The sequence below is a fragment of the Pelmatolapia mariae genome, linkage group LG17 (assembly GCF_036321145.2).
Source record: "Pelmatolapia mariae isolate MD_Pm_ZW linkage group LG17, Pm_UMD_F_2, whole genome shotgun sequence".
Classification (NCBI taxonomy): domain Eukaryota; kingdom Metazoa; phylum Chordata; class Actinopteri; order Cichliformes; family Cichlidae; genus Pelmatolapia; species Pelmatolapia mariae.
Window position 1 is genome coordinate 1679090 of NC_086242.1, and position 53375 is coordinate 1732464.

Genomic DNA, 53375 nt, shown 5'->3' on the forward strand with positions numbered 1-53375 from the left:
ACCCCGTGATGTTAATTTGCACTGGCTGTTTGCCTCCAGATCACAAATGTGAATAGCTTTCAAACTTCATGTGCTGCACGCTGCCTGGTGTCTGCAGACTGTATCCTGTTTGGCTACTTCACCTAAAATCTCAGTCAGCGCCCATGCCGTGTAATAAATGCTCCCGCGTACATGCAGACGTCTGAACCAGCTGATTTTGCTCAGCTGGAGAAATTAGACCCAAGTATTATGTTCGTGATACGGTCAATGATAAAAACAAATGATGTGAATGTTAGAATCAGAATACGTTCGAGGAAATAATGTGGTCACATCGCTCCGAGACAGTAAGAACAGTAACTGACCACAGGCAGGGATGGTTCCTCTGTCTCTCACTGAGCGCGCTCCTGTCACTGGCCAACACGTCATGTAGTGGGAGGTATCGTCCAGCGTCGTCCTTATCCTGGACAACGTCCACCTCTCTGACACCACTTTGAGAGTCCAGCTCCATCCCCACAACACTACTGTCCTCGTGGATCACTTTATTCGGTCTGTCGGACACTGAACTGTAAGAAATACTGGCGACCACCAGTGCTACGCCCCAGCCTCGTAGTAGCTCGTATGGTATGAATTAGAAAATCTCAATTAATTGCATTCACAAGATTTTGAGAAAACTTGACCTCTGACCTTGACCTTGAGGTCAATATTGGGATATCAAATCCACCTCATTTTCAAGTTATCATACTCACAAACTTTGGTGTCCACGCCCAACAGCGTCCCATCAGCCTTAAAGTGTAAAAACACTTCAGAGCTAAAAACACGAGACATTGCATGACGACAATCTGAAACGCCTGGGAGCCACAGCTTTAGATTAAAGTGCACATACGCTAGAAGAGAAGTGAATGGAAGACACCTTTGGGACTTTGGGCGTTATCCTAACTGAACGTTGTGTTTCAGAGGCTCTGTGAGAATGCAGCAAAGCTCGGTTGTGAAGGGGACATCGCTGGTTATAGGACAAGACCCATCCTGAAAGAGCTGCAGGCGGTCCTGCAGAGGTGAGGGTTGGATTCTGTCTTTTCCATACCTATCGATGTTATATGGCCTCTATATAGAAGCACTTTAGCTCTTGACAACTTTTGGTTTCGTGTCTTAACAATAAAATCTGATAATAATTATGATAGTGATTATCTGGATGTTGAATATGTGGACGTACTTGAATATAATCAGGTTTGAAAATGCGTCATACGTCTCAGACATCTCTTGGCCGCTTTGAACTGTTGCTTAGGAACGCTGCAGACTTTGCACATAAAGAATTTCTAGCTGTTTCTCTCCACGATGTGCTTCAGAGAGCACCTTTTCTCTTCTGACCTAGAGTGCTGAATACTTTTAAATAAAGCACTCCTGTTGACACAGTGCGTCACAGCGGCTCTAAGGCCAAGGACGCATATTAAATATGAGTCTGTGAGTAAACATCTTTTGTGCTTGCAGCAAAATGAATAACCTCACAGCATGTTTTCTCCACTGACCTCACTATTTCTTTTTCCAGGGAGCAAGCCTTGAAGAAGCGGCTGGCTTTGGTCCATGAGTCACTGAACGCAGCCGTCTCAGACAGTTCCTCCCACAGGAGGGACAATGCAGAGCAGATAGCTCGCCTCACACAAGCTCACAGGTGAATGGAAAAAGAAAGCTGCTGATTATACTTCTTTGGTGTTTGTTCATCAGGCCCTTTGTGCTCAGTTTGAGTCAAAGTTAAAAAGTCATGTGGATCTTTTCATCGCAGCAAAGCCTTGAGTTCATACCGTCAGATACGGAGGAAGTATCGGGAGCAGGTGTGGCGGCTGGAGCAGAAATTGGCGGCCTCGATGGAGAGTCGACACGGCCAGGGCGGAGCTGCAAAAGCTGCAGAGGAAGCCTTGGAGTGGAGGAGGGAAGAGACTGTTTTATAAGACATCAAGTCTTCGCTGAAAGCCATCTCGACATCCATATCTTAATCACATAAGCTACATGTATAAATATGACGAGTATAGCTTTCTGCTTTTATCTAGTTTATATTAGATGCTTATATTTTTAGCCTTTTTCTGTAAAGAATATCTATTTATCTAGCAATCATTAATGACATCCAGCACTTTCTTTGGCTCTTGGGGGGTAAAAAATAAAACATAGAAAACACTGTGATTTCTACCTTTTCGATTATGTAAGATTTATCAATAAACTGAATTGGACTCTAAAGCTTGGCGTCTCTAAAAGGATCCACATGTCACAAGACACATTAGACAAACAGCTGGGACTCAAAGACTGAGCCCACTAAAGGCCTCGGGACTGACCTCAACAGTGCACGCGTCCATTTTCCTGCAAACGCCAACTCTACGAAGCCGCTGCCAGGCATCCTTCCTTTTGTGACCGAGCAGGGTTAGTAGTCGACGTAGTAGTGTAACTACTCCTTTTCTAAGCCTCGCTTCACTCTCGTATGTCTAAACTTACCTTGTGTATAGTTATCGTTCAGGTGTCTGGAAATATCTGCCATTTATGGTGTAATCCCGTTATACTGAGGAACATTTTCCTGGGTATTTTAAAATACCCAGAAGTTATGCAAGGTTAAACATAAGGTTTCCATAATGCAGTCCGCACCCTGAAAAGTACGGCATACCCATGTTGTTTGTTTTTCTGCTAAATCACCAGGAAATGACACAGTCTTTAAATTTACTTACAATATAATTATTTCTTTATATCCTGTAAAAACCTTATTTGTTACCTCTTTATTCTAGTGTACCTATTTATCTGTTGGTAATGTGCATACTTTCAGATGCACTGTATGTTGAGGACATATGTTGGGGTTTTTTTAATTATTATTTCTAAATTCAGTGGATTGACCCTTTAAGACCCCGGCTTATTGAACGTCTCACCTTCTTTGTCACCCACTCGTTCATATTTCAATCGCTCTGCCTTTACTCTTTATTTCCTCCCCCTCCATCTTCCCTGCTCTCATCTCTCACCCCTCGCCCTCTTCCAGTTGACACTGCGCCCTGACCTGCCCGAGCCGGTTAGCTGCAGCTGTGACTGCCGGTCAGGAGGTTAAGGCAAAGGTTGAGTGTCACACCCACAGGGTCACAGCGATGCCTGCCTGTTGTGTTAGGCTGTGAATGGAGAGTTCACAGTGCCAGACGAGGTGGCGAGCCCCTGACGCTCCGACTCCTGCCTGAGCCCGCCCTTTCCCGAGCAGAGGTCACCGGAGAGGGCCCGTCCTCCCGCTCCCCCCACGCCTCCAGGTCACCATCACCATTGTTGTAATAGCTGCCATTAGAGCAGATGATACAATTATCTTTCCATTTTGTGTTGCCGCTCTCTAAGATCTGCATTAAGCTTCTGAGTTCATCAAAGGTTTTTTCGATGACACGATTGTTGTAACCTCTGTGTGACTCTTGTGTCAAAGGCAACGCAATAAAGCAAAATGTCTCTTGGAAAGAAATGGATTTTTGTTCTTTTGTTTGTCCTCGAGGGGTGAAAAAGTGTTCAGATGTTTTATTTTGGTACCTAAAAGCACTCTATTAAAAGTCGTCTTTCAATTATCAAAATAAAAGTAGTGACAGTTTATTCATTTTAAACAGCGTATTATTTTTCAGATATCTTGCCACCATGGCAAACTGGAGTAAAATGTATATTTTCATTTAAAATATACTAACATAGTGTAAGTGCAGTAATCATTAAATATACTTTGATACATTATTACTGTCTGATTTGAGAAATGCACACACAGAAATTCCAGATCTAGTAGATGCAACAAAAAAAAGTCTGATTTTGGTGATCAATAAATGCATATATATTTGCTGTTGTCCGGCTCCTTGCTAATATTCTGGGTTTGTTATTTAAAGATGTGTGTATTACGTTAGCTCACATGAAATGGTTTTGTTCTTTAAACACAACTGGATCCAACCATTTGAAACATTTTTAATAAAATAATGAAAATGACCTTCAAGATTGACCCGTTTCCGACCCATTAACAGTCCACAAACATACAGATAAGAGATATAATGACTACAGCTGTCTCTTCTGGCTGTTTTTGTGTGCATGTAAAATCCTAATTCAACTGAATTCATTTGCAACATAATTACAAAAATCAAATAGTTCAATGTAATGTTAAACACCTGTGCACTAATGTAGTTTTCCACCATTAAAAAGTGAGAAAGGGTGAAAGGTCTAATCTAATCTAGCTCGTGATAAAGTGATGGCTGATACGTGCGCGCTGAAGCATGCGCTGAAATACAGTTTTGCAAAAGTGCACTCCCAAAGGATGTGAGATTAGAAAGTCAAACAAAGAGCATGAGAACCGAGCGATTAGCCCCAACAGTCTCATCTGTTAACATTTAGGCTCCATATTTCTGGACACACTTCTACCCCCACGTGTAGCAGCCTCCACTCGAGCCTTTGGATAGCAGCGTTTTTTTAGTGCCTGGGAAAAATACCCAAACCATTATTAGACAAAGACAGCGGCTGTCAATCAGTGTGGGGGTGGACACAATCACACATGCACATACGGAGATGGGGGTGGAGGGGTGGGGGTGCTGACCCATGGGTTTTAGGTCAAGTCATTTACTCTCTGCATCCGTTCCCGCATTTTAATAATTTGTGCCTTTGTACGCTGTATAAAGAGATCACAGTCTGCACCTTCAAGCCTGTACCTCTTCTTTCTCAAAGCCATTAGCTCACCTACCACAACCACTCCATCTCCTGCTCTCTTTACGCCTCTATTCTCTGCTTTGTGCTATAGGACACTGCCTCGCTGACCTGACATGTCACTCCCGAGCTCTCTGACACCAGCCGGCCCATCAGAGAGGTCAGGAGCATGATGGAGGGTGCTTTTGGCACGGCGGAGCGCAAAAGAGATTTGACCTCAATCAAACGGCCTATCACATCTGCTTTTGTGCTCACACACACTCAGATAATGAGATCAAACAGCTCAGGCCAGCAGCCCATCGCACCACTGAGGCCGACAGATAAAGACCGAAATCTTGTTGCACATTATAAGTCCACTTAGGGGATTTTCATGCTTTTATAGGATTGCATGCTTGCCTGTCAGCAGGTTGAGAAAGCTGTTTAGATTTACAAATTCAGTTAAGATCAGTGTTTCACTGTGCTTCGATCAGAGCTAAAGCTTTCATGGAAACAGTTTCCACATCAGAAAAATGAACAAAAAGCAAGATTTTAAGGTCATTTTTACAGTGTACTCCTATTCTAATGTGCTTTTCTGTACAATGCAATTTTCTGCTCTGCAGTTTAGGAATCACGAGTCCAACAGTATGTGATTTATTGTAATGGAACACATATATCAAGTACATGTGGTAAAAATTAGAAATGCACAGGCTTCATCTGAGAGAGTGCACAACTGTTTTTATAATGTTGGTATAAAGGAAGCCAGAACTACAAATTCCTGCTAATCTTATATCACGCAGGAAGAGAAATCCTTAAGTCCTTTTTGATGCAATAAACAGGCTGGTATCTCTATCTTTTTCTGGCATCCCCCATATTCTCTAACAGTACCAATTCCATCCATTTTTGCGTATCCTTATCAGGGAGCAGACGGGTAAGGGGCTGGAACCTATCCCATCCACCTCAGCTTCGTATCTTCATCTACTTGTGCTGATTTCATGTTCTGCAAACAATCTTAAAGCCATCAGGTGATGATTGTGTTTAAATCAGCATTAGACTGGTTTCATGTTTACAAAACAGAATTTTCTGATTTATCACCATTAATCTCCGTCTTTTGGAAAAGGTTACTTTGTCCTGCGGAGTTCCAAAGGGATCAGTTTTGGGACCTATACTGTTTAGCTTGTATGTTGTATAATTCGGTCATTTAATTAACTTTTTTTTTTTTTTTTACCAAATTTTGTACGCAGATGACATCCATCTCTCCTGTTCTTTCCAACCTAACAAGCTGCCATCAGGTCTTGGTTAAATTGGTTGGCTAAATCTAGCTTATGTGACCTTGAGGTTATCCTGAACAGTTTTTGTCTTTAGACTGTCAGGAAGCTGACTCAGCCCTCATTCATCAGAGGAACATTGCTGAGTTAAGACGTGTTAATTCTAAAGTGGAACTGCTGGAAATTGTTCATACTTTTATCTTTTCTCGTTGGGATCAATGCAACTCTCTATTTACCCGTCTTAACAAATCATCTCTTTAAAACGGAGCGGCACGTCTTTTAACTAATTCGGGAACGAGATCGCTTCAGTTTTAAAAAACGTTTTCTCTCTTTAGTCTTGGCTCCCTTTTAACTTCATAGACACATTTTTAAAATCTTGTTTTAACCACTGCACTATATCTCAGAGCTTTTACTGACCTGGTTTTCCTACCAGTTTGTTGTCAGAGCAGATTACTGTTCAAAACAGCTAAAGAAATTAAAGTTTAAGGAATATTTGTCTCACCTTTATCTGTTTTATTTCTTTTTTACCTGCTTTATTTTCCTGTGAAGGACGCATTATAAATTCACTTACTTTAATAAACTTCACATTTTCACCTGCTCGTCTACACACCACACCGACAGGTGGTTTGGTGCTCTCGATATCAGAGCAGAATTTAACTTTGGGGCCGACCTCAGCTAAAAGCGTTCCCAACCCTCCTCTGGAAAATATTAACTATATATTGTTCATGCTTGATCATTTCTGCTTTATACATTTAACACAACCATTATCACAGCCTATTGCTGGAAAGAAATAAAATAAACCAGCTGCTGATGCTTTTTTAAAACAAGCTAACCGTTTTGATTGTTTTTGAAATGTGTAAACAGGCAGAGCAGTCACAAAGAACTTAACAAAGACCTAAATACGATGTTTTACATAACAATGCAAATATAATTTAACTTATATTAAAATAACCCACTAGCAAGCTAACAGTAGGTTACCAATCACGATACCTGTGGTTTATAACATCGCCTAAGCTCAGCTTCAGCCTGTTTGGCTACTGTCAGCGTTAGTTAATGTTAATGATAAATAACTAATAAGTAATTATTCATAGAGCCATGTACCTTTATACTTCTACTTTTTTCCTTCACCATAGGCGGTTAGCCGGCAGCTAACCTCCCAAAGCTCCGCCCCCTGAGCTCACTTATCTTCCAATGTAAGCTAAGTAGTATTCATTCCCTTCAAATCCAACTGTATCCCAGAATTGGTTGCAGGCTTTTCTCATTACGTGACGTATGAATATGAATGGCGATTTATGACAGCAAGCCATCATTGCTTCAGGCCTCCTGCAAGTCCAAACCTCACAAACCTTCATCTCCTGTAAGTGTTGGACCACATGGAAATATGCTAACAGCTAGCTATCTGAAGTTACTGTTCAGCAAACACGCTGTGGGCATCTACAGCATTAACAATGATTTGTTCTCTGGTTCTTCTCATTATCCTCCAGTGAACAGTACGAAGGCTTAAACTGTCCCTGTTTGATGACATATTTCAGACTCTGGTTATTCCAGCCGTGGAAGCCTGACAGGTAAGCGTTAGCCTGTACCTTTGCTGTTTCATGCTGCTGGGATTTTATAAACTGTGGTGTTATCGGTGTGTGTTTGCCTGTACTGCTTACGTCTTTTTCTGCATTTAGCTTTAGTTTGAAGGTGGAATTAAAAAGTTACAGGTCATTATAAAAAATTGAGCAAGCTTCCAGGTTTGAAAAGTGAAGCTAATGCAGAATCGCCTTAAACCTCCATTCTCTTCATTGGCCCCTGTTTTCAAAACAACTTCTGTGGAACTGAATTTATGAGTTAGTTCATTTTCTAAATTAGTCATTTTTAGAGTCCGAAAGCAGGATGTGTCCAAGGTTTCGTTAGATCTGCTCGTCTTCCTCAAGCTCAGTCTGTAAACGCTGAGATGATGATCAAGAAAACTCCAAACTCAACTCAAGGCTTCATAACGAAACGTCGCCAACAGATGTTCGATGTCACCAATATCACATTTATTCTGACTGTGCCTGTAAAAGCTGAAATACTTGATTTAAATTGAGCCCCCATCTCATTAAAGATAATCTACCTGTGTAGCCACGGCTCATGTCTAGGCCACCTGAAAGATTTGGATCTTTCTCAGGTGATCCAGCTCTGATGACTTGATGGTGGGCATGTCTGAGCACACTGGATCTCAAACTGGTGACCCATTGTCTCGCATTTTATTTTGAAAAAAGAGCAAAGTTGCTATTTTTATGCTTATCCTGCCTGTAAGACGGCAAGTGCTCCAGTTCATGTCTGAAGTCCACAGACATCAGACTGTGTGGGGAATGGATTAATGGTGGACAACCTGTCAATGTTGGATTAAAAAAAGAGATGAAAATGCTTCTGGTCATGCACCTGCTTTCTTCAGGCTCGAGACTGCTGTTTGGTCCCTGGAAGAGGTCAGTGACCTAATCAAAAACCCACTTATAGAAGCTTTTAGGTGCAGCTGATCACACCTTGTGCATTTTAGTCAATTTTAAACTGTACTGGAAACAACTGCACACATGTATGTACCCTTGAAGTATACACAGATTTCATGGCAGCTGTTGTATTTGACGTGTTAGACATCTATAATGATTGTACGGTGCTATAATGATGATAATAATTGATAATGACAGGATAAGCCATACTTGTGAAAAAGCACGGTGGGCTTTCAAATAACAAAACTCTTCTTAGTCTTTAGTATTTCGTGGTGAAATGTTTTTGAAAAAGCATAAAGATGTTAGTAATCTGATGTTCATGCAGAGTAATGTTTAGATTCACCCCACTGTTAAGGAGATGGGCTACATACAGACCTGTTTACATGCATATTAATACCACTAAAGTACGTTTTTTTGTTATTCATCAAACAGCAACTGAGACAGGAACCCCCAACCACAGCAGCTCTCTGGCGACATCAGTGAAAGGACTCCGGCATGAACTGAAGGTGACTCCAGTTTCCGACAGCACACAGCTGATGATGGAAGTTCCAAAAGACCAATAACACAGTTTTCCAACATCTTCTGTTGATGTTTAGGACTTTTTTAGTACTTTGGCCTCATGTTGCTTTTCTCAGTCTAAGCTAAAGTTACTCATTCACAAATGTAACACAGATGGTGTCGCTATGACCGAACCGAGCGACCGATTGTGTCAGAGTGACACAAGTGGCATCATCAGAGCATGAATACAAGGCGCCATGCACACATCCACTTAGCCTCCACCACAGCACCACCAAAGTATTAGCTACACACAACCTCTAAGCAGACTACAACTCAAGTCTGTTATGTCTGCAGCTGCTGTCCGTGCGTTTGTCCACAGAGTAGCAGGAACAATGACTTTTAAGCAGGAAAATCCTGGAAAAATATCGGAATTCGATCATTTCCAGGAAAAAACACCAAATCTTGATAAGGTCAGTGAAATGTAGCGCACACGCAGAGGTGGGTAGAGTAGCCAGAAATTGTACTCAAGTAATAGTAGCACTACTTTTAGTCAAGTAAAAGTAAAAAGTAGCCGTCCAAGAAATTACTCAAGCAAGAGTAAAAAAGTATTTAGTAAACAAGGCTACTTGAGTACTGAGTAACTGATCATCACACCTGATTTAATGTTTAAAAATGAGACAATCAGACAGACAAAAATATAAAGTTTAGAGCAAATTTTGGTATTTGAAACACTGAAAAGCAAAAAAAAAAAAAGTACATATTAATAATATCTGGAGTTTCATTTCCTTGCTCTCCAAATGACACAACAATAAACTTCATGCACAAACAAAAAGTCTCACTTTGACAGAAACTGTAGGTTTGTGTCTCCTGATCTTTTGGTTCAAATGTGTTTATTATTCATTCAGTGACGTCACTCACACTCAGCAGAGTAGCCAGAAATGTTTTCAAATTTTTCTCAAATTACTCAAGTAAAAGTAAAACGTACAGTGTAGTAAAACTACTCCTACAAGTATTTTTTTTCCAAAAAGTTACTCAAGTAATTGTAAATAAGTAAATGTAATTAGTTACTACCCACCTCTGCGCACAAGCCTGCATCTTCTAACACGTCTCCACTTCTGAGCAGTGCTGGGAAAGACCAGGACAAGGAACACACCAAGTCATCTAGTTTTATTTATATGGCACTGAATCAAAGTGATTTATATCATAAGGTGAAGACCTTACACAATACAATTATTGTATTATTGTGGAGTATTTTACTTTTACCACAAAGGTAAAAGTCTGAAGTACTGGCGAGAGAGCCCCACATGCTTAATGAGCTCAGCGCCGCGCTGCAGATCAGCTCATCAGAGCTTTTTCTTCCTCAGTATCAGAGTGACAGGAGGCTTCCTTCTAGATCAACATTAACCTCCTAGGACCTGGCGTCCACATATGTGGACATCACATTTTGGGTTATCCACAAAATTTTGCTCTACAAAAGCCTGATATACACTTACGAGGACATTATAGTGCCACTGTCCTATCGAAATTTAAAATGAATGTCCTCATATGTGGATCTGATTTTTCTCAGAAACAAAAATCTGGTAAAAAAAACAAAAAAATCCAGTAATTTTTTGTTTTTACATTCATCAGGTCCCAATCAGCCCAAATAGCAAAGAGAAATTAAAAATGAACAAAACAGTTTTATAAAGATGTTTTAAATGGCCAAAAAGGACTGGATTGATTATAGGTACAATCATGCAGTCATAAAGACACAACCCCGTCATAAAGCCTGGTGTCTACAGCCGACGAACAACATTGGCAAAGATATCGCAAATGAAACACACGCAGTAACGCAGATGATCACGAACACCAAGTCCTGAAACAAAGCTCCAGCTGCACGTGATGTGGGCCCTAAAGGTGTCTATCACAGCTGCTGTCAGTGTCAACGCAGGTGTGTGTTTCACTATGGAAAATTGCGTTTCTGGAGATGCTGATTGCAGCACAGGGTACCACAACGACAGTTTGAAGTGCTTAAGGAAAAATTGTCGTGCTTGCGCGTGTGTCTGTCTGTTGATTTTGTCAACATGTTCATGTCATAACCGTGTAACATGCAATCTTTCACAATTTCAGCACAACTGTCAAGACAGCTGAAGGTCGGTTGAAGGTGGGTGTAGCCCCATTGTTACTGAGCCGGACTCAGCACTCGGTAATCATCGCAAGTAAGGGCTTAAGCACTGACGGGTCAGGAAGTCAGCATCTTATTATAATGCTGCCGCTGTAATCGGATCACAACATGGGCTTGGGTTCACTCGGATGCTGCTGATGCTTTCTGTTAATGTCGGTGTTGCTGTCCCCTTTATCGGGCTGTTTTCCCAGATATCACTGCCTCCCAGTCAGTGATGTGATATGTTAATGACTTTTATTCACTCTTTCAGTCACAAGCAGATTCTTTTTGATCAAAACGGATCCACAGAACAGCGGGGACAATTTTCCACAAAGACATGGAAAACCCACCAAATATTTTTCGTTAAAAGGTGTTTGAGCGTTGCAGCTTACAGATGTAATGTTATGAAAACAAGCTGATGTGAATCATAAACTGTAACCTTCACAGTCAGAAGATGCAGACGCAGCTGAACTTTTAGGGTGTGGACTGATGTGTTGAACAGTGCATCAAAAGCAAATAAGGGATTAACTTTTGGAAAATTTTGCTTTTGCCGAAGCAACATTTTCCGATCTTAACTCAATGAAACTGTGAAGTAAGAGCGGCGCTGAAAACCTTGAAGGACTCATTTTGTGCAAACTGTTACTCATCTGAGTAATGATATCCAGGATGAAATATGATTTGATGGACAAACTGGGTTTTAATGGGAGCTGGCACTTTTATGGACTTTTGCAAATTTTTTAAATCAGATTTTATGATTTAATAACACAGCTGAGAGAGAGACAGAATTGGGAAATTGTGTCCAACGAAAATCCTCAGTTAAATTTGCATCGACGCTGCAGTTCAAAGACATGCTCTTAAACTAACAGGGAAGTACAGCTTTTCACAGGAAGGCACAATTTTCCATGCTCCAGGCACACTGGTGTTCATTCATTGCCAAAGAGCTTTCTTGACATGGTTGATTCATTTGATGGGGTTAATGGTGGGAAATTGGGAGGCATGATGAAGCTGTGAGAAATTGATAGATGTACTGTGAAAGGCTTGGTGATGTTAAAGATTAGGAAAGGACGCTCAAACCAAAATGCGTACTTCCTAGACTCCTAAATCTAAAGCAGGCCCACTCCCAACGACAGTCCACAACTATTTGGGTGATTTAAATAAAGAACCTCATCTTTATGCAACTCAAGACTTAACACAGGTATTGTATTAAGTGTTTAGGAGTACTCATTTTCAGTTTCAGAGCAAAAACCAACAGAATTTCAAACATAACGATTGTTCTGAATAGCTGGATGAACAAGTTACTGACTGGGTATCAAATAATATCCTGTTTCTTTGCCGTCACAAATTCTTGGGTTGCGTCATTAAGCGTTTGCACTGCAAAGCGTTGTCTGGTCATTCTGCAGCGTTTGACTGAGTTTGAGCAGAGAGTGCAGTCGTGTACACGTCACAGTTCATCCTTTAACTTCTATCAGCAGTCACATGACCTGGTTTCGCCGGCAGCCACACATGCCAATGCCATAACATTACCTCCACCATGTCTAACAGATGATGTGGTACGCTTCTGTTCATGAGTCTTTCCACTTCCTGTCGGGTGCAAGTCCATCTTGATTTCATGAGTCCGTAGTTTGTTTGTTTGCTTTGCCTTCGACTCTTTTAGATGTTTTCCTGTAATCTTATGTTCTTGTTACTGAGTGTAACCATCGGGCTGCACTTTGTTGTTGTATCTACGTTCATGACGGCGTATCTTGAACGCTTCCTCAGAGCGTTTCTGACTTGAGTAGATATTTAGAAGTTTTTCTTTCTCATGGAAGTAATTCTGTCAGAGCACACTTAGTTTTCTTCTGTGGTCTTTCAGGTCTTTCTGTGTTGCTGAGCTGGCCGGTTCCCTCGTTCTGCTGAGCTTTCAGTCTCTCTGATAGGTTTACTTTAGGTTTTTATTTTTATTTTTTTGTTTTGCTTCCAACCTATTGATGCACTCCCTCACTTGTATCTACATCTCTTTGGACTTCACATTGAGAGTTCCTGTGGACAGCTACCAAATGAAGTTCAACACCTGGAATTAACCACAGATCTTAACTTGCCATGTAATAACCAGAGAACAGACCACACTTGACAGTCAAACTGCTCGTCAGTCAATGGCTGACTGTGTATAAAGATGAATTTGGTTTAAATCCCCTGAATTAAAGCTGAAAGTATGCACTTGATTTAAAGTCCAGAGGGAAGGAAATGTGTCATTGTCCAAATATTTGAGTCAGATGTGATGTCAGCACCTTATCAGAGTCTGGACCTCAGCCGTTGGTTAACAGCATTCTCTGTTATGTTCACGAATACTCTGCTGAACACTTTGCGTGGATCAGAGGGTAGAAGGACCCTTCTGTGGTTGGAACCGTTGTCTCAGTCTTCTTTCTGAGGGAACTTGCTATATAAGCTATTTTTTCAGTCAGGAAGCTTCAGTGATATCCAGGTCTGCCTTTATTATTTTACCATGTATCCTGGCTGGGTTGATGGTTATTTTACTTTCTATGAAGCCTTTCTTTCCTCCATGTTGGACTTTGTCCCATCTGGGCTTTTGCTGATGGGATCAGTGAAGTTCTTCAGTTTGCTGAGTTAGCGTCCGTCCATTCATCCATCCATTTTCTTCCACTTATCCGGGTCCAGATCGTCGGGGCAACACCCTAAGCAGAGAAGCCCAGACCTTCCTCTCAGGGCCATCTCCTCCAGCTTGTCCGGGGGAGCACTGAGGCGTTCCCAGGCCAGCTGACAGATATAATCTCTTTAGCGTGTGTGGGTCTGCCCTGGGGCCCCCTCCTAATAGGACACTTCACCCAGGATAGTGTGTCGTCTTAAATGTATTAACCTTCTTTAATTTGGTGTCAGTGGCTTGCTGCACTGGCCTGACATCGTTCTGGGGGTTCTTCTTCATGTTTTCACTGTTTCCTCTTCTTTTCATGCTCGTCTGCCGCGACATCCTTCCTGACTTTAGCCGCTGCTTGCTCCTTTCATCTCTTTGTTTCAGCAGTTTTCAGCAGACATCATTTTGTTGAAGTTTCCTGTAGCCGACAACGTCCATACATGTCAGTGTGTCTTTAGCATTTTTCCGCTGGCTCTCAGAGCTAGTCTCCTCCTAAAAACAAGCTCTGAAGAGCCTCCGGTCATCTGCTTCTGCTTTACCATAAAGCTTTAGCCTAGCAGTTATAATATTTGCTTCCCTTCTGAACTAGTATTGAAAACTTCACACACTCCTTGGGACTTTGGTTTACTCCATTAACCCTGAATGCACACCTTTAGTGGAGCTGAGCACCTTCCTGTGATGGTTTTTGACAATAAAGTCAACTTGAAGAGGCGCAACCACAACAGGTCAGAATGGCAGAAAAAACCTTGCAAAAGAGCTAATGAGGTCGATTAGCTTGTCAACATGTGGGGGGGTAAACTACATTATTAAGGTGATTAAAGGGGAAAGGTGGCGAGGGGTGGGGCCTCGACCTAATCCCGTTAAAGCATTTGAGACGTCTCTAGTGAGCTGATTAGCTCACTTTTCTGTCATCCTAAGCACCTTAGTTGACCTGGAGGCATGTTTGTTTGATATCAGACTGCACACATGGGGAGCAGTAGATTGGATGGAGTTTTTCAAGAGATTTAAGCTGGCGATTGATAAGGTGATCCGATTATTTTCGATGCCGAGCTTTAGGATTAATTACATTTTTGATGGTAAAAAGCAAACAGCTTCAAAGGCTGTATGGTCAAAACTTTTGGGCTGTTCTTCTTTATCTTTGAATTCAGGTGTTTTCAGTCTCATTGCCGTGGGCGTGTAACATCAGACATTTGGGAGAGTATAGGTCGTTCTAAAGTACTGTACAGTAACAGGTTGCAACCACTGCAACAAGTCAGTTTGAGAAATTTCCCTCTTAGAGATTTTATGAATTCCAAACCTCCTGTCATTAAAATCAGCACAGAAACTGTGCACCAGGAGCTTAATGGCATGGGTTTCTGTGGCTCAGAACTTTTATCAATATTTTAAATGGGCTGTTTGTCGACAGCTTGTCAACCTGACAAACCAATGTTACAAACATTACCACGAAGTCTGTTCAGCTTAGGTGGCCTAAACGACCTTTTAGTTTTTGTTCGGGAATTATTTTCTACTGTGCGAATGAAACAAGACATCGAAGAAAACAAAACATTGCTTGGAGGGTGACCCAGACCTGTAACCTCTTACTTTCAAATCCACCATTTATCCTACTACGCTAATTGGCTTAACGTTAGACCGGAGCATTCCTAAGTCTGTGATGTCAGCATCTTGGGCTCCTGTCCAAGGAGATGATCGTAAGAATCCGAGGTGTTAAGTTCACCATGTAAACAGCTAAAAAGTGTTGTTTAGTAAAAATGAAAGGTCTGTGGAGAAGTCTGTCACAACTATACTTTAAAAAACAAAAGACACTAGTATTTACTTCCTTCTTCGAAATAATCTGGTCTGTATTTCTGACTTTTTAAGAGGACGGCCTTGATGGTTTGATCCGAACTCTGTTCTATGTGGAAACGACATCGACATCAGTCCGTCTACGGTCCAGTTTTTGCTGTGGTGTCTCACCAGTTTTGACCAGGTAGATGATGCTGGGTTTTAAAGTTTACATCAGCGTCCTTTGACCTGACGAATTGTTCATTACAAACTTTTATTGGCTGCAGAACCACAATTCAAACCATCAGTGACAACAACATGTATATGAGGAGGAAAAGGAGGCTAAAACTGGACTTCTTTAGGTTTGCAAAGACGTCTTACCTCTCATCCAAGATGCTTCTTCAGCTCTAAAACATGATCAATAGTATGTTAACAACGCTCTGGACTGCCTCCAAAGGGGGCTTATTACCTGGGACTCTCTGCCAGTTGTTCTTTGGACTTGTAGAGATTAGGAAATTATTTTGCTGTTACTATTCATGTTGCATTAGTTATCATGCTCTTGAATGAAAAACAAAACATCTTCACAAACCTAAAGGTTTGCCTTCTTCTTTGCCTTTTTTTCAATCTCTGAAGACTACCATGACCTGAGAGCCTACACAAACATAAATCACTGCTGGTCTTGTAGCGTCTCCCAGGAAATGTGTTAAACTGTAAGAAAGAGCTACTATCTCATGTTTGCAAGTTGGTTTGGGCTGAAATGTACATGAATGGCTGTGATACAGATTTGATTATTTCTGCTTCATTGTATAATAAAAAAACATAAATGTTAACCACCTAACATTCACCCAAATGTCATGCTACTAAAAGGCTGGGAAGCAGTTCTTTGTTGAGTTTTGTGCTACAGAAAACTGCTCTATGCAGAAAAGAGGAAATGGTATTTTCCTCTGTGGACGACACAAAAGAAAGTTGAGTTTCGCTGCGTTTGCAGTCTTGTTGTGAAGTCAGGAACTGCTGTTGTGCTGTTGGTATCCAGCTTTCCTACTTTTCGAGGCATCAGCCCACATTTATTGTTTATGAGTGGCTGTATCTGGATAGCTTTGAATACTGAGAATGACATGTAAACTTCAATATACCCCTTGAATTAAAGTCTGAACTTCAGCTATATGTTGAATTTTAAACTGTGGTGGTGTATAGGGGCAAAAATACAAAAAAAGACAACAAAAATTTCCAGATATTTATGGACTTTACTATGTAGCGAGAGTTGGCCCGGGGTTGCCCAAAGTTTGAAAATACTTCCACCACCAAAACCAGTGCTTAATTCAGAGAGAGATTTTCAACCACTGCTCCCAAGTCCTCCAAGATCCCAACTTCATATTGCTCGACGTGGATTGGTTGATAAGTGGACAGGGATGGGAGCGACAATGGAGTTCACCAGAAAAAGGTGCTCTTCTCCACGGCTGGCCAAGCACGAGTAGCCCACACACCGTTTGTGCCACGTATTATTGACACTGCCACCATCTGGACGAGCAGTCCAAAGCTACTCACAGACTGCCAATGCGCCATCATCGTTGAGCCATAACTTCTCCATAAAGCTGACGAATTATCAGGGTGTAGCTCAACTGTTTCCTTCGTATATAAACAAATCTGTACAAATGAGTGTCTGTGATTTACGTGAATGCATCTGCTTGAGCTGTTTCTTGGCAAATGCAAGCTTAGCAGAGTGGACTCCCACTGATTCGTCCTCATGTCCTTTTCCATTTCTGTTTATGTTCAGACCGAGGAGATGCAATCATGAATTCATTCCCTCTAACTTGCACAAACATGTGATTGGTAACAATGTTCCCATGTAGCTCTGCACAAGAAAGCAAGAATTTGTTGTTCTTATTGCTAAAATAAAATCTAAGTCCCCCAGGAATTAATTAGAGCATCTAAAAATGACATAAACATGTGAATTGTACTTAATAACACTGTGGGGGAAATTCTTGGTGTCGGGGTTGAAGCGGATAGAGCAGACCAAAGCCGAGGCTTATTTGTCTTTCTTTATCATCGGCTACATTCAATATTGTATCTTATCTTTTACAGTAGACAAAGAAAAAGCTGCTGTGGCAAACAGCTCAATCGACTCTTCTTCAAACAATAGGTCGTCGTTCGCACCGACGACGAAATGGCTGATTTGAATGACAACGAAACACACCAAATGGGAAGTTTCCCACCGTTTCCAGCAGGTCCCGGGCGGGCAGTAGGGCAAATATTGATTAGACACCGTGTGTTGCTCTGGACTCACCACAGCAGATGTTTTTCTTTGGCAGGTTGTGCTGCTGTGTTTATTTTAAATTGCTCCGTCATTCGCTCGAGGTCAAAGGCCTGAGGTTGTACAGAGTGTTGTGAAGGAGAGAGAGAGAGAGAGACTGTGTTTTTTTGTTTCTCAGGCCTCTGGGCCAAAGGGCACTGGGGCTAATAAGGAAGGAGCAGAGAGTCATGTGTCCGTGCACGCTCAGAGTTACTCCAGAGTTAAAGTTTAACCCCTGCCTTCAAATTCCTCTGCACTGAAACTAATGCTGTTAACACACTGCCAGACTAATAATTAGAGCAACGCTCACAGAGGTAAGCCTGAACCGTCTGAAGCTGGGGTCAACCTCAGTCTGTGTACAAGATAAGCACGACATGCAGGCAGCTGTGGAAATGTCCCCTAGTTTTAAGGTTTTCATGTTATTAAACACAACGTATTAAAAATGAACTCGGGCGGCAGTGACATTCAGGCAGGGAAATATTTCGGTGTACTTTGAACGTCATCTGAGGCTTTCTGACAGAAGACTATTGTGTTCAGCCAAGAAGGTTATGGGAGAAATGTGAACCTTTGCTAAACACATGATTAGAGTTCAGCAGGTCCTGCAGCCTGCAGCGCTTCAACTGGCTAATCCTGAATGTACATAACAATGGCATGTACATCTGTTTGACTGTGGAACAGTATATGATGCACCACATGTATGCAGGGGTCCTTTTTATTGGCCAAAATGTGCGCTTTCGTTTAATTTCTTGATGACTTAAACAGACCTGGTCAGCAGCTTGATGGTTGTCATGTGGATTATTTTTAATGCATTTCACATATTCAAAGACAGCGCTCACGTAAACGTTCGCTCACTTGTGCTCCGTTTTGACTTTTTACTATCACCGGTAACATTAGCCATGTTAGCACACGAGCCTTTGACTTTTGTTTTTTTAGGGTTTTCAGCCAAACTTTGATACGTACACGAATCATTTCACACAGATGTTAAAAAAATAAAACATATTTTATGTCAGTACAATCTCTGTCTCTCTTCCACAGCATGTCTTTATCCTGTCTTCCTTCTCTCACACCAACTGGTCGCAGCAGATGGCCCCGCCCCTCCCTGAGCCTGGTTCTGCTGGAGGTTTCTTCCTGTTAAAAGGGAGTTTTTCCTTCCCACTGTCGCCAAAGTGCTTGCTCACAGGGGGTCATATGATTGTTGGGTTTTTCTGTGTATGTATTATTGTAGGGTCTACCTTACAATATAAAGCGCCTTGAGGAGACTGCTGTTGTGATTTGGCACTGTATAAATAAAACTGATTTGAACTGAAAAGCATAAATATTATTACAGCATAGAAATATTATTATAGATAGATACTTTGTTGATCCCACAAGTTAACTGTGCAATAAATAAACGACATAGCTGACAGGGCACAGGTGAGGGCCTTATTCTGTCAGATTATAAATGTACAACAAGGATTAAGAAAATAAAAATGAGGTTTAGGAGAACAGAGAGTAAGACTGATATTATGAAAGAGAGCGGGGTAAATACATAAAAAACATGTACACTGTACATCTAAGAAACAGCTGCAAGGAGGTGTAATACAGAAATATTTGTGCGATTGTTCCAAATCTGAACAGTTTGGATCCATCGTCGGTGCACGTTTGTGTGCCGTGTAATGTGGTGTTCAGGTGAGCGTACTAAAAGTGGGTCCCGGATCGCTCTGGGCTCCAGAGAGCGTTGAGAATGCGCCACAGCCGACTTCACGCTGAGAGCAGCTGCATTCCTGACCTGCAGGTCAAAGAGCAAAGAACAAACACACGCACACATCCACTAACCTCTGGTTAAGTAAGGCACATGTACGGTACTTATGCACAAGGGTATGTGCGTGCGCTGCCTCCGACTTTCAAAGACTCGGCCCTGCTTGTCGAACTGCTGCAGCACCCAAACAGATGCAGCTGCAGTGCACAGGGAGCTATGCTAAACTCACAGTCTGAGCACAGGACGAGAGAAAGGTCAACGACGTGACCTCCTCTTTATAAATGTTGCACCACTGTTTAATATAAAGCATGTGATTTTTGTCAGTGGCAAATATTTTTCTGCTTTAATTTGTGAATATATATATATTTTATATGCTTTCAGGACAGAATAATGTTTTCAGCACATCCAAAGCGGTCAGGTGTTTATAAGCAAAAGTGCAAGATTTGGGCTCTTTTGGTCACACGAGCACTGAGCTGAGCCCAAATGAGTCGACTTTAATCTTTATTTGATAAAAGCTTAATTTACAAGATCTAACTGATCTAATGATCTGCTTTTTTCTCACTTTGGCTTTGTTCATGTCACTTATCACATTTTATATGATATTAAATCTAAGCACAAACACTATTTTAGGTCAGTATTGAGCTACGCTGTGTCCAGTTTGGAGAGGTGACACCAGAAAGTCAATCATCATTCTCAAAAATGTGCAGTCTTCTTAGAAAAGTGTTCACTGTGTATGACAAACAGATTTAATATATTTAGGAGCTGAGCTTTAAGCATGCTCCTCAATCAGCTCTATATAATGGAGGTCTGACCTCTGCTAACACACAAACACGCTCAGGCTTACAGGAAAGCACTAATTCAACTTCCAGCAGCTTAAACCCTGCTAACCTCTTAACCAGACAAAAGGCCGATCCATGCGCTGGATGTAGGTTAAAGTTACCAAATGCTCACATGTACAAAGCTGGAAAACAAATAAATCTTTGGAGCCAATTTTTTTGTATCAGCTTTTAACTCTTTTGACTTTGGTAAATCTTCAGAGACAACGTGTTCTTTCAGAGACCACAGGGACAGCGTGTTTTGTCATTCAGGGGGAATTCCTGTAAAACCATGTGATAAGCAAACACTTTTTGGTACATAGAGGTTCTTTAAGCCGTGCCTGCTTGGAAGCAACAGTGAATACCTCACTCCTTTTTTTCTCTCTCTCGCTCTCTATTTGGAGGCTGTTATTGGAAACTGTGGTTGGAGGCTCCGATTGTTTATTCTGTCCTCCCCTTTTCACGGAGACCTTCACATGACAATACTGCCGGTGTGGCAGGGAAAGCAGGCCAGGAATTCCACAGGAGTTCTGCCCACCGCCAAGACGATGGATGGATGAGTCAGGCGGCAAATTAGATTTAGAGCTGTAAGACAGAAGCCTTATGTACACGTTGCCGTGCTTTTATCTGCCAAATTGAAGCACTAATCATCCAGCATTATCTAAAATGACCGTGCTCATGTTATCTACGAAAACATTTTTGTGGTTGGGTTTGGGCAATGTCAAGGAAAAAGTGAACATTAGAAGATTGCGCACTTGTTTTAATACTGGAAAGTTCACTTTAAGAATGACTAAAAGTGTCACGTAACCTTGATTAACATCTTACCAAAACTGTAAACTTCCACTGCTCCGATTGCACGCTTGACTCAGGATGTACCCCGGTTTCTGGTGTCAGAGTCTTGTGACATACGGCCAACATTCGCAATGCAGGAAGCAGTTATGATTTCCATGAAAACAATGTTTGGAAAACTGACTAGTCATATATAAACAAAACTTCTTGGAGGACGAGTTAGAGATAAGCTGTAGTGCATCCTGCTGCTTTCAAGTGTAAGGAAATAAGTGTCGGGGTTATCTTAGCTTAGGACATTGATTTTTACTTATTTATTTTGCTCTTTAAACCTGTCAGGTTTGAAGAGCCTCATCACCAAGTAAAGGAAAGTGTAGTTGTGAATATTTCTTCTAAATGCAGGGTTTCATTCAGTGCACGTGCAATGAGGTGCGGTCCAACAGAAAGTCACCTGAATCATTAAAAAACGGTTTAATAAGCTTTTTTTCTGCAGTGACGTGAAACTAAACTGATGGCCTTAACTGTGCTGACCAGCTGTGCCAGTAACCTGCGCTGTGGTTAAGAATGAGGTAAAAGTACGCTGTATTTGCTCATCTGCCTCCACATGCATGTGACTGTGAGTGACATCCTATTCTTAATCCACAGGGTTTAATTTGATGTTGACCCACCCTTTGCAGCTATAACAGCTTCAGCTCTTGTGGGAATGCTTTCCACGGGTTTATGGGAAGTTTTGGCCGTTCTTCCAGATGTTCTGTTCAGGTCCAGGTGTTCTGTTGGGTTAAGATTAGGACTCTGTGCAGGCCAGTCAAGCTCTTCCACACCAAAAAACTCGCTCATCCATGTCTTTGTGGACCTGGCTTTGTGCCCTGGTGCAGAGTCATGTTGGAACAGGACGGGACCATCCCCAAGCTGATCCCACAAAGCTGGGACATCAAATTGTTCAAAATATCATGGTAGGCTGAAGCATTAAGAGTTCCTTTCACTGGAGCCAAGCCCAACCCCACACCACTAAACTTTATAGTTGGCACAATGCAGTCAGACGCTTACCGTTCCCCCAGCAACCGCCAAACTTGTCCATCGGATTGTCAGTTGGGGAATCGTGATTTGTTACTTCAGAGAACACGTGTGCACTGCTCTAGAGTCCAGTGGCAGCGTGCTTTTCATCGCGATTGGCGACGCAAGGCTTGGAAGCTGCTGCTCGGCCACGTAAACCCATCCCACGAAGCCCTCTGTACACGGTTCTTGAGCTGATCTGAAGGCCACATGAAGCTCGGAGGCCTGTAGCGATTGACTCTGCAGAAAGTTGGCGACCTCGGCACACTGCGTGCCTCAGCATTCGCTCTACCCACTCTGTGACTTTACATCCTAACCCTTTGTGGCTGAGTTGCTGTCATTCCCAGTTGTTTGTACTTTGTTATAATACCACTAACAGCTGACTGTGGAATATTTAGTAGTGAGGAAATTGGTGGCATCCTATCACTGAGCTCCTGAGAGCGACCCGTTCTTTCACAAATGTTTGTAGAAGCGGTCTGCATGCCCAGGTGAATGATTTCATACACCTGTGGTCATGGAAGTGACTGGAACACCTGAATCCAGTGATTTGGATGGGCGACTGAATACTTTTGGCAATACAGCGCGGCAGCAGTGTGGCGACTAGAGACCAATTATTTCAGAGAAGAAGAGTTTAAATTAAAATGACCGAAGCAAAAACGAATGGAGGCAGAGATTATTTATGTTCATGACCAGACTGGAATGTGTACAGGAGACCAACTCGCATCTGGAGATGGGCAACCAGCAAATCCCTTTAGGACTGTGGCAAATAACATGTATGTAAGATTAAGGTTAGACAACTAAAACACGTGTTTACTGTTGACTGCATGGCCCCACATCCTTATTTCCCACATTACTTCCTGTCCCTGCACCGATCATCTTCCTGACCACCATGTCTGCACAAAATCACAACATCTTCTCCTCTTGCTCATCCAAATAAACGAAATCCTCCGTCTCGATGTGGAAAAGAAAGGTCGCGCCACCGATTGTGGGCCGTGCCTCGCGCAGGCCTGTGAGTGTGCGCAGCAGGTGTGAAAAGGAGCCGGCGGCGTATCATATAACCTTTTGACAAGTTGCTCAACAACAACAGGCGCTCCCTGTTATTATTGGGTCAACAAAGTGGGAGGAAGTCTTTGGGATTAGAGTGGAGTGGAGAGCACGAGTGTGAATGCCGTGCGCTCGTTGAGCCCCCCCTCATCTTCGTTCTCTTTCAGCATAGAGGTTAACTCCCCCCACCGCCGCCACCACCGCCCCTACCACCCCTTTGCTCCCAGGCAGGCCCGGGGTCAGGGCAGAAACCGGCAGCCAGTCAGGCATTCTTTCTGTGTACATGTGTGTGTTTGTGTGTGGCTGCAGCCCACTCTGTGCTCTTTGACTCCGCTGCCCTTATAAGGCGAGCAGCGCCATGGCAACAGCAGGGCTTGAATAGCAGTGTCAAATCCCTCAGCACACAGACACACGCTCACTCTCCCTAAAGGAGGGAGCGAGGCAGAGAGACAGAGCGGGGATTCAGAGAGAGAGAGACGAGGCTATCTCCGGGCTGCTCTCCACTGCAGCAGCAGCAGCGTCGGGCTTTCGCTGAAAGGTCTGTGACCGTGTTTTTTCCTGCGCTTGTTGTTTGCCTAATTTATTCCTGCTGGGGCCAGCAGAAAGAAGGAAAGGCAGAAAGGGGGAAAAAAGGACAGGCAGAATAGCAAAGAGTGCAACAGTACACCGTGACTCGCCGACAGGGAATGCAGAGAGAAGTTCTGGCCTCTGGTTGTTACTGCTGGATGGACAAGTACTGACAAAACAAGAGGAGGAAGAGAGAGGCAGCACTTTGTAAAGCTGTGAGAGAGGAGAGGCAGCTGCCACCGAAGAGATTTCTCAACTCTGCTTTTGTTTCGGCTTGTTGTTGCTTTTTTTTCCTTCTGTGACATCTGATCCCCCGCTGACTTTAAAACAGTTGAAAGGGATCACGAGAGAAACTCAACTTCACCCCGGACGACAGAAACAGGAGGTGAACTTTGCTGCTCCTGAGAGTGAAAGGCGTCTAATTCTTGACTTATTTTCATATCAAGCCTGGACTCGAGCGCAGATAGCCTTAAATATACTTTTAGATTAATAGGCAGTCAATTCGCCAGAGTTTCCCAAACTCCTCGGCTTATTTTTCGGGGCAAATCTTTTCCTCCTCTCCATCACTATCAGCCTCGACAAGTCAAGAGTGAGTCTAGGCTAGAACTGGCTCTGATGAACAGATAAAAACCTCAGCACGACAGGAACTGGTTGGACGAGTTTATAAGTCAGAGCAGAGGGCAGGGCAGTTTAACCCTGCATGAAGGAGGGCTGTGTACGACTCTCCTCCCGCCTGCTCGTCCTTCCCAGAGAAAGTCGTGCGCTGAACAGAGAGAGGGGCAACAGAGGCTCTGTTTGCCCCCCCACACCCACACACAGACACATACTATGCTTGGGGATAGGTGAGGGTTTTTTCTTTCAAAGGGGGAAGACGGAGAAAGAAAGTGAGAGGGAGGGAGTCAAAGTGTAATTTATTGTTTCCTGTGAAAAGAGCGAGGCTGCACCCTTTTCGACTGCCTGAACTCTGAACCACACACCGTGTTTGTGTGTGCGCGTCTGAAGTTCTGTCGGACCTCGGGAAGCCAGCGTGATCAGAGGTCAGGGCGGAAAACAGGACAGAGAGAGCCGGGGATTAAAGAAGAGAGGGACGACAGAACGTGGAAAGACCCACAGGTCAGCTCGACCGGACGGCAAAGACGAGAAAGGTCAAGAGGCGGAATTTCCCCCCGCGACTTTAAATCTCCTCGGATCGCTGCCGTTGGGGGCGGAATCGGCTCTTTAGACTCTGAGAGCCCGTTGGAAGGCGGTGGGACGGAGCAGGTCTGTGTGTATGATCCACTCACAGGGCTGCACGTCTCAGAGAATATGGCCATGGTGAGCGGAGGATGGGGTAATCCCAACGGGGGCGCTAACGGACTCGGGGAAAAGGCTTACCTGAGGAGGGGGGAGGACGAGGAGGGGTCGCCCCGGGCCGGGAGCAGCGACGTGGACGTCGGCGACGACGACAAGGCCTGCGTGGTGGACTGCGTGGTATGCGGGGACAAGTCCAGCGGGAAGCACTATGGCGTGTTCACCTGCGAGGGCTGCAAGAGCTTCTTCAAGAGGAGCATCAGGAGAAACCTCAGCTACTCCTGCAGGTAGGGACAAAACACGCATTGCTTTGCACGTGTAGAATATTTTTAACCACTTTAATAAAGTTAAAAACAAACCCAAGTCTTTGTTAGAAATGGTACTTTGCAGCATCTGTAACTCCTCCTGTAGGCAGGTGTACAGGCACAGCTGCAGCAATATATGCCCTTATATCACTAAAGACACCGTGCACACTCTGTAATCTGATTACATTAGTGTATGACTTTCTTATAAGCTGTTATACACTCATTCAGCAGATTAGTCCATTTCTCACTCCTGAAGTTTGCGATCCAGCCTTGGCCACATAACAGCCAAAAAAAAGGAAAAAAACAGAAATGAAAGCACTGAAGCTCAGTCATGTGAGGATGGATTGCTTCAGAAGGTCAGCATTCCCATTATTCTTCACCACAGGAACATTATGTTGCAACTCAGTTCTGTTACTGAGACCTCTCTCAGCTGCCCAGTAAACTTATTTCTCCTGCAGAATATAGTGTTACCTCTGAGTGCAACACGTCCTTTTTTTCTTTTGTTTTGTTGGTTTGTCACATCTGGGGCTGAAAGAGCTCCCTGTGAAACGTTTGCAGACCTCAACCTGCTGCAAGAGGCAACGCAAGGGCGTGTAGAGCTGATGATTTACAAAGGTCACAAGCCTTGATAGCTTTCAGCCACTCCAGCTCACTTATCATGACTCTGGGGGGGAGGGAGGGTGTCCGTGGGGAGAGAGGGAGAGAAAGGAGGGAGATTTAAATCCCATACAGGAAGTTTGTTTGTATTAAGTTCAGTTCAACATTTCCATCTTTAAATGTTTGTTGTGTTGCACTTTGTTTGTGCAGATCAAACCGAGAGTGCCAGATCGACCAGCACCACAGGAACCAGTGTCAGTACTGCCGTCTGAAGAAGTGCTTCCGGGTCGGGATGCGCAAAGAAGGTATCGAAAGCTTCTTAGACTTTGCCCAGCGCTGAGTTCAAACCTACTCCTGCTAAAGGTCATTAATAATAATAAACGGGTGGAGTTGCTGCCGTGGTGGAAGATCCCACTGAAAGGTGCACCGGCATCAGTATGTTTGCATCCACAGTGGCTCTGATTACGACAAAGGGGAAAGAGCCGAAACACTCCTGCGCCGCAGCGAGGGGAGCCGCGTAATAATTACCCGTTATTCAGAAACACTCACATCGGCTCCTTATCTGCTGAAATTTCACAAATATTTACAGACAAGCCGGTCGTATCGGCTCAAAAGGTCACGAATGCTGTGTTTACAACTTGTTGCTCTGTTGCCTTCAGCAACAAGGAATTCAGGTTTCAGGATAAGCAGCGAGTGGAAAATGCTCCGTTTGAAAGCATTAGCAGGTGAAGGACTTGCTTTGCCACTTGCAAACTAGCGCTGCATTATTATTACCGCTGCATTAATATGTAAGCTGCTTGTAGTGTTGTAGATAACTGAGGTGGAGGTACACGGGCGCCTTTGTTGGGCTTGGGATGATGGCAAAGCTACATTTAAACTGGGAACTCTGATTCGCACCGAGAGAGGATGCTGGTTGCAGCTGCTTAACATGCTGAAGTAGGAAACAGCTCTGAAGCACCTACTGGGACGTTGTCCAGGTATCCAGTTATCTGTCAGCTGAAGCCTGTTTTCACTCAGATGCAGCAGCTGAGCTTCAGGAAACAGCAGAAAGCAACAATGCTTAAATTTCACACGAGGAAAACCACCAACTGACAGTCCCGACTCTGCTTCGTGTGCTGAAAACAGTTCATTACCTTTGTTTTGGATTGGTGCGAGCATTTCAGCGTTTCCACCCTTAACTTGCTGCCGTCGAGTTGACTTGACAAAAACCTCAGCTGTAATTGTGCTCGGCTGTAACCTTACCCCACTTGTATTTCGGTCTGTGTCAGTGGACACCAGACGCTGTGCCATACATAGTGCGCACGGGTGCAGCGTGCCAGGGGTTACATTTGGCCTGCGGTTATTAGTGAACCATGCTGAGCGTGGCCGTGACGCAGGCTGCGCTGTTTCCACATTACCTGGAAATGTGCGTTTCACCTCTGACCCAGTGAGGGAAGCAGCCGTTCAGGTTGCCTTAAGCGAGACTTTGACACCAGCACTAAGTTTGATTCGGTGTAATTTAAAACGGAAATCTGGTGCACGCAGAGCGGAGGATTTCAAATGTATAAAAGCAACAAAAGCATCGCACTCTCACTACTGATGTACTTGTTACAGAGCGGCGGCGACGCACAGACACCGGCTCTTTTATCCTGTGCCGGTGCAAATCTTTATTTTGTAGTTATGTGCTGAAAAACGGGCGATCGCTGCAGTCACACATACTGTGTTTGGGAGAGTTTATTAAGATGTCACGACGGGTCCAAAGTAAATACCAATAGTGCTCGGTGTAACCGCAGTGAGGATGAATCTAATTTACTGCTTACAGATCGACAGCATAACTAACTTTTTATCTCATGATGTCTTTTTTTGTTTGTTTTTAAACGCCTGCAAAGAAACTGAGCTGTTGTAACAGGTTAACTCTGTTTTCATTTGCAACTTAATAAACCAAACAAGTGCAGAGGTCACTTACTGAGAAGCAGGACAGCAAAGGATGGCCTTTGTCTGACAGTGTCAATAAAAACACACACAGCCCTAATGGATAAGTCGTAAAGAGCTAATCTCCCTGCACCTGAGAAGTCAATGTTTTACGTATAGGTAAGAGGTGACCTTCAGGTGAGCAAACATATACCCAGCAAACATTTAATCCTGCCGCTGAGCTGGGAGAGCGTAACGTCCATGTGACTGAGACTAACTAAGGACTAAAAGGTGATAATTGTTGTAATTGTCCTTTTTTTAAAGCAGTGTAGTTATATTGCACCTTTCTACTCACCTGAGCATTTAAAGCCCTTTCTGCTGCTAGTCTGTGTTATCCAGTCTCAGAAGTCACATCTGCACCGCGGATGTCAAACTCATCTTACATCGTAGGCCACATACAGCCGCGTTTAAACTTCTTTACGCCGTTTAAGATTAAACTACACATTTAATCCCTGAGATATTTTAGGAGAGGAGAAAGAAGTGCAACAGTAGTTTTTCTACATAATAAAGAGAAGCTGCTGTGCGAAATGAAAGAAATCTGTCAGCACGACTCTTTGAAGGAGTTCTGGTAGCTCGTTGCTCAAACTGCAAAACAGTAAAACAGAAACTTTTTGTTCGTTCACAGAAAATGTGCTTTTTCTCTCACTGTGGATCTGCTTTAAACAGATTCTATAGGAGATAAAGTAGAAAAAATTATTTTTATTACTTACTTACTCTGGTGTCGTATGCATGACTGTGGAGGACGTTGCTGCCCTGCTTCACCTTCCCAAAGCTGTCCAGTGGGCCAAACTTGGAGCCTTTGCTGGGCCGATTCTGGGCCCTGGGCCTTATCTTTGATTCTCCTGAGCTATAGCTAAGGGCTTCCTAACATTTGCACACACTCCAGTGGATGAATCAGGTGCAACAGCGGGTTAAGTATCATGGCAAACAATATTTTGGCATGCAGACAGGAGGAGTCCTGAATAACCCGCTGCACCACCTGACCCACAGGAGTTTCAGATTTCACTAAAACAGATTTTTGGACCGAGCTAATTATGTTAGTTATGTTCTACTCGTGGACACTGTAGAGCCAAAACACCTGATTCAATAAAAATATACTCTGTAAACTCTCGACCCCTCGAAGCTCTTCTGTGAACTGGTTTGTGTCATGTTTCAGCTACTAGAACATCAGGGTCGGGTTTTTCTCAGAAGCTGGTGAGGGTGTTCTGTGCCTGCCCTCGGAAACATCTGTAAACTGTTCCAACCGTCATCAAAGCACATTTTTATTGATCTGTACTGAGGCGTCTTTATGGGGGAAGAATATAAAGGTTGCATACATGCAGCGTGTCATTCATTTACTCGCTCTCTGGACTGAAGCGAGTGGTTTTCAGTGGTTTTCTCTCTCTGCAGCCGTCCAGCGGGGTCGCATCCCTCCATCGCACTCAGGTATCAGTCCCAACTCCCTGGCGGGCGGGATTGTAGGTGTGGGTCCAGGTCACATTGGGGCGGACTACTTCAACGGCCAGCCGGTGTCCGAGCTCATCTCCCAGCTCCTCCGGGCCGAGCCGTACCCCCCGAGCCGCTACGGGGCGCCGTACGGCCAGGCACAGATGCAGGCATCTGCGAGCGGCGCCTCCGTCATGGGCATCGACAGCATCTGCGAGCTGGCAGCCCGTCTCCTCTTCAGCACCATCGAGTGGGCCAGAAACATCCCGTACTTCCCGGAGCTCCCGGTTTCAGAGCAGGTCAGGTCTAAAGCGCGGTGACTTGTAGTCGCCAAACTGAACAACCGACACTCGTGGCTCAAAGTGACCCTTTCGCTCCACAGGTGGCGCTGCTGAGACTGAGCTGGAGCGAGCTGTTCATCCTTAACGCGGCTCAGTCTGCTCTCCCGTTGCACATGGCTCCTCTGCTGGCGGCGGCCGGCTTTCACTCGTCTCCCATGTCCGCCGAGCGCGTCGTGTCCTTCATGGATCAGGTCAGGGTTTTCCAGGACCAGGTGGAAAAGCTGAACAGGCTTCAGGTGGACTCGGCCGAGTACAGCTGCCTCAAAGCCATCGCGCTGTTTTCTCCTGGTAAGTCTGATCTTCTTCTTACGAGGTTATGTGACTAACTCACTGCGGCGCGATCTCTTTACTGTAAACTGAGCCCACGGTTTGGTCACAGAGAACCAAAACAAAGCTGTCGGAGGCATCACACACGTTTCTCAGAAATAAAATCACCGCTGTCTCAGGGAGACGCTTTGATTTGGCCTCTTTGACCTCTTTGACCTCTGACATCATCAAGTAGTCCAAACCACAGATATCCTGTTACTCAGTAGTTAAGTGTAAGAATTATAAATAAACACAAACAAATGTCAAACTGGCCAAAGTAAAGTTTAGATCTCTGAGTTCTGTTTACAGACGACTTTAAAACAGGGGTGTCAAACATAAGGTCCAGGGGCCACGATCGGCCCACCAAAAGATTCCAATCTGGCCCACTCGAAAGCTTTGGAAAATGTAAACAAGTAACACAGAAGTAAATGTTATCATTTTTCACAATCTGCAGCAGAAATGTCTATTTTCAAAGTTGGTGCACACACTTTCAGACAAAAAGCAAGCAAAAACTTTTTGCACTGGTCATCAGGTGATGATACAGCCTCTGTTTTTCTGCCTTTAGACGCTTGTGGTCTGACAGACCCGGCTCACGTGGAGTCTCTGCAGGAAAAGGCTCAGGTCGCCCTGACGGAGTACGAGAGGTTGCAGTACCCCAACCAGCCTCAGCGCTTCGGCCGCCTGCTGCTGCGCCTCCCTGCGCTGCGCGCCGTGCCGGCTAACCTCATCTCCCAGCTCTTCTTCATGCGGCTGGTGGGCAAGACGCCGATCGAGACGCTGATCCGAGACATGCAGCTATCGGGGAGCTCCATCAGCTGGCCCTACGCACCGGGACAGTAAAGCCAGCTCCGGAGTGAGATCACACTGAGATGACTCAGAGCTGTGGAGGTCACTTTTTCCTCTCATTAGCTCTGCAAAGTTTGCCCGATACGACACCAAAGCTGCTTTCAGGGAAAAAAAAGTTTGTCTCTAACGTTTGCAGCAGACCTCTCTCGCCCTCATTCCGGATGAACTCGGCTTTACCGCGAGGCCACGTGCCGGCACTACCTCCTCCCCCATCGCCCCCAGTGTGACTTGAAACCAGAGTGCGCTCTGAACGAAGCCATAGCAGCGCCACTTACTGTACGCTGCCGTGGCCGGGACACGGCGTGCAGGTCGCACGCAAGCTGTGTGACGTTTTGTGCTGAAGTAAGAGACTTTGCTGCCAGACGAAGTATTTGTGAAGACTGCGACGTGTCGCCTCATGCAGCGCTTCAACACAGAGGAGGCTGCATCTCAGATGTATATACGAGACCTGTTTTGTATGCCGTGTTCAACATAGATCAAAGTAAATCACTCTCAGGACTGTATGAGAAATATGAAGCTGTGCCAGCTTCAGCTCGCTCTGTGCAAAGGTACCAAATCCAGCAGACAGCACAAAAAGCTTTTTTAGCCCCTTTACGAGGCGCTGAAAGGTTAAAACGATCTTCTTTTCTTGTCTATATTCTGAGCTTAAAGCCGGCAGCTGAAGCCTCAAATGAGCACGAGAGCGGCGCCGACCTCCTCAACCATTTTTCAGCAGAAAATGTTGAACTGTTTCTTTTTAGTACGTTACACAGCGCTGCACAAGCTGCCGTTAGAAATCAAGCGAATGTACTTAAACACAGCCGGGCTCCTCGGGACGGTCACATCCCAGTCGGACATTATTACCTCATGTTTTATACATCGGTGACAGATGGAGATTGTATAGAGAACTATGTGTGTTAAAGATATTTACAAAGGGATCAAGGCACTGCTATCACTGTAAGCAAACAGCAAGACCCAGCGGGCAGGTCTTAGCCAAAAATAGAGATTAAAATGTTAAATTTCATTTAATCGTTTGAGATCATTTAGTGGAAGCTACACTGAATCAGGTGATGCCCGCTTTGCTGATTATTCTGTGTCCTGTGCTTTTGTGAGGGTAGATGTGGTTTGAGTTATTATTTTGTGTCAGCGGCCTCTTTGAGGTGATTGTGAACGGCACTCTGACGTGAGAGGTACTTTGTTATTGGTGTGTTAGCGCGACGACCTGCAGCTCGTTGCGATGAATTGTGATGTTTGTTTTGCCAAACTGACTGAAATAAGACGACGAGTAGGTGATCATTTCTGTTCTTTTTAAATTTCCAGTTATGTCATTTAAAAAAAGGCGAGCGAGGCCACGATCCCTCGCGCTGTCAGACGACTTCATCGCTTTGGTGTAAACTCTAGTGATTTGATTGTGTAGCTTTACGTTTAAAAGAATCATCTTTGTGTGACTGCAGCAAAACTGAAACATGCAAAAGACGCCCGCGCGTCGGTTGGAAATAAACGTATACATAATTTTGAGTGGTGCATTTTCTTTCAGACGTGACGAATAACTTCATGTGTAACATGTTTGAAGACACCACCGGGAACTACTGTATAAGGCACGTTTACATGCAGGGGTGGAGGAGGTGGAGGAGGTGGGGTTTCTCTCAGAAAACATGAGAATTTCTCAAAATTTGGCACAAACTTGGACTAAGTGATGAGATTGTCCCTCATTCATTTGGTCTCTGATTTGTGCACTAATTAGGACATTTCACACCAACCTGTAGAAAGGTGAAACAATAAAGTGATGACGTTTTCTACCCAAAAAGGTCAAAAGTCGATTCTGGTCAGACGTGGGTTTCGAGTGCGCCGTGACTGGTTGTTGGAGGCAATAAAACTGCACGGCGATAACTCATTCAGCTGCTTATGACAGGTTTAAATGAACTGCTGAAGCCAGATGTGTGATGGAAATAACTGATACCTGCAGCCTGAATGCGGTATGTGCAGATTTGCATGGGCTAATGCAGCTGAAGAGGTTGTGTCGGTGACCTCATAGGCTAACTAGTTTCACACTTGACTGCTACAGAAACAGAATTATATGAGTGGAAGTGGCAACACAAACCTTAGTAGTGTTGGTGACGAGTACATAGTTGCTCTTTACAATGTGTAAAACTGGGTGACAAAAGTTACAATGTGCAGTCATGACCAGACTTTGTGTTTTGTGTCCGTTGTCGCTTCAGTCTTACATCTTCCTGCGATCGTGTGCAGAGCAGTCACAGGACAAGAGTCAGTATTTACAGTGTTGGCCCAAGCTGGATATCAGCTCGTGGGCCAAAGCCTGAGATATAAGTGATCTATTCCAGTCTTATCAGTACTCCAAGCCTGCATGCTTCCACTTGCTTATTAAGGACTAAAAACATCCTCCTTTAAAACGGTGACAGTCTAAGGCTACGTTCACACTGCAGGCGAAAGCGCATCAAATCCGACCTCTTTGACCCTATGCGACCCATATCCGATCATGGTATGACAGCGTGAACGGCACAAATCCGATATTTTCAAATCCGACCTGGGTCACTTTCGTATGTGGTACTGAATCCGATACATATCTGATGTTTTAGAAAGCGACTGCTGTTTGAATGGTCATGTCGCATTAAATCTGTCTTTAAGTCACTGACACAAGACAGACGCCAATTACCAGCGCCGGAGAAGCGCCCGAGAAGACATCGTGAACACTTCCTGGCCATCCCGTGTAGATGTCAGTGAAACTGTTGGGAAGACAACGTTGGAGAAACGTGAACATTTTATTTGTACTGTATAATCTGCAGATTCTGACAGAAATCTGCAGCTATCCTTTGAAGCACCGCTCCTCTAAAACAGCAATAAGGATCATTATTAGGCCAAATGTAAATAACACAATAACCAAATAACTTAAAGCAAAACTGGGAAACGTAAAGTCCGAAGTCTTTATATTAAGGCCATCAGTCAAACAATCCTGTTGGTCTGGGTCTAAACAGAGCGCGTTGTGTGTGACGTCTTCTTTTGCGCATGCGGGCCGCTTTGAGGGTTCACACTAGAGCGCGTTTGCTGTCACATTTTATTTGTAGTGTGAACAAGCAGACAAAAAAATCGGATTTGATCAAAAAATCGGAATTGAGCATTAAGACCTGCAGCGTGAACGTAGCCTAAGCAATTTCCAGCATGCTGGAGCGCCGTGTCACAAGGCAAAAGTATTGAAACTGAAGGATTGTTGATGGATCAACAGCCAATCTTTATGATAGGAATGGATTAGGATCAATCGGGATTTGGCCAGAAGCTGATTTCCAGCAGGCGGCAGAGAAGTGGAGAAAAGTTTGAAACAGAAATAAAAATCTGACTAAAACCTGAAGCACAGAAACGCACCACCAGAGGGCAGTATTAGCTCACATTAGTCTCACTGACTGCTGCATCAGCACAGCGCTCCTGCTCCCCCTGCTGGGAACTCGCTGCAGATGCACTCCAGAGCAAATAGAGAATTAGAAATGTTTATTATTTACTAAATTCAATACTTTTTAGACAACATCATTTATGGAGGTACACAGTTACAAAAATGTTTTTTTTATAATAGCATCAAAGAAAATAAATTCTTACAAAAATAAATGGCTCGCAAATGGTTTTTAAAATGACAACAATGTTCTTCATAAAAATACAAATGCAAGACGAATCACAATCGAGTCTACATGAATTTAAGGTGTACAGTAGATTTTCACAAACGCAGAGGATTAAAGCGCGTTTTCATTGGCAATTAATCAAATGAGTTCAGCTTATCGACAGAAACAGCGAGGCGGGTTTTTCAGGAGTGCGTGTGATGAAAACATACAGACACTGGTTAATTTGACTAATTTGCATAGTTTAAACACACAACTGCTGCTATGAGCCTACAGTATGTACAAGCACTAATGAATCTCGAGGTTTTAGAGACCAACTGTAAATTTGTTCTGATATATACGAAGAACACGACTCGTTAAAAGAACGCACAATACAACAATGCCACACACAGCCCGTTGGCCAGTTTTGGTGTCACAACATCTGTAAAAAAATATAAAAATCTCAGTGTTGACAAAAACAAAAAAACGGTAAAAGAAAGCTGTTAAGTTCACCGACATTTAAGGTCGTTATGAACGCCGAAGCAGACGTGAGAAACCCTCAGCTAATGTTCATCGGCCACACAGAGGCTGCGTGTTTGCTCACGGCCGTCTCACCTACAACATCACTGCACCGACTCTTATCTGTGGAGGGAAAAACAAAGAAAAGTCGCCTATCGGAGAGCAAACGCAGAAAAGCGAGCAAAGCGTTACCTCGGACGACTAATTATTAGGTGACCTTCAAACAGCCTCTCTCCAAGCTTTGACCCTCAGGAGTAGCCGTACCCTGCAAACACTGAGGCCAAACAGGCCGGAGGCTCCTCCTCTCATTCTCTCCCAAAATCAGCGATTATTTGTTTACAGTAGATCATTACTATGAACTTGCAGTGTGTTCCCCGTGTGTGTGTGTGTGTGAGCATGAGTGTGTCCTTTAACTTTGGTCTCAGCAGGTCACAGAGTCTTTGTGGCATGTTGGAGTGTATCGTGCTGTGGGGAGAGTGGGTGCTCCTCAGTGGTTCTTGTCATAGTCCTTCACCATGCGTTTGATGTGGAACAGTTTGTGTCTCAGCCAGCGGCACTCTCTCTTCTTAGCCTGGTAGTCGGACGTCTGCAGACGCAGCACAGAAAAGCCCGTTAAAACAAAAACTCCACACAGCTTTGGGTCAAAGGTCTTTAATAACTGCGTAATGTTTGTTTTAGGTGAGTTAATAAAAAAATGCCTGATATGTCTCCTCACCTGCTTCAGATCCTTCAGCTGGTTATATTCCTCAGCTACAATCTGGGGAATAACACAGACGTTAGAAGGTTTATAAGGTTTGGTGTGATCGTCACACACAAAGGAAACATTAAAGCTCACATTTTGTGTTTTTTATGCACAGAGAGCTTAATAAGCAATGACTTTTTTAACACAGTGGCTCTGAGTCACTCTTCACCCTCGATAAAGGCCAAGTCGCGCAGCATAGACAGATCGGTTACCAGGTCAAAGACGAGAAACTCTACAAAGTCAGACAGGTTGGAGTTGTGATCCGAGAAATGAACTGTACAAAAACTGACAGTTAATGGAGTGTTAAAACTCTGATATTAGCATAACTCCCTGTAACAATTCTCAGAAACGTTAGTATAATTATAACAGCGGGGGACCGATCAGCTTCTAAAAGCCAACGAGTAATGATGGAAAAAGCTCCAGCGTGTGACTCTAGGAGCTTAATATAGACGCTTTTCCATTAGTACCTACTCGATCGACTGGTTTTCCATTACAATCGAAAACCACCTAATGTGTGTGATCGTTGTTATAGCGACGCATCCGAGTGTCTCGCAGTGTAATTAGTATGCGTCACGAACGCTGAGGCGACGATATAAACTGCGGGTTAGTCTGTGTGGCTTCTCGTCACGCTCGGGGAACGCAACTCGTGACTCTTCGAATAACGCCACTGACCAGCCAATCAGTGGCGTGCAGTCTGACGACATCACATTTTACGTGCTTGGATCGCAGGTACGATGAGCTAAAGGAAAACCCTGAAAACCGTGGCGAGCCGATCCGAGAAGGTACCAAGGCGGACTTTATCATCACAGTTTTTTAAGTGACAAACACAATAAATACATCAAATACAGAACAAATGTAAATGTTTGTTTTGTCGTCTTTGCAGATCCAGGATCGTATTTATTATGTGAAATGAGTTACACTGAGAGGGAGCTTCTGTCCAGGCTCGTTTAGCTCAGCTGTGTCTCGGGACTTTCTGAGGGGAGTGGTTTCATCTCACCTGGTATTTGGCTGAGGTGTCGTCCAGCGTGTCCAGCTGCCGGCTGAGCTTGTTCAACTGGTCGTTAATGTCGTCCATCTCAGCACACAGCCGCTTGTACTCCCGAAGGTCGGCGTCAAACTCTCTCTTATAATCGTGTCGCTGATCATCCGATGTTATCTCTGGGTACATGCTGGAGGAAAAGAATGAAGGGAGGCAGGTGGTGCAGAGGAATAAATGATGGAGAGACAGCAAAGGAAAGGAAGACAAACATCAGCATCGCAAATAAATCTCGACCAGTCAAAATGCAGAGTTATCAACTCTATCAGTCAAGTAAACGTTTACTTCTACAGCACATTTAAAACAACCAGGTTATAAACATATGCACCATAATAACAGTCACTAAATCAACTGCAAATATACGCTAAAAATCATTAAATAAAACTAAGTAAAAAAAATACTTTTTCTATAATAAAATCCGGCTCAACTAGAACTGAATCTGGATCTAGGAATATTCAAGAGCAGCTGGCTCACAGACCTCAGTGTCGTGATAGTTTAATAAGGTGGCGCCAAACCATTAAGACAAGTGCTGACATTTTAAACTGGATCCTGAAACAGAGCCAGTATCAGGAGGCCAATAAAGGTGTAAAGCGCTTACGCCCTTTCTTTCATGCAAAAGGTGAGCTGCTGCTCAGCGTCCAGGCCAAGTGAACATAAAAGAATGACGGATATTCCTTCAGCACAGAAACACTGTGAAAGTTCAGCTGTGGCGAGTTCAACTTTAAATGTCTCCCTCTGGGACACTGAAAGTGTGAATAAATGTAACCACAGTGTAAATATCCTGTCTCTATAATGGACCTTGTACCTTTGTTCCACTTCTCTAATTATGGCCGAGTACAGCTCATGTGAGGCGGCGTGCTTTAGAGGATTAACTGCTCTCCTGGACCGAACGAGGGAAACGCCGTGGCCTCTCGTCCTTTGAGTGTCTGTAACTTTACCATTTTAAACGTACATGTTTCAAATCAAGAGATGTTCTCCCTGCACTTTCCCGTAAATGAAGGTACTGTGCATGGTCTTCTGAGCTTAGGAATTAAGTCGTGTCAGAGAATATAGGTCAGGTCCCGAGGGCACGACAGCATTCGACTGCAATCCCCATCCTGAGTTTTTTGCCTAATGACATTTTCTTCTCTAATCCAGACTGTGTGTGAGCAGCTCACAGATAAAGTAGAAGATTATTTCTCACCTCTCCAATTCTTCTGCATCCAGTTCATTGCCCGTCTCTCCTCCCGTGGTGTACTCCGTCTCGTACTGAGACTCGTCCAGTTCTGGGTTACGTCTGCGCCTCTTGCCCCTGTTTGCGGAGGGTTTGCGGCCTCCGCCCGTCTCTTCTGAGGGGCTTGAGCTGGTCCCCCCGCTGTGGAAGAACATTTCCGATGGTCGGCTGTTTGTCCGTTCAGAGTACCTGCAGAAAAAAGACATGAGAACGCGGCTTCTTCTTTCACGGGCTTACCCCCCCCGAGGGGGGTAATGATTATAAGTTTAGAAGAGCTTAGAGCTCCGAGCTTTTTGTTTTTCACCAAAGAGATTTTTGCATTTGTGTTTTTCATCAGTTTGGGAAACAGTAATGACGAACATCATCCCACACATGGAAAAGATCAGCAGCATTTAAACCATAACATGCTTGACGCTGCAGGCAGATAGGAGCACACGAAACAGACAAAACCAATCGATAACGTCAGCAGAGTTTTTCCATGTTAATCTCTGATTTAATGATCAATACTACTTTCTTACATCATGCAGCTAGACTGGAATTACATGTAAAAGGGACTTGGGGGGGGGGGGGGGGGGGGGCTTTGCATTATGAGGCTAAGATTAAAAAAAGTAGACTGTTTTCATCGTGCAATATGACCCAGAGTTACTGCAAAAAAGACGATCACGTGTGCTGGCTCCCTGTTTCCTTTTCCCTCAGCTTCCTTTAGCTTTTTTAGTTGTCACAGTGCAGAAAGGTGTAGTCAAACATTTTAAAAATATTTAACCAAAGATAAAAAGCTCTAACGACATTATAATCAAAATAATAAAAGAGTGCTCCTAAATGCCCCGGGCAGACGCCATATGGAGGAAGGTAGACCTTCACTAACCCATTCATGATTATTGCTGCTCATATCTACAATCTGACTCTGTGCCGTATGAAGGCTCTCAGTGACCAGGAAGCAGCTACAGCTCTTTAATAATGAGAAAGAGAGACACATTCAATTTTGTGGGTTTGTGGGGATTTGTGGAGGAATCCAAATCCAATGGCACAGATATTACAAGCTCCTAAAAAACCAACTGTGCACATTGCATCTCTGCGGGCTGGCATTTTTGCTGCTTATCAAAACACCGGTTCTGTTTGCCTTGTGAGGAAAATCTGCACTTTGAACTACGTCGACTCAGGGTACAATGTGTGTATAAATGTTTGTGCTGTTAACAGCACAGTCTGAGCTGATAAATATATATATATATATATATATATATATATATATATATATATATATATATATTTGAAAAACGCAAAGACAGAAGTGTTTGTGACACAGCGTGTATCCAAACACTGCAAAAAAACTAAAACAAGGTGCTTCAGAAATGAAAACGCAGATATCCTGCTGTCGTCCTCAGAGAATTCAAACAACAAGAAATTTTTACAAAAGGGAAGATTAATCCAACAAGGACTCACACACACAGATCTGTGTTGTGGGCAGGGCAATATGTTTTTGTGGAATTTAACATGGTTGGGTGAGCCATGTGCTCTAAAGTGGGCTTTGCTTTCTGCCAGAGGACACCCCCCCCCCCCCCCCACCCCCCAAAAAAGAAGAGGAAAATATAAACAGATTAATTCTGCATCATTGAGCCAAAGAATCTGTGGCAAAGATATTTTGTAACAATCTATTTCTTTTCTCTTCTGATACAATAAATATTTTCAATGATAAGTCTTGAGCTCAGGGTAAAGTGTGTGTTCTTATTAGTGATCTCACACAGCTGACATTAGACTGACTGAAATTACACAAATCAGGAAGCACAAAACAGTTCTGTGGTTCTGGGACTGTGTGAAAAGAATAACAATCTACAATAATAATAATAATACAGAGTATATACTATACATGCCAGACAAATATTTGCAAGCTCACGGTGTTGAGATAAGTATTCAAAGAAAAGTGAACCACCTACTCGTTGTTGTCGTACGCATCGTCATTGTAGGAGCTGCTCTCCACCTTGGGTGAGGAGTAGGAGACGACGCTGTTAACTGAGGCGTTAAGCGGCCCGCCTCCCTTCTCTGACACCAGCAGGGTCGGGGCATCCTGAACACTCCGGCTTTCCTCCACATTGTTCACCTTCAGCAGGACGGAAAAAGCAGAGAGAGCAGGCTCAGCAGATGCAAACAAACAACTGAAGCACTCACAAAGACCAGACCAGCACACGGCCTCGTTTCTCCTCTAACACATAACCGCTGCACTAAAACCATCTACAGGGAATTTGTTTTATGCCATGTGTCATTCGTAATATTTACTAGTACTAGTACTACTTAGTAAAAGTTTAGAAGTAGTGAAATATACTAAAGTAGAAAGTGATAAAGGAAAGCGTTAGCTTCAATGATGGCTTTTAAAGACAAAGAGAAAGAGATGAAGGAAAAAGTTTAGTAATTAGTACTTAAAGTCTGAGTGAGCAGTGAGGCATAAAATTGCACTTTGCAATCCAACTCCACACTGAGCAGCTCGGCTCGCAGTGCACGAAAAGCTCAGGAGAGCAAAAACAAAGGAGAGCTACAGGAGGTTAATTATAAATCAAAAATAAGCCTAACCAAAAATAAACCAATTCTTTCAGACTGCAATAAAATACCGTTTGTTTTACAGGCCACACTGTACGCCTGTTTCTGATCCTTAAAACTTAAAGCAGTGAATGACATACACAGCAATGCTTCCACTTCTTTCTACTCTCTCGCGTCTTCACGGACACCTGGAACGGATCTGCCCTTCCTGTCTGTCGTTAAACAAAAGGAGTCGAAACGTTTCCCTTAATCTGTATTTCCAAGTCCTTCCTGTGAGGTCAGGTGACAGCATGACGGCTTTCCTCACAGTGAAGGCCTCAGGGTCGGTCAGTGTTTAATCCACTAAGTGTATCAATGATTAGACCTGCAAACAAAGCAGCAGCCTTGAAACTGGAAATGGGCGCTCTACTCTCTCTACTACCTTGCACCGGTTAGAGGCGAGGGTTTACTAACGAACCACTGTACACAGCTCTACTCCTGTGATAACATCGACCAGGTTTTCCACTCTCTAGGTGGTACATCGCTAAATTCCTGAGAGCTAAACATCAGCCTTGCCCCTAAAAAACAATAATCACACTGGGTGGAGCGCTTGGGTGGGGGCGAGCAGGGCTTCGTGCAGCTGCAGGAGAATCCTGTTGGAAGAATCTCAACAATGTCCTCTCAGTGAGAAGCACAGCGGCCGCTGGGCTGTGAGCGCAAGCACAGTAAGAATGTCTGAGAGTGCTGGGCCTGCTGAAGCAAAGCCACGAGGCAAAGATTGACAGGAAGATTAAAAAAATGGCTTGCAGGCAATGTTGGATGTTGATGAGGAGGCAGTGACCCATGGAGCAGCAGTATAAATGAGGCATAAGTGCATGTCAACAAAGGAAGGAATTAGGGGGGCATAGACAAAGAAACAGAGTCTTGATGGAGACTCTTAAGGCTTAAGTCTCCGTTAAGAAAAAATCTCCAACTCTGTTGCCCCGTCTAAACTCACACAGAAGATCATCTTCTTTGGACAATGGTGTTTCTTTTGAACTTTTGATTTGTACTGGCTAACTGGTGTATTTCTTTTTCTTTTCTTTCCTGTTTTCCTGTTTGGGTTTTTTTTTTGTGCGTGTTTGGTTTCTGGGTTTTTTTTCTTTCTGTACTTAAATGTTATTGTTTTTGAATCTTATGTTCTTTGTCTGGTGTGGCGTTATGTAACTTTAAACTTAAAATCTTATAAATAAACATTTTAAAAAAAAAGAAAAGAAAAAATCTCCTGTTTTTTTTTTAAGCAGAAAATCAGTGTCTGTGTCAGCTGGGAAAGGTCGGCTTGCATAACTTAAAAACACTTTTAATTGAAGGTAATTAAGTAGAGATAATGGTCGTTACAGAAACTTGTTAGAGCAGTGACTAATCAGAGATTTAACTACTCAGACGCGAGGTGATAATGTGGAAGAGTAACCAATTCTTTGCTCTCCAACTCACCAATATTTTCTCATTATAATGTTGAGTTCACGCTGCTTAATGTCCTGTCAGAACATTTTCTAACACTGAAGCAGCTCAGGATGCTGCAGACAGCCCTGCAGGAACCGACTCTGATGACCTCATGCAGTAGACACAATGCAGCGCACCACCTCGGGCGAGCTGAATGCAGCTTGTGTGTGAGGTCATCAGAGCGAGCCAGGCCTCCCTGAGCTCAACAACAGAGACGGGTCCAATCTCAGACCGACCACAGCCTTAGACTGTCAGTCGCCTGGTGCTTAAAGGAGCCAAACAAGGCTGATGACTCATTCTGTGGCACAGAGACACAGGTAGTGTGTCAACAAAGTAATAAAAAAAGCCTGCAGTGTGAATGTGAATGGCTGTGATCATTATAATGATAGTAATATAAGGAACATAAGGACAGGAGAAAGCCACTGACACACGCTGGCCGATGTGCTTCATATAGAGCGCAGTCTTCATGCAGGAAGTTTGACGCACAGACTACAGATCATATATGTTGTAAACTTTTAATTATCTGCTCCCACTGATCATTAAATCCTCTAAGATTCATCTTTCTTACTGTGCAAACTCTTCTGTGACTAAAAATATACTTTGGTGTTTTGACTTCCCGGAGAAATTTGTTCCAGTGAAGAGACTTCATTACTGCACCTACAACGAGCTTGATGACTTCACTGTGTACTGCTCCATTATTAGACAGTAGTGCTAGTCACTGTGGGCTCATCTCATTCACTCTGCCCTGCCTGCACACCTCTGCGTGCGCTATGTTACACTCTCAGGAATGACGAGCTCTCTCAACAACAAACAGCTTTATATAATTCACCATTACAACACGTCTGTTTGGTGGAACTTCTGGTATGTTTGCAAGAGATACACTGTGACTCCCAGCTTTCTTCGACACACCAGTGTAATCACATGATATTAGGCAAGAATGTAGCAGTCTTAGTTTTGGTTGTGCGGCCTGTCCCGGCTGTCTTAGGGCGAGAGGGAGGATTCACCGGAGAACATGCAAACTCCACACAGAAAGACCCCGGCCTGATGGTGGAATTGAACCCAGGACCTTCTTGCTATGAGGCAACAGTGCTAACCACTATGCCCTGTTTAATCATTAACATCATAATTCATCTGGGTTTCTTTCTTTTATAGTTGGCATGTATCTACTATGTGCCATGTTTGTATATTTATCTGTGTTTCTGACATTCGAGTGGATGATGTTTGAACAAACACTAGATGGGAACAGGAAATATAGATCATTAGTGTGATGAGGTGCTGTGCCGGAAACCTGCAGTACATTACGCGACTGAAAACATTTCTTAGACAAAAGTGCACGTTTCTCTGCATCCTTAATTCATCAGACTATCCTGTTACGGCTGGTTATGAACTATAATTAAATCTCTTACACAGCGCTCTTGATGCTTTCATTCACTATCGGCCCATATTTCAGTTCCTGGACCTACATGACTGAAAGGCTTTTAGAAAAACACAAAGGCAGGCTCTCTAGAAACCACCTGCCTGCTTACTATCTCCTCGGGTGGTTAATGATTATTCAGAGTGAAACCAGGTTGTAGGCCATTTGCAAACAATCACTGATTGCTATCATCCTGACCCTGAACAAAGTGACTCAGTCAGAGGAAACACTGAGTTTAGCGTTACTGTTTCCCTGCTGAACCCTTCACAACATCACACATGAAACTTCTCTCGGACTGTGAACTCACAAAGCCAAGCAATAAAAGCATATGAGAGAAGTAAACTGGCGATCAACACCAATCAACTGTCTCTCGACGCAAGTTATATGTTACAAATAGCAGGGGTAATCAACAGACTAAAATAGGGTATGTGCAAGTCTCTGCTTGGCTATTTACAGGTCACCACAATCGCCTACCTGTCATTATCACTGATGACTATCTACACAAGAAGATGAATACCTCACTGACAGCTTACCTGCTCACCTACTTCGCTGCCATTTAGCAACAAATCACATTATTTGTGACAGAGAGGTAAAGCAAGTTTTGTTGGCTTAATCCTTTATGCAAAAGACACAAAACAAACCCCGCTGTAGTTGAGCATTTCATCATCTAATCAAATCTGTCGGTGATTACTGTGCTCCACCTGAGGCTGGATTTAAACTCTGCGTGACCCTGCTCACTTGACTCCAAGCTCCGCATGCATAGACTCCAGGCTAGTTTGGGGCAAAGGAAATGCAGGAATGCAGGAAGGAAATGCGATTTAGTTTTTTAAATCCTCCATTTAAACCTTATTAAACTTTGTCCACCATCCTGTTGTCTCTTACCCAGTCTTCTACATCTCTGCCCTCTGAGGCCTTCCCACCAACAAGAGGCTCTTCCCAGTAAATATTCGGTTTGCCGTAGCGCCAGATCTTCCCTCTTGTCCTCTGAGCGAAGAAAGCAGCAACACTCAAGGCGATGACAACCAGGAATCCACATGCCATTGCAATTCCCTGGTAACGACAAGAATATGAGTCTGAGTACATTTTGAAAGAGATAAGCTCTGAGATAAAGTTGGTTTATCCCGGTACAAAAAGTACAAATGTGTAGCAACATTATGAGTCACAGTGCTGCACAGAACTAATATGAGAAGGAAATCTCACTTATACCACAGTTTGAACAGGTTTTAACAAGCAGATAATAGAAAACAACTAAAGTCGTTACAATTTTCACGCTTTTAAACAGTTGATAAACACAGAAATAATTAAAAAACAAATCAATCAAGGAAACCTCTCGGAGACTTTTTACCATTTCAGAATAAACGGGTTCATCAGGCAGCATCATCATTAAATAATCCTGGAAACAAATCCTACAATTTAATATAGCTACAGACCTCCTGCGGGTCCACAAAGCAGTAATGGTACAGGTACTGGTTGTACATGGGGAAGCCTCCCACTCCTCCCATCTGCGAGTAACTGGTCTGGTAAAGATTCTGGCACATCATGAGCATTGGATTGTACATCATACTGGAGGAGCTCTGGGCCATGGGGTTTACCCCAACGATGTAGACAATGTTTATGATGCCCTGAAAAGACACAGAAACAGTGTATCAGTAAAGACACATGTAACATCTGAGGGCTGATTAGTGAAAGAGACATTTCATAGCAGAACATGAGGCAGCAGCATCAGATTACATGATGGCAAACAGTCAGCAGCAATCTTATCACATGTGTGGAGAACACATTGTGAGTCCAAAGGCCACAGTACAAGGAGGAGACAGACACCTTCCACGCTGGACTAACAAATGTTCACTGGCTCTCTAGCAATCGCTAGTATGTATTTAATAGTTAAATCAAGTGGAATCATTTTTAAAAAAAACAAATATTTATGTTAACAGTAAATGAATGAATCATAACAACAGTGAAAGCTTGAGTAAACCAGGTCAGCACAGTTTCTCTGTTGAGAGAAAGTCAGACTATACTGAGTGATTCTGCCAAAAATGAAGACTCTCTCTTTTCACACTGGCTCTAGAGTGGTGCTCTGTACACTGAGCTCAGTAAACATAATGGTGTGCTGGATTAACATCTGTATGCAGTGGTTAAACAGAGTGAAATGGCGTAGAAGTATTCGGTTTCAAATTATGTTTCTGGTATTTAGGGTTTTAGAAAACATCCAAATTTAAATAGTATTCATAACAAAGAAAGGCGTTCCCAGTTTTGACTGTCAGCTGAGGTGTGAGATGGGAAGCTTGCAGGAAAATACTGATGATGATATGATTATGTTAAAAAATACACTTTATTATCCTAATGGAGTTCCAGTTTACTATTCACCTGAATTAACCTGAAAGAGCAGAGCTCTCACAGACATGCTTGCTGTCCATGTATGTATCTGTGCATGTGACCTATTAGTATATCATTACATCACTGAGCTCAGTATCACAATGACTATCAGCTGTTTGCAGTGGACAACGACACCGTCTACAGGCCCAATATTACATACTTAAACTCAGAAGCTAAACAATCTGTTTGTGTTTCCCTGTATTCATATCTTTGTGGGGACCAAACTCCCGGCCCCCACGAGTTTGAAGACATTTTTGAGGCTCAAAATGTGGTTTTCGTGTCAGGGTTACAATTAGGTTACGGTTAGGTTTAGGCTCAGGGTTAGGGTAAGGGGCTAGGGAAAGCATTATGTCAATGAGATGTCCCCACAAAGATATGAAAACACGGTGTGTGTGTGAGTGTGAGTGTGAGTGTGTGTGAGAGAGAGAGAGAGAGAGAGAGAGATTCAGTTATGACTGCAAATTAATTTCCCTTTAAGCTTTACTGTCTGTGCAACAACAATTTAAGTATATGTCTTGAACTAAAATTATTTTAGCTGCATGATGATGATAAAGTTGAGCTCTTTTGGCAAGGGAGTTGGGGATTTTTGTCAAACAGCTGATGACAACGACTACAAAAGGTTTTGTCCTAAATGGGAGGTTTATGAGGGAGCTCAGGTCATGTTGGGGTGGCTGTAGCTCAGGAGGCAGAGCGGGTCATCTAATAACTGGAAGGTTGGTGGTTTGATCCCTGGCTGCTGCAGTCTGATACTGATACTGACCTCAAGTTGCTCTCTAATGCATCCATCGGAGTGTAAATATGTGAATGAGGCATGCTGTGTAAAGCACTTTGAGTGCTCAGGTACATTAGAAAAGTCCTATTTACCATGTTATGCTAGCTTTTGTAAATAATTGACTTATTTAAAATAAAGTGTTCCTGTGTTCAAGTAAAATGTTTCAGTCTCCTCAGTGATGCAGGAGTACAGATTAAGTCAGAGTCCGCTCCATTAGATGAAGGTTCTTTTCTATTATCTCCAGACAATTAGTAAAAATATATTTACAGCTTTAAAACTGTCCAGCAATGGTGTTTTTATTTAGTTTTGTACCTTGTTTAGTTTGAATTTGTCGAGAGTTCTTTGCTTCACTGATTATTTGCCACTCCCATATTTTACAGTGTGTTATGATAGCACAACCTGGCAAACACTGAGGAGACAAATAAAGTATTGAGAAACATAATTTTCACATGAATATTATGCTTTCAGAAGATTATTCACCAAAGTACTTGCACTCCTCTCTGTGTGTATTAATAAAAAAAGAGCACATGGGAAATTAAAAGCAGTTTTACCTGCAGGGCAGCCATCAAAACGCTGGATATCAAGACAGCCAGGAAGTACTTTCTGCCACGGACTGCGTTGGTTTTAGAGAAGCTGGCAATGAAGAAGGCCAGTGCTCCTACAAAGTTAATGGCTGCCATGGCAATCATAGCAGCTTTGGCCGAGTAAGGAGAAATGTAGGAGCCGGAGCCGTAGTAGCTGCCGTATCCCCCGTAACCACCGTAGCCCGAGCCGTAGCTGCCGCCAATGTAGCCGCTGCCGTAGCCCATCCCAGAACCGTAGTAACCCATTCCCGAGCCATACCCGTACTGGATATCCCACATGAGCGTGGAAGCCACACAGGCGAATATCGCCAAACACAGCACTATGACTGTGACCATCATGGCTTTGACGATCCCAGGAGGTGACAGCCATTTGTAGAAGTGCTGCGGCTTGTCCTCCATGTAGTAGGATCCCGGTGGAGGTGGGTACATGTTGTAGTCGCTCTGAGGGCCATGGAAGCTCGCCGCAGGCCCAAAGCCATTGTTGGGTGGAGGGGTGAAAGGAGGACTGTAGACTGGTGGACTCTCGTAATGCTGTTTGTCAAACATCGCTCAAAGATGTCTGGAAGTGTAAAGAGAAACACCAACACATACACAAAAAGTCCGTCAGCAACTGAGAGATCAAAATGTACGGCGCACAGGCGGGAGGAGCCGTCCTGAGCTGTGTTTCAGCTGAGCTGATATGAGTAACGCTACATGAACAGATACGGGAAAACTAGGTGTGACTAGCAAACGAGGCTCAGTGAGGGAACAGTGTAAATGTTTTACCATTTACAAGGGAGTGCATTTTATGATGGCACAACTTAGCTTTGTTTGTCCAGTTTTCTCCTTCTGTTTGGCTGAGAAAATCGCCTCTTGGACAGATCACATACTCTTATACGTCAACAGAGAAAAAAAATGAGAGGAATAACCGCAGTTATGAGGCCTCTGAAGCAGCCGAGTCAGAATCAGTACAGAGATGTCAGTACCAGGACAGGGAGAGCATCCAAACAACAATACTTTCCTTTCTGCCTTTTTACAGGCTCTGGAAGTCTCTCTCTAGCCTCACAATGTCCACAATTTGAATATTTCACATCTCAGTATCCAGCTAAAATGTTTTTCTGCTACACAGAGATTTGCAAGGCCACAGTTTACGACATAACAATCCCCATTCTTCTAACACCGAGCTGTGCAGGGGGTGGGAGTCCAACATGTTTCACTGAAAGGCACGCAAACAGCTTTCCTGCAGGAGACAGAAGACCTCGAGGCCTCTATTACCTTCATGTTACTGAAAACTGTGCTCTCTCTGTGTGTGGTGTAAATACAATACGAGTATAACAAAGCATTACACCTGCAACTAATTAGTTAGCATTATCATTCAACAAATAAAGCGCCACAAGTGTAACCGGATCTCAAGTTTAATTTAAAACAGCATGTAGATACACTTACAGAGCTGGTGGAAGAGCATATTTTGCATTTTTCTTACTCAGTTTCTGTGCTGAGATGTTTCGGGGGGGTTATTGGTAAATGAAAAAAAATCAAGTAAACTGAATAAGTTAACTGGAGCAATAATTGTACCTCCATGTTCTTCTAGGCTCATGCTGGCAGAAGGAAAAGCCTAAGATGCCGAGTCATTCAGAAGTTTAGACACACAGAGAGAGATACAGTCCCTGGCACTGCCCACAGTGTCATAACTCTTGCTCTCTTTTATGGGACTCGGGTGAACACAATAGAAGAAGAGGTCTCGCCTCAGAGCCTCCATCTCAGACACCTTCCCATTATACCCTCCCTCGGTCCTCCATATCCTTCAACCCCCTTACAATTGCCCTGTCTCTTAACTCTCTCCCCCGCTTCTCTCCTGCCCTCCATAACTTCTTGTCTTTGTTTCAGGAGCAGGAGGGCCAAAAGTCAAGGCTGCCCGTCACGGGAACAGTGTTGCTATGAAACCAAAGTTAAAAAAGAGCGAGCGAGAGAGAGAGAGAGAGAAAGAAAACTGGGGCAGTGTCCAGGGAGGATCAAACAAGGGCTCCTCTGTGCTGCTCCTGCACGGACGGAGGCAGAAAACAGAAAGAGGGGAGTACAGGTGGATGAGCATGTCCTTTATTCTCAGCTGGGTGCTAGTTTAGTTCCTGCTACTGGGTTTGTTTATATCGGTAATTTAGCTTTTTACAGCAGCCCACTCAGCTCTGACTGCGTGACTTCCACCTCACTTTTAATTGCTTCCCCCTAAAATTTCCACTTGATTGCACTAGCAAAAGCAGAGCACCTCAGGTCATCTCACGGAAGAAATCCAAATCTTGAACTAATCAAAATCAGTGTTTTAAATACTAATGTTTTAAATGAATAATAAAACTACTACTACTACTACTACTACTTCAGATTAAGAGCTTGTACATGAACAAGAAAGATGTTTGTGTCTGCAACACAATGATTGTTATAGCCCACAAAAACATGGGGATTACTTATTGGGAACCTTTTCTCCCAATATTGGCCTGAATACAGTGTATCTACTGTAGCAGGAGTAGTACAAGACCGACAGTAGTAGCAGTATCAGTACATGTGTTTGTCTAACACTGGACTGCCTGGCTCATTTTGAGGCTGGGCAGAGAGCACAGTGCTTGGACCGAAGTCACAGGTCACGTCAGACGCCCACCAGCCACAGCCTGAGCACCACTACAACACAGAGTCTCTATCATCCGTCGCTCATAAAGGAATTCCAGTTATACAGTCACATGCCGTACATCTGTCAAAAACTATTAGACCCCTGCCCGATGTAGGCTGCGACCCACTGGCACACTCACACGGGAGTCAGCCAAGACTTCCTGCTCAAAAACACCCCACTGACAAAGCTCCTGCACCATAAAATCTGTGGGGAATAATCACAGGTTTCTTTTAATGCTCTAACACGAAAAAAGCTTGAGGAACGTGTCTCACCTGGTGGGTTTAGAGCCCTCCCCGTGCGAGACTGTTTGAGACGAGGACAGGCTACGGACCTCCAACAATTACTTTACAGAATAACCAGCTGATTGAGGAAAAAGTGGGCAAAACTGAAGCAGGAGGTAGGCAACAGACCCACGGTGTCTACAAAGCGGTCTTAATAAAGGTTGCATTAGTTAAGAGTCGGATCAGCCATTAGAGTAGCTCTGCTTGTAAATATGAAGGATGATATGATCATGAAAGGTGTGCAGTACTTTGCATGGCCAAAGCACAACTTCACACACACGTATTTATATTTATAAGCGCTAACCTGGGTACATACATCACTGAGGTAAGTACACAACACAGCAGTCTAACCGATCAAGTACTTTGGATTTAACCGTGATTTATTTTACTTCAAACTAAATACTCGTCCTGATATCAATACAGGTGAGGGTTTTGCGCTCTTTCGAGCAAAAGGGATTCTGGTATAAGTAGTTTTAAACAGATTTATGTATCGTGCGTAAGCTAGCTAGCAGGACTCTCGGGGGTCGTTAGCCCACCTGTCGAAGTAACAAATGTAAAACCGCTAAACACTCGCTGTAACAGCGGCAAGTATGAACAACTTTATGAGACATTAAAGAAAGTTAGCTCACTTCTTAGAGGCAAAAAAGGTCACAGTCTGCTATTAATATTATCCCTATCCACCTCACGGTTATCTTACCTGAGGTCGCCGAAGGGGGGGGGATAAAAACTTGACCAGTGTCCGCCCTTATTTCCTGTCAAAAACTCTCCTTCCTTTAAAAGTGTGAGGCTGTTTGGGAAACTAAAGCGCCCGTAGAAAAATGCGTTTCTCTGTTTTAAGTAAATCTCTATCTGAAAGCAGCGCTGAAGTGGTTTCTCCGCCTGCAGCAGCCGTCTGTCCCAGGCACAGAGGCGCAGTGAGCGGTCCCTGAACAAGTGCTTTGTCCCGCTAGTCCGCCGCGGTGATGAGGCCCGCCGCGCTACACCGCCGCCTTTCAACCGCAAGAGGTCGCGCTTTCTGCCTTAGCACGACGACACACCAGACGCACGCATTATTAGAAAGTGATGTTTTCGCAGCAGACACACAGTAATAACATTTAGCAACAAAAAGGGTTCAAAAAAATGGAAGCAGGCATAGTCTTCCGCCAGACAATATAGTTCTTTAAGCTCATTAACAAACCGGCTTCAGCGTAGATGCTTAAGAGGGACCGTAAAAAGTTTTACACTAGTTAGAAAATAACACCGAGAGGGGAAAAAATACAAAATAAAACGTTTGCTAAGATTTGTTTTCAATAAAAAATAAGCTGTATTTTGGCACGTGCTCTTTAATTATGTATTTATTAATTCATTTGGCTGGAGGGGTTTTTACAGGTTTATACATTAAGTCATAACAGATATAAAATTATAATAAAAGTTTGCAGTTGGGGGCCAACACGTGTGTTCAGTGTACTGTCCTAAAGTGACATAAACACTCATATTAAATAACACTGATACTTAACAGCAGTTCTAATACAGTTTGATACAATTAATAAATGGAGAAAAAAACTGGTGTTTTTAATAAGTAGAGCTGATAGAGTAAAATAGTAATAATAGTAGAGATGATAGTGCCATATAAACAAATATTGCTCATTTATTCCCTGTATTTTTACTTTAATGCTGCTCTATTACACTTTTATCCTCAATGAACCTTAATAAACAAGGATTAAAGAAGGAGTTCTTGTAAATAAACCTGTGGTATTCCACTCCGGGAAAAACACTGTGATATGCATGATTCATGTTAGCGTAATGCTTTGTGATAATGGCATAATTCAAAATGTCCTGTTTTTTCTGGGGGGGGGGGGGGGGGGGGGGTATTCCTGTTTGACCCTTAAAAGCAAACAAAGAAACACTTGCTTTTAAAAGAATAAAATCACATCACACTTTGTCTCGTGCAGTTTTTCCTTCACCGTTCTATTTTCATCTCACAACCAATCAATTTTTGGTTATTCATTTCCTAGAGCACACAAGATCAAAGCAAAAGTGTCACCTTTCGTGTTTACGTGCACAAAAAGAGTGAAGTTCAAGAGGTTCACCTCCTTGGATCGGTGCCACAAACACTGCTAGTGCCAGGTCAGCTAAGACGTTTGGCTTCACAGAGTACAATGGAGACGGGGAGAGGAATGTTTTACTTCATTCCTTTTAAATCAGGAATAAAAACTCTTCATTGCAATCTTTTTTAAAACATTTTCCCCTTCTAGTGCCTCACAGCACAAGTCACTGTGATTGTGAACACATCAAATCCTCCATGACATGTAGCTGTGATCGTCTGCTTCATTTGTAAATAGAGCTGTAACTTTAATCCTCAGTCACGCAGCTACATTTTAATATAATTATAGCATTCAGCAGCCTAAACTCCTCCAGTAAGGCATTGCATTACATATTCATAAGCTTGATGGTAGCCTGGCTTACCTGGCTTTATCTGTACAGATTTTACTTTTAAATCTCAATCAGTAAATTATGTCTAAATATACTCATATATCAGTGAGAGTCATCAAATACCAAAACTGAGAGAAATCAGCATAAATCCAAAATATATGTAATCCTGCCATCATATCAGAGGTTATTTAGTCCCTGTACAGTAATTATGTTTTTCTGTGTGTGAGGTAGCACATCTGACTGTTTTGTAGAGTTTGAACCCAACACATCCCAGTCTGTTTAAGCAAAACAGTCCTGCAGAGGGGCCAGGGTACAGACCTGCACACACCACCTATGTTACTGTAGGGAATGGTCACATGTTGATAACAAGAAAAAAAACCTCATTCCTCAAAATACAAACATATCAAGAGTTTGCTTCCGACAAGTACTCGCATCCTCAAAGCAGTCCAAGGGACCCTGACCCAGTCCGAGCTTCAGCCACAGACACTAAATAGTTACTCTGTAAAAGCTGTGTGTGTGTGTGTGTGTGTGTGTGTGTGTGTGTGTGTGTGTGTGTGTGTACGGGTATTAACATCTTCACAAATTGGTAGTTTACTATACTTGTGGGGACAAACAGCCCTCGTGGGGACCAAAATCCCGTCCCCATGAGTTTGAAGGTATTTTTGAGACTCAAAATGTGGTTTTAGTGTCAGGGTTACAATTAGGTTATGGTTAGGTTTAGGGTAAGGGCAGGGGTCGGCAACCTGAGGCTCCGGAGCCGCATGCGGCTCTTTAGTCCTTATAGTGCGGCTCCGCGTGGTTTGGGAAAATAAATTAGAAGTATTTAGCTGAAGTGTATTTTATTTATGTTAGTTCTTTTTTTATCTTGTACTTCTAAATTGGAAGAATATTGTGATATTGAAATATAAAAATAAAATTATATTCTATTATTTTTTCATCGCTCAAAATAAGGGTCACACTCGCGGAAGCCGGTGTACCCTACGAAACGCCGTGCAATTTATCGAGACTTTCAACCCCAGGTAGGCCAATTATGGATCTTTGGATCCACATTATGTCAGCAGCTGTTCT

At 43.4% G+C, this 53375-nt stretch overlaps 3 protein-coding genes across 3 annotated transcripts in view; 2 read left to right on the plus strand and 1 right to left on the minus strand.

Annotated features, from left to right (window-relative positions):
• Positions 1–2205, plus strand: part of ushbp1 (Usher syndrome 1C binding protein 1) — a 7580-nt gene extending 5375 nt beyond the window's left edge. Inside the window, exons 12-14 of the mRNA XM_063460346.1 lie at positions 934–1031; positions 1523–1645; positions 1757–2205. Coding sequence (XP_063316416.1) covers positions 934–1031; positions 1523–1645; positions 1757–1922 — 387 coding nt within the window. The 3' untranslated portion in view covers positions 1923–2205. The remainder of the gene's footprint in view (positions 1–933; positions 1032–1522; positions 1646–1756) is intronic.
• Positions 2206–23460: 21255 nt separating this feature from the next.
• Positions 23461–32246, plus strand: nr2f6b (nuclear receptor subfamily 2, group F, member 6b). Its single transcript, XM_063501193.1, has 5 exons — positions 23461–25266; positions 26092–26186; positions 29221–29555; positions 29639–29885; positions 30469–32246. Exons 1-5 carry the CDS (start codon positions 24995–24997, stop codon positions 30741–30743), a joined length of 1224 nt encoding a protein of 407 aa, XP_063357263.1. The 5' UTR covers positions 23461–24994; the 3' UTR covers positions 30744–32246.
• An 869-nt stretch (positions 32247–33115) lies between these two features.
• si:ch73-61d6.3 (occludin) lies at positions 33116–50850 on the minus strand. Its single transcript, XM_063460336.1, has 9 exons — positions 50593–50850; positions 46944–47535; positions 44675–44866; positions 44127–44294; positions 39772–39935; positions 37811–38029; positions 36589–36760; positions 35565–35606; positions 33116–35435 (listed from the first exon to the last, which is right to left on the minus strand). The coding sequence occupies exons 2-9, from the start codon at positions 47520–47522 to the stop codon at positions 35337–35339; spliced, it is 1635 nt and encodes a 544-aa protein (XP_063316406.1). The 5' UTR covers positions 47523–47535; positions 50593–50850; the 3' UTR covers positions 33116–35336.
• Positions 50851–53375: the final 2525 nt, after the last annotated feature.

Coding starts and splice junctions, on each gene's coding strand:
- si:ch73-61d6.3 (XM_063460336.1), bottom strand. CDS start 47,522: ATGTTTGACAAACAGCATTACGAGAGTCCACCAGTCTACAGTCCTCCT. Junction 39,936..44,126: donor GCAGAGATGTAGAAGACTGG/GTAAGAGACAAC, acceptor GTCCTGCTGAAG/GTGAACAATGTGGAGGAAAG. Junction 36,761..37,810: donor GATGCAGAAGAATTGGAGAG/GTGAGAAATAAT, acceptor CTTTTCCTCCAG/CATGTACCCAGAGATAACAT.
- nr2f6b (XM_063501193.1), top strand. CDS start 24,995: ATGGCCATGGTGAGCGGAGGATGGGGTAATCCCAACGGGGGCGCTAAC. Junction 25,267..26,091: donor AACCTCAGCTACTCCTGCAG/GTAGGGACAAAA, acceptor TTGTTTGTGCAG/ATCAAACCGAGAGTGCCAGA. Junction 29,886..30,468: donor CATCGCGCTGTTTTCTCCTG/GTAAGTCTGATC, acceptor TTCTGCCTTTAG/ACGCTTGTGGTCTGACAGAC.